The sequence below is a fragment of the Papio anubis genome, unplaced genomic scaffold (assembly GCF_008728515.1).
Source record: "Papio anubis isolate 15944 unplaced genomic scaffold, Panubis1.0 scaffold251, whole genome shotgun sequence".
NCBI lineage: Eukaryota > Metazoa > Chordata > Mammalia > Primates > Cercopithecidae > Papio > Papio anubis.
Window position 1 is genome coordinate 1 of NW_022162579.1, and position 50,503 is coordinate 50,503.

The 50,503-nt window shown below is 42.6% G+C and overlaps 2 protein-coding genes across 2 annotated transcripts; both read left to right on the forward strand.

Moving 5' to 3' along the window:
- Nucleotides 1-4,098: 4,098 nt before the first annotated feature.
- Nucleotides 4,099-28,704, forward strand: LOC116272906 (C-1-tetrahydrofolate synthase, cytoplasmic-like). Its single transcript, XM_031661800.1, has 13 exons — nt 4,099-4,234; nt 7,679-7,755; nt 8,684-8,824; nt 9,942-10,010; nt 10,304-10,415; nt 10,512-10,651; nt 12,952-12,993; nt 16,711-16,811; nt 18,253-18,430; nt 22,539-22,646; nt 23,508-23,660; nt 27,025-27,118; nt 28,462-28,704. Exons 3-12 carry the CDS (start codon nt 8,717-8,719, stop codon nt 27,112-27,114), a joined length of 1,101 nt encoding a protein of 366 aa, XP_031517660.1. The 5' UTR covers nt 4,099-4,234; nt 7,679-7,755; nt 8,684-8,716; the 3' UTR covers nt 27,115-27,118; nt 28,462-28,704.
- Nucleotides 28,705-34,447: 5,743 nt separating this feature from the next.
- Nucleotides 34,448-39,771, forward strand: LOC116272905 (A-kinase anchor protein 5). Its single transcript, XM_031661799.1, has 2 exons — nt 34,448-34,615; nt 37,150-39,771. Exon 2 carries the CDS (start codon nt 37,412-37,414, stop codon nt 38,693-38,695), a length of 1,284 nt encoding a protein of 427 aa, XP_031517659.1. The 5' UTR covers nt 34,448-34,615; nt 37,150-37,411; the 3' UTR covers nt 38,696-39,771.
- The last annotated feature ends 10,732 nt before the right edge of the window (nt 39,772-50,503 follow it).

Genomic DNA, 50,503 nt, shown 5'->3' on the forward strand with positions numbered 1-50,503 from the left:
TTTTTTTTTTTTTTTTTTTTTTTTTTTTGAGACGGAGTCTCGCTGTGTCGCCCAGGCTGGAGTGCGGTGGCGCGATCTCGGCTCACTGCAAGCTCCGCCTCCCGGGTTCACGCCATTCTCCCGCCTCAGCCTCCGAGTAGCTGGGACTACAGGCGCCCACCACCTCGCCCGGCTAGTTTTTTGTATTTTTAGTAGAGACGGGGTTTCACCATGTTAGCCAGGATGGTCTTGATCTCCTGACCTCGTGATCCACCCGCCTCGGCCTCCCAAAGTGCTGGGATTACAGGCTTGAGCCACCGCGCCCGGCCAGTAATCATAGTCTTAAAGTCGTGATATACATAGCAAAGATTGATGGTAGAGGTTATTTCTCATTTATCTATAGATTAGAAGTGGCTAGTGTGGAATAAATAGAACACTGACAACCTGCTCTCAGCTCAGAAAAAAACGATACTTCCTTTATAACATGAACAAGAGTCAGGATGCCACTGTGGCAGCGTAGCAGCCTTTGGAGTTTGCATCATTAGGACCTTAAGCAAATTTGTTAAATGACTTGTTTCTCTGTTTACTCGTCTGTAAAATAATACTTGCCTTCCCCTGAATAGATAAGGGTCTGTGTTAAACAGTTAAAAGCGTGGTTATATCTATATGTTATTTGAATTTCTGTAACAAATATACAGTTAGTAAGCATACACCATACCACCTGACCCAGAAATCTCACCCAAAATAAATCTCTGTTCACATAAAAATCTGTACATTAATGTTTTTAGCAGCTCTATTAATAATTTCCCAAAACTGGGACTAATCTAAATGTCTTTCAATGGATGAATAAATAAACAAACTGGTACATCCATACAATAAAAATAAATGAGCTATTGATACAAGCAACAACTTGGATGAATTTATGCTGGGCGAAAGAAGCCAGTCTCAAAAGCTTGCATATTGCATGACTCCATTTGTATGATATTCTCAATAAGAGAAAATTATAGTGCTAGGGAACTATAGATCAATAGATGCTAAGGGTATGGATGAAGCGAGGGTATGACCGTAAAGGAATAGCAAAAGAGAGGTGTTTTGTTTTGTTTTTTGTTTTCTTTTTTGAGACAGGGTCTCTCTCTGTCACCCAGGCTGGAGTGCAGAGGCACAATCACAGCTCACTAAAGCTTCCACCTTCCAGGTTCAAGCAATCCTCTCACCTTAGCCTCTTGAGTACCTGGGACTATAGGTGCACACACCACCACACCTGGCTAATTTTTTACTTTATTTTTTGTAGAGACCTTGTCTCACCATGTTGCCCAGGCTGGTCTCAAACTCCTGGTTTCAAGCGATGGTCCTGCCTCAGCCTCCCAAAGTATTGGGATTACTGGCGTGAGCCACCACGTCTGGCCACAAGGGATTTTTTGTTTTTGTTTTCTGTTTTTTAATTTTTCAAAAAGGTATTGGTTTTGTTTGTTTGTTTGTTTAAGACAGAGTCTCACTCTGTCTCCCAGGCTGGAGTGCAATGGCGTGATCTCAGCTCACTGCAACCTCCACCTCCCAGGTTCAAGCAGTTCTCCTACCTCAGCCTCCTGAATAGCTGGGGTTACGGGTACCTGCCACCATGCCCAGCTAATTTTGGTATGTTTAGCAGAGACAGGGTTTCACCATGTTGTCCAGGCTGGTCTTGAACTCCTGACCTCAGGTGATCCACCTGCCTTGGCCCCCCAAAGTGCTGGGATTACAGGCATGAGCAAGGTTTTACTCTGTCACCCAGGCTGTATTGCAGTGGTGCAATCACATCTCACTACAGCCTCAACCGCCAGGACTCAAGTGATTCTCCCACCTCAACCAACTAGGTAGCTGAGACTACAGCCAGGTACCACCATGCCGAGATTTTTATATATTGTGTAGAGACCGGGTTTTGCCATGTTGCCCAGGCTGGTCTCAAGCTCCTGGGCTCAAGCAATCTGCCCACCTTGACATACCAAAGTGCTGGGATTACATGCATGAACCACTGAGCCCAGCTTTTTTCTTTTCTTTTCTTTTTTTTTTTTTTTAAGAAATGAGGCTGGGCATGGTAGCTCACACCTGTAATCCCAGCACTTTGGGAAGCCGAGGCAAGCGGATCACCTGAGGTCAGGAGTTTGAGACCAGCTTGACCAACATGGAGAAACCCCGTCTCTACTAAAAATACAAAATTAGCTGGGCGTGCAGCTGCATGCCTGTAGTCCCAGCTATTCAAGAGACTGACGCAGGAGAATCGCTTGAACCCGGGAGGCGGAGGTTGCAGTGAGTTGAGGATGCCCCACTGCACTCCAGCCTGGGTGACAGAGCTAGACTCTGTCTCAAAAAAAAAAAAAATTGGACTTGTGTTTTACAACACTTCTTGGTCACTATGATACTGTGATTATTTAGGTCTAGGTTTAGGGAAATCTGCTGCTCAGTTATAGGGACAAACATGTTAATAATACCTTTGTACGTGTGTGAGTAATGTGAATTTGCAGATATTGGGATAAAATCACTTTTGTCAGACCCAGAAAAAACAGGGCTGGGAAGACACGAAGAAGAAGAGGCTCACACTTACATGTCTGTGATAAGAACTGTTTGCAAGGCCTGTAATCCCAGCACTTTGAGAGGCCAAGGCAGGAGGATGACTTGAGCCCAGGAGTTCGAGACCAGCCTGAGCAATGAAGCAAAACCTCGTCTCTACAAAAAATTTTAAAAATGAGCCAGGCGTGGGCATGCACCTGTAGTTACACCCAGCTACTCGGGAGGCTAAGGCAGGAGCATCCCTTGAACCCAAAAGTTCAAGGTTGCAGTGAGCTATGATTGGGCCACTATAATCTAGCCTAAGTGACAGAATGAGACCTCGTCTCAAAAAGAAAGAGCAAAAATTGTTTCCAATGACTTCATAAAACCCCACAAGAAATCCCTTCACATCCTTCACACATCTCCTGCTTTGCACAGCTTGCACGTTTCAAATGTATACTTATGTTTCCATGACAAGACTTACCACTAGACATTCTTTAGGATGGGAGTAATTCAGATAAGATGCTCTTGAAAGGATGCTTTTGCAGTAACGGCAGCTGCACCAATGAATCGACAACTCTGCTTTGAGCTTCTGGGGTAGATTCTGTATTTTATTTTATTTAAGACCCAAGTCTTGCTCTTTCCTTGGGCTGTAGTGCAGTGGCACAATCATGGCTCATAGCTCGACCACAGTCTATTTCAACAGACTACATGGGCAGCTCTCTCTCCTTTTTTTTTTTTTTTTTTTGAGATGGAAGTCTCACCCAGGCTGGAGTGCAGTGGCATGGTCGGCTTACTGCAACTTTGAGGCCCGGGTCACCAGCTCATGCCAGGCTGGAGTGCGGTGGGGTCAAAGCTCACTGCAAGCTCCGCCCTCCCAGTTCGATCATTCCTCCTGCCTCAGCCTCCCGAGTGGCTGGGACTGCAGGCACCACGCCACCTGCGCCCGGCTAGTTTTTGTATTTTTAGTGAGGCGGGGTTTTGCGCGTGTGCAGCCAGGATGGTCTCGATCTCCTGACCTTGTGATCGCCCGTCACCGGCCTCCCAAAGGATGCTGGGATTACAGGCCGGAGCCACGGCGCCCGGCCTGGCTTGCCACCTTCACCTCCTGGGTTCAAGCAGTTCCTCCACACCAGCCTCCCAAGTAGCTGGGATTACAGTCACCCACCACCATGCCCAGCTAATTTGTGTATTTTTTAGTAGAGATGGGGTTTCACCATGTTGGCCAGGCTGATCTCGAACTCCTGACCTCAGGTGATCTGCCCGTCTCGGCCTCCCAAAGTGCTGGGATTACAGGCGTGAACCACCACACCCAGCCAAAGCTCGCCTTCATGGCTAGTAAAAGCTTCCCTTTCCTCACTAGGCATATTTGTGGCATCCCAAGTTATAATCCTCATCTCTCATTCCTGAATAAACTCAACCTACTTGGAGATAATTTTTTGTAATGTCTTTTTTTAGGTTGACAGTGGGAAATAACCCCCAGCTTTCAGTTTTTCCTTCTGAATTCAAGATGGTTTGCATTTCCTAGAGGGGATCCCATTTAGAGCTAGAGATCAAAATTTTTGTTTTACATTTATTGTGCTTCTATTTGTCTTATTTTATGTTTTCATTTTCCTACCCTTTCAGAGACTAGGCATTGAAAAGACTGACCCTACCACACTGACAGATGAAGAGATAAACAGATTTGCAAGATTGGACATTGATCCAGAAACCATAACTTGGCAAAGAGGTACCAGAGCAGTATACAAATCCCGTTTGTTTTGACTATATTGCACACCCCACACCCTCCAGAATAGTTGTTAAAATGTGAGGCTCAGAAGCTTCCATGTTGGTATTTTACCAGCTAAGGCATGACTAAGATGGTGACATTATTTCTTTTTCTTGCCACCTCTCAGTATCTCTCCTTATTAGCTGTCATCAAATCTCTCTTCATTGGATTGGTCGAACATTTTGCTGGCTATTCAGTGTTGACTGAAATTAGGGTAGTTAAACCAAAACTAACATTTTACAAATTAATTTTATGCAAAAAGTTTTGGTGTCATGAAGTAGAGAAATTATGTTTAATCACTTCTTGAATCATGTGTGACCTTTATTCTTAGAACTCTTGTGTGGCATAAATGACTTGATTTTTTCTGTAGTTCTCTAGCTTACCTAATTTTTTTTTTTTTTTTTTTTTGGGACAGAGTCTCCCTCTGTTGCCCAGGCTGGGCACAATCTCGGCTCACTGCAAACTCCACCTCCCAGGTTCACACCATTCTCTTGCCTCAGCCTCCCGAGTAGCTGGGACTACAGGCGCCCACCACCACGCCTGGCTAATTTTTTGTATTTTTAGTAGAAACGGGGTTTCACTGTGTTAGCCAGGATGGTCTCAATCTCTTGACCTTGTGATTTGCCCGCCTCGGTCTCCCAAAGTGCTGGGATTACAGGCATGAGCCACTGCACCCGGCCTACCTAATCATTTTTTTACCTCATTTTATTAAATTCTCTTATAATATATTAGGTAGCCTTCAAGGTTTAATTACTTACCAATTTAGTAAGTAGGTTGCCTGGCTTCACTGCCATATGTTACTTTTCTCAATGCACAACTAGTGTAGCTTAGATTTTACTTTGCATCAACAATGCAGCTTTCTATTCTGTATCACTATTGAGAAGGAATCTTCATCCCCTCATGCAGAATGCAGCTGAAGGCCAATTTATTGACCGTTTTTGTGATTTTCCTTGACTCAATAACTGTTGCTAGCTAATGGCATTTTTTAGATGACACCCTCAACGTCTAAAACCACACAGGAATTTCTCTGCCTTTGCTTCAATAGCTTTAGACAAATGGTATAATATTTTATAAGGAATAAGCTAAAAGTCCATTTTGAAGATTTAGTATCCGATTTACTTTTCTTTTGCTCCGTGTCTCATTCATGTTTTCTAAGAAACTAGAGGCAGTCATACCTATTGACTGGCTATTTTTTACAGAAATATTAGTTACATGAAACCTGATACTTTTTTCTCTTGAAAAATAAGGGTTGGCTCTAACAACACATTATAGTAAGAGTGGGGCGTGTGTATGTGTCTGATTGCTATATAAGACACTGTTTTGGTATGAAATTATGATAGTCTTTATGGAAAATAATTTGGCATGTTATCAAGTGTCTTAAAAATGCCTCTCCTCCTTGACTCATTTAGAGTATGAACTGGGTTTTTTTGTTCATTGTGTGTGTGTGTGTGTGTGTTTTACTTTGAAATTATTTTGATTTTGAAATAGAAAACATCTTGAAAGGAAAAAAAACCCACAAAATATATAGGCAAATTTGTACTCTGTGAGCTTCTCACATCCTCACACTTCTTCACCAATCTCTAAGATGAAAAACTCTGTTCTAAAACATATTCAGCCATCAACAATGATGTTATTAATAGGAATATGGATCAATTTCATTTTGTGTTTCTTTGATATTGTTTGGCATTTGATACTGAAATGGCAACTCCTGTTTCCTCTCCATACTCATAGTACTCTCAGTACCTCACTTCTGACACCAGATGGGTAGTTTTTCTCTTCCACAACAATTCAACTTTCACTTCTCCAGTGGATATTGACTGAGTATCCTATGATTTAACTCAATTCTGATACTAACTGTCTGGAGCAGATCCTATAGATAAAGGGCTTAGTCCTACAAGACTGCCCCACTTCACACACGAATCGCAAATCCAGGTTGTCACCTGTGCTTCTGACCAACTGGTTATGAACTGGAGGGTCCCCACAATCCCCTGCTCAGGTTCATTTCCTAGAATGGTTCACAGAACTCAGAGAAGCATTTCACTTGTGCTTATGGTTTATTATAAAGGATACAGCTCGGAAACAGCCAGATGGAAGAGAAGCATAGGGTGCATCACTCTCCCAGCACCTGGATGTGTTCACCAGCCCAGAGGCTCATCAAATGTTGTTCAGGATTTTTTTTTTTTTTTTTTTTTTTTGAGACAGAGTTTCATTCTTGTTGCCCAGGCTGGAGTGCGATGGAGTGATCTCAGCTCACCGCAACCTCTGCTTCCCAGGTTCAAGTGATTCTCCTGCCTCAGCCTCCTGAGTAGCTGGGATTAACAGGCATGTGCCACCATGCCCGGCTAATTTTGTATTTTTGGTAGAGACAGGGTTTCTCCATGTTGGTCAGGCTGTTCTCAAACTCTTGACCTCAGGTGATCTGCCCACCTTGGCCTCTCAAAGTGCTGGGATTATAGGCGTGAGCCACCACGCCCAGCCTGTTCAAGAGTAATATACACCCCTAATACCTTACCCAGAGGTTGGTGGGTGGGACTGAAAGTTCCAGTCCTCTAATCATTTGTTCTTTTTGGTGACCAGTCCTTTCCTGAGGCTGTCTAGGAGACCTACCATAAGTCACTTATTACCATAAACTCAGGTGTGATCAAAAGAAGTTTGTAATGAATAATAAGACACTCCTATCACCCTTGGAATTCCAAGAGCTCTATGAGCCTTGTGTCAGGAACCCATGGCAAAGGTCAAATATATTTCCTATTACACTACACATACAAAAAACCAGAACTGAGGGTACACTAAAATGTTAACAGTAGTTAGTCCTGGGAAGTCGTTAGTTGGTTAGTTGCTTGATCTTTGCCATGTTTTTCGTGGTTATACAATTGGATAGATATTCTGTCATCAGAATAGAAATTATCTCTGTTAAGTGTGCTATGTTTCCTAAATTTCCAGACCAGGACTGGCACCCAGCATGTTTCAAAAGATATTTGCACTTGCCCTGATTTGATGGCTCCTGTGTTTCTTACGGTGGTGGAAAGTCAATGAGTCATCATCCCACAGAACAACAACACAAACCTCAGTCTTTTGAAAAAATGTAGACTGCTCTGTTTTTCTTATATGTGGAATATGCTTTAAAATAGATTCCAGATTTCTAGTTAACTGTTTGAATTCTCTAGATGGAATAAAACCAAGCCACTCCACATTCCTTTGCTTTAAAAATAACTCCTGTGTATTTATGGTATATGAACATCATTTCTTAACTTTAACACATATTCTAGCTTTGCCATCCATTTTGAGATCAAATATTGATAGACAATCATGCAATTAGACTTATTGCTTTAAAACCCTGCTGCTTCCTTTAACTTTGTGGTCCTTTTACTCAAAATCGTTCTATATTTTGCCTGTCTGCTATAGTGTTGGATACCAATGATAGATTCCTGAGGAAGATCACGATTGGACAGGCTCCAACAGAGAAGGGTCACACACGGACGGTAACAATTTGTCCCTTTCCAAGGAAATTAGTTCGGAGGCACTAGATCTTGCTGCTTCTCTCCTCCTCCATCCTCTCTCATACGATTGATACTGCCAGGTGTTGTTCTGCCTTCTCCCTTTTAAAATGGAAGTGAGTAGGTGTGTGGCATTGAGCACTCCTGACAGCTTTTGCAATAAATCCCATGTGTCACCTGTGTGTTTTTCCCCCAGCATTTTTTCCTGGAGGTGGAGAGCCCCAAGTGAATATCCTTGCATAGAAATTGATTAAAATTGCTTCTTTTTTGTAGCCATTTCACTGTATATCTCCTTGGTTTGAGGTACCATATTGTTCCCTTGTATATGAAGAAAATAAGCGCATGATTATAAGCGGCCATGATAAAATCATAGCTTTTTGGTCCTACTGTAACATTTATTTTAAAAAATTGACAACTCAGGGCTGGGTGTGGTGGCTCACGCCTATAATCCCAGCACTTTGGGAGGCCGAGGCGGGCATATCACTTGAGGTCAGGAGTTCGAGATCAGTCTAGCCAAACCCCGTCTCTACCAAAAAAATTCAAAAATTAGCTGGGCATGGTGGCACGTGCCTATAATCCCAGCTACTTGGGAGGCTGAGGTGCGAGAATTGCCTGAACCCGGGAGGTGGACGTTGCATTGAGCCGAGATTGTGCCACTGTACTCCAGCCTGGACGACAGAATGAGACTCTGTCTAAAAAAAAAAAAAAAATTGACAACTCAGGGTCTTGGAATAATTAATTAATATTTTTTGCTATTAGAAGATTATGTTCATTAAATATTTTGGGTAGTATTCTGTTATTCTATCCTTTTAAGCTATTTGTTTAAGCCTCAGATGTAAAAAAGGATCACTTGCAATTCACACTTCTGGTTTAACACACAGTTTTTGCTAGTGCCTCTTTTCCCTGCCCACAGGCCCAGTTTGATATCTCTGTGGCCAGTGAAATTATGGCTGTGCTGGCTCTCACCACTTCTCTAGAAGACATGAGAGAAAGACTGGGCAAAATGGTGGTGGCATCCAGTAAGAAAGGGGAGCCCGTCAGTGCCGAAGATCTGGTGGGTACCCAGGCATGCCAGGCTTGGCGACATATCTGTATCTGTTGTCCTAGGGTCTTTCAGCAGTTATTAATAACAGAATTTAACGCTGTACTTAAGACATTGCAATTAACTCATCAGTTTAATCCTATTTTGCTAATTGCAAGATAATTATGAAATGTTTAAAAAGTACATCAGAGTGAATAATAGGTGGTATGCTTTACTAATAGATCACAAGTCCAGGTGATTTGAGTAACATCTTCATCCTGTGGGCATCTCTAAAAGTGGGCGTATGACTTCAATTTGCAGAGAACATCAAGAGTACCATTGCTTTATCTTTGTTGCTAGTTAGTTCAGCTACACTTTGATGGCTTAATAGAGTGACCTGATGTTAAAAGCTGGTATTGAACTCTTGCGTAATATTGCAGTTTCAGCTTTGGAAGACACATATTGAGTTTGGTATTTATAGAAATTTCTGCCCAGATACCAGAGTTACAAATAACTGAGTACTCTAGGAACAAGCATTGCCATGCTTTAACCGAGTCTAGAATGGATTTCTCACATCAGTCAGCAGCAGAGCTTGATAAAGATACTTGTTTCCAGAGTCACATGTTTTTCCAGAAATTACATGTGAATGTCATTTTTATTCTATCTGGCAACTTTGGCCGGGCGAGGTGGCTCACGCCTGCAATCCCAGCACTTTGGGAGGCCGAGGCGGGTGGATCACAAGGTCAGGAGATCGAGACCATCCTGGCTAACACAGTGAAACCCTGTCTCTACTAAAAATACAAAAAAATTAGCTGGGCGTGGTGGTGGGTGCCTGTAGTCCCAGCTACTCGAGAGACTGAGGCAGGAGAATGGCATGAACCCAGGAGATAGAGCTTGCAGTGAGTCGAGATTGCGCCACTGCACTCCAGCCTGGGCAACAGAGCGAGACTCTGTCTCAAAAAATAAATAAATAAATAATTGGCAACTTCCTAGCATATCCAGAAAGAAACCATGAATGGTCTGATTCAGGTGAAAGTATCAGTTGGTCCAAGATGGCTAACATGGGTAAGGCTAGAATGTCAAATATTGGTTTCAGAAGGTTGGGTTTTTTTGCTGGTGGGAGTTCACGCTGCACACATTTGTTTCGTAGGGGGTGAGTGGTGCATTGACAGTGCTTATGAAGGACGCAATCAAGCCCAATCTCATGCAGACATTGGAGGTGAGCAGAGTGACTCCTGCCTTCTTGAATTGGTTTTGGACAGTCAGAGCAGAGTGGTTATAAAGCACACTTAACCTGGGTAGTCAAGACCTTCTCCACTTGCTCATCTCTTTCTTCTCATTCTTCCTCACACCTGTGACTGGGAGGTTACTAAAATAAAAGAGATGACTTTGTATTTTCCCTCTGGGAAGTATTTTTCCTTCTGATTCTAAATCAATTCCATATTCTTGAGTGTGTGATCCCACTTTGAAGCAGGACTGGCAGCTCAGCTCACGGTGTCCTGGTTTCCACAGGGCACTCCAGTGTTTGTCCATGCTGGCCCGTTTGCCAACATCGCACACGGCAATTCCTCCATCCTTGCAGACCGGATCGCACTGAAGCTTGTTGGACCAGAAGGGTTTGTAGGTTAGTGTTTTTGCAAAACCAGTGAATAGACTGTATATTTCTTTTAACATCAGGGGAATTGGGATGGCATTTTTACTGTTGCTTTCCTCCTTACAGTGACGGAAGCGGGATTTGGAGCAGACATTGGAATGGAAAAGTTTTTTAACATCAAATGCCGGTATTCCGGCCTCCGCCCTCACGTGGTGGTGCTTGTTGCCACTGTCAGAGCTCTCAAGATGCACGGGGGCGGCCCCACGGTGAGCAGTGGGTTGAAGTGTCTGATTATCAGCAGTGTGCTGACGGCCGAAAGGAAGTTGGATGACTTCTGCCTGTTTCTTTATTGAGCTGCTTTTATCCTCGTGATTAATAGGCAGCAAAAGCAAGGGATGGGCAGACAGCCCTTGTGTTGGCTGCCTTATCACTCACAGGCACCGTCAGCGCTCAGCATTTTAAGAGGGCCAAAATCGGCTGCCTGGCCTACCTTTCGGAGGACATCTGACAACATCTAAACCCCTCCAAGGACGTGTGCTTGGCTAGCCCCACAAAAAACTGTTTTATGTTCAGACTGTTCTTTTTAAATCTGTATCCCTCTGTATAGTGACACTGGCAACCAGCCACCCAAACCAGTTAGCTGAGACAGAGGTCAGCCCCTTCTTGAGTAGTTCATGCTGGACAGGGCCTCCACACCCTAGGGAGGGAGCAGGGGAGAGGAGAATGACAGATCTGCCCAGGGCTGCCCTGGTAACAGAGAAACAGGTGGAGACTGGCTCATCCTCACCTCCAGCCTGAATTTTGTATTTCTCTGAATTCTTACTGCTTAGAAATTCCTACTACTCTACTTTTTATCCTAGTATTTTAACACCTTTTCTTTAGGTCCTACATGAAAAGACATGGTGCTAGTTTTCTGAAATCATTTGAAAAACTATTAAATTCCTGTCCACCAGGAGCTTGTATTGTAACTTAGGAAATAAGGCTTCCCTCACCTACAGGATAAAAATCAAATTTCTTTTGGTCAGGGTTTGTTCTAATGTAGCAGTTCTCTGTTTTGGCCTCAGAACCTCTTTACACTCTTGACAGTTATTGAGGGCCTAAAAGAGCTTTTGTTCATGTGGGTTATAGCTATTGATATTTACCACATTAGAAATTAAAACTGAATTACATGTTAACATAAATAACTTTGTAAACATGAAAATGCACTATCTTTTCCCAACAAAATTTAGGCATTGTCCATTTTTCAGATCTTCTCTGGGTCCGGCTTAATTGAAGATAGTACTTAATCTGTTGTGACATCACATGTCTCATAACATTTGGAAAAGTCCATTATATGCTCAATGAGAGGATGATAATGAGAATAAAAGGGCCATAAGATGTTATGGAATCTTATGGAAATAGTTTTGACCTCATGGACCCCTTCAAAGGATTGGGTCCCCAGAGCACACTGGGAATGCTGCCATAACAACCCCAGCACCCCATCCAGTCTTAATTATCCCTGAGTGCCAAAGGCACTCCCAACCCAGCACACCCCTTTCTGCTAGTAGCGCAGAATAGACTCCCTTTTTTTTCCCCAGTCACAACTAACATTCCTCTCTCTTATACCCCTCACTCACCCTCACACCATCGCACCTCCTTTCCTTGCTTCCTCCTGACCTCACGGTCAGGATAATGTCCTATAATGCTGTGCATGGAGGGGAACATTTGCACATATGGCTCTGTCAAGGGAGTAGGCGTCCTGCTCCCATTACCTTACTGACGGGAAGCTACGTGTAAGGTCCTTGCTTCTTGCTCTGCCTCCTCATGACCCCTTCTGGAGTTGGAGCACCATGGTCTCACTGCAGTGGGAGAGGACGGAGCTTCCTAATCACTATCCACTGCCCATGGTGGGGCCCATGAAATGGACACCTTCACCCACTTGCTCAATTCTGTGGATGTAACAGGGCTGAGCCATGGCATAGATCAAGACTGGGGGCCGGGGGGCGTTGAGGGGGAGGGTGGCACCAGACATCTCCATCCTTTAGATACACTCTATAAAAGAGAAAGAAAATCTTTCTGTATTGTTTTCCCTCTTGTTTGTATTGACCCTACACCATGGTTCAGCTCCACCAATGCTGGGTTGGCATTGTGGACCAGCTCATGAAACCACAGCAGGGCTCATCACAGGCTCCATCGACAGACATCCCAGGGTGACTTCCGCAGGCCCGACCGCTTCCTCTTTCCCCACACTGCCCTTGATTCCCAACCTCACTGCTATGGCCTTCACTCGATGAGTCACTGCATCTGCCTAGGGTACACCCCTTTCCACTTCTCCCACCATCGATCCGATCCTTCTCACCTGCTTAATTCAGGTCATAGAGGTCTTCCACGCTGCTCAAAGCAGTCGTTTTTGTTCTGTGCTGTGTGATTGGTCACATGCCCTAAGTCCTTAGGGCAGGAAATAATCTTATACTACTGTACAGTCTGCAAGCATTGCAGCCTCTTGCCTTTAACACATGACAAGCACCGTTTTAAGCTAGGAGATTTAAATAGGAAATGCCTCTGACTCTGTTTCTTTTCCTTCCAGGTCACTGCTGGACTGCCTCTTCCCAAGGCTTACATAGAGGAGGTAACCTCAGTTATTTCTCATCACGTGCATCACGTGTCCTAGAAAGCACCACACTTTGAATCAGCATTTCTCCACCTCGCCCGTGTGGAAATGAATGGGTTATTGCTGTGACCCAGGGTGCAGGGTGCCAAAAGGCCTGCAGCGTGCTGAGTAGTTACATTAAATGAGTAGATAGGGAAGATGGGCCTCACAAAACAGAATTGTCCTACATAGGGTGTCAATAAGCCACTGCCCTAGACCAGTGGTTGCTGCTCAACAGCTGATTTTGACCCCGGGGACATTTGGCAATGTCTAGAGACTTTTTTTATTATTACAACTGGAAGTGAGGAGTGCTACTAGGATCTAGTGGGTAGAAACAGGGATGCTGGCTAAACATCCTTTAATGCACAGGATAGCCCCCTACAACATTATCCAGCTCAAATGTCAGGAGTGTGAGGCTGAGAAACCCTGTCCTAGACTAATAGCAGTTCCCTTCCATTGTCTTCCCTGCATTGGCTGGGTAAGTTCCAAATGCCGTTCAGATCAGAAACAAGTAGAGACCTTTTTTGAAATGGCTTCTCCTCTCCAGATTTAAATCGATATTAAAGGGCCAAGATACATGGTCAGGATTCTGGTGGTTTTTCTAGACAAAGCTTCCTGGATATTTATAGCATCAAACAGGAAGCTAGAGAACAACTGTGAGCTCAAACCTTTTCATATTTATGTCATTTACCATCAAAGAAACATCTCTGAAGCCAGTTTGGGGTGGTTACAGGAGAGACAGGCCATCAGATAAGGTGGCAAGGTCACCTGCTGTCACTGCTAATTCAATTTTTCTGCCTTTTTGGAAGGCTTTTAAATTATCAAGCAATACAGGGTCAGTGTTCAGGCCCCAAATGAAGTATTTCAAAACTGGCTAGAAAAAAATTGCTGGTACCTTGAGTCTGCCTGTCATCTGAGTTATGGTTTGCCTTTTATGGTCATTTGTCTGATTCACGCGTAGGAGGGGAATTCACAGTTCTGGCCCTCCTGCCACCCCACAGCCTTTCCTGTGTCTAATTACAGTGACTGCCCCTAGCTGGCCCAGCTGGTGTCTTCATTTAAGAAATTCTGCTTATTTAAAACTGTTCTTGATCAGCCTTACATATTAATTGGTTTTCATGTAAAGAATTAGCAGTGTTCTTTAGAAGCTCAAATAAATCATAATCTCAGTTTTCAATTATTAAAGGAAAAAAAGCATAAATCATATTTATAATGAATCAGTTGTTTTCCACCTTTTATCCTACCCATTTCTGCTTTTTTGGTATCCACAAACATTACTGCTGGGTTTTGCTCATGATTCAGTATATGTATTTTTATAAGACTCTTTTATTTTTAAAATATTTAATGTATTGTTAAGCCTACAATAGTAATATACCCTTTGTAAAAAATAATAAACAAACATTACAAGAATATAATATATGTGAGTTGAGTCCCCTTAACAGTTCAGAGCATATTTCTCAACATTTAAAAAATTATCGTGAATTATACGCATGTATTTTTGTGTTTGTCCTAAAATGGAATAATTAAGCTCTCCATGGTTTTGCACCTTTAGTACGTCTTGGACAGGTTCCATGTTAACACAGATGGGTCTCACTTTCATAACATCTGCATGATAAATATTCATTGAGTGTATGTATTGTAATTCATTGGCCCAGTCCCCCTTGGAGGAGGTTTATGTTTATAATTTTCCAATGCTACAAGCAGGGCTGCAGTAAACATACTTAAAGGTACATTTCCTTAATGGCTTCCCTTTAGTTTGTAGTACTTGGTTTTTTTGTTGTTGTTTGTTTGTTTGTTTGTTTGTTTTGAGACTGAGTCTGGCTCTGTCGCCCAGGCTGGAGTGCAGTGGCCGGATCTCAGCTCACTGCAAGCTCCGCCTCCCGGGTTTACGCCATTCTCCTGCCTCAGCCTCCGGAGTAGCTGGGACCACAGGCGCCCGCCACCTCGCCCGGCTAGTTTTTTGTATTTTTTAGTAGAGACGGGGTTTCACCGTGTTAGCCAGGATAGTCTCGATCTCCTGACCTTGTGATCCGCCCGTCTCAGCCTCCCAAAGTGCTGGGATTACAGGCTTCAGCCACCGCGCCCGGCGTTTGTTTGTTTTTTGAGATGGAGTCTCGCTGTGTCACCCAGACTGGAGTGCAGTGGCACCATCTCGGCTCACTGCAAGCTCCGCCTCCCGGGTTCACACCATTCTCCTGCCTCAGCCTCCCAAGTAGCTGGGACTACAGGTGTCTGTCACCACGTCCGGCTAATTTTTTTGTATTTTTATTAGAGACGGGGCTTCACCATGTTAGCCAGGATGGTCTCGATCTCCTGACCGCGTGAGCTGCCGCGCCTGGCTGGTTTTTGGTTTTTTTTGACAGACAGGGTCTCACTCTGTCACCTAGGCTGGAGTGCAGAGGCGTGATCATAGCTGCAGCCTCTAACTCTTGGGCTCAAGCAGTCTTCCTGCTTCAGCTTCCCCACTAGCTGGAAGAACAGGAACATGCCACCACACCAGGCTAGTTTTTTAATTTTTCGTAGAGACAGGGTCTCCCTATGTTGCCCAGGCAGGCTGGTGTCGAACACCTGGGCGCAAGTGATCCTCCAATCTCAGCCTGCCAAAGTACTGGGATTACAGGTGTGAGCTACCACATCCAGCTCGGTTTTTTTTTTTTTTTGAGATGGAGTCTTGCTCTTTCGCCAGGCTGGAGTGCAGTGGTGTAATCTCGGCTCACTGCAACCTCCGCCTCTGGGGTTCAAGTGATTCTCCTCCCTCAGCCTCCCAAGTAGCTGGGATTAGAGGTGCCCACCACCACACCTAGCTAATGTTTATATTTTTAGTAGATACGTGGTTTCACAGTGTTGGCCAGTATAGTCTCAATCTCTGGACCTTGTGATCCACCCACTTCATCCCCCTCAAAGTGCTGGGATGACAGGTGTGAGCCACCCCACCAGACCCGGCCTTTTTTTTTTAATTAACTTTTCAGTTGTGGAGACGGGGTCTTGTTATGTTTCTTAGGCTCGTCTCAAACTCCTGGGCTCAAGGGAATTCTCCTGCCTTGGCCTCCCAACGTCCTGGGATTACAAGTGTGAGCCACTGGGCCCAGCCACTGGCCTGATTCCTAAAGACAGTATTTATCTTATTTCTTGCCCTCATTCACAGCTGAGTTCATTAAAACCTTTGAAAACATCGCTGCTTACTTCATATTTCCTAGCAGTATTTACGGCAGCCATGTAACGAATACCTCTTCTGTGCCAGCCACTATGTTGTTAGACTCTGTCTTCTGATGGAAGGGTCTGTGCTGTGCCGAGTAGAGTCAGTTTGTATTATCATACCCCTACGAATACATAAAATCTAAAAACACAATTTGTAAATATAATTTGGGTAAGGGTAACTAACTCCTTTCAAACAGCAAATAAGCTATAATGTTATGGCATAATGACAGCAAATATACCAGCACTTTTTTTCTCGAAGGCTGGGAAACAAGCAGAGCTCCACTCTAGTGTCATAGGCTGGAGTGAAAGCTGCAGTCCTCCATAGCATCCACTCACAGCACTGGAGGAAATGCACCAAGGAACCTTCTCTTCTTTCTTGGCCTCCTTGTCCTGACAGTGAGTGGCTGCTGGCTCAAGGAGGTTGTTTGCCTTTGAAGAAGAACCTGCAGTGGTTTTCAACTCTCTGATCTCGTAGACCTTTCACTGTTGTTTTTATAGAACCTGGAGCTGGTTGAAAAAGGCTTCAGTAACTTGAAGAAACAAATTGAAAATGCCAGAATGTTTGGAATTCCAGTAGTAGTGGCCGTGAATGCATTCAAGTAAGTGTAGAGTGTAAGAGAAAAGGATGAATGTGGAAAATCTTCTGGAGCTGATTGTACAGCACTGCTTTTAGCTTTATTTTGTTTTTCTTTTTTTTTTTTTTTTTTTTTTTGAGGTGGAGTCTGGCTCTGTCGCCCAGGTTTGAGTGCAGTGGCCGGATCTCAGCTCACTGCAAGCTCCGCCTTCCGGGTTTATGCCATTCTCCTTTCTCAGCCTCCGGAGTAGCTGGGACTACAGGTGCCCGCCACCTTGCCCGGCTAGTTTTTTGTATTTTTTTTTTTTTTTTAGTAGAGACGGGGTTTCACCGTGTTAGCCAGGATGGTCTCGATCTCCTGACCTCGTGATCCACCCGTCTCGGCCTCCCAAAGTGCTGGGATTACAGGCTTGAGCCACCGCGCCCGGCCTATTTTGTTTTTCAGTTACTGCTATTATAGCCTGTGGTTTTAGCCAGCACCATGACAGGCACTGTGTACGTCACAGCGGGCTCACCACCTCACCCACCGAGGGTCCCAAAGTCAGATTCAGCTCCTGGGGGCCCTTTTTCTTTCCACTGGGGGAAGTAACACACAAGCCTGAAGTTCGGTGTTCCTTTTTCAACTTTAGAGGCCTTTTATGCTAACAGAAGGTCATAGGCCTATAGTGTTCCATTATTTTACTGATCTGGTGGGATGTTGTCTTGACAAAGAATTGGGCATATTACACTGGAAGGGGTCATGCAAGAACTTGTGTGGGTTGTTTAGGTATTGCACTGGTGGTCAGGGTTTTGTTATAATGGCCTCACCACAGTAGAATGGGAAGCAAAATTCTTCTTTTTTTTTGAGTCTCTCTCTATTGCCCAGGCTGGAGTGCAGTGGCACGATCTCCGCTCACGGCAAGCTCCGCCTCCCAGGTTCACGCCATTCTCCTGCTTCAGCCTCCCAAGTAGCTGGGACTACAGGCGCCTGCCACCACGCCTGGCTAATTTTTTGCATTTTTAGTAGAGATGGGGTTTCATCGTGTTAGCCAGGATGGTCTCGATCTCCTGACCTCGTGATCCTCCCACCTCAGGCTCCCAAAGTGCTGGGATTACAGGCATAAGCCACCGCGCCCAGCCAGCAGAATTCTTAAAAGCTAATATTTACTGATTCCTTGTGGAGTGCTGGGAATTTTCCAAGTACTTTACGTGAATTTACCATCTGAGTCTCATGATGTCCCAATGAAATAAGTGCTGTGATTATTCTCATATTACCCAGGTGGAAATTGAAGCACATAGAGCTTAGGTAACTGGCCAAAAGTCACCAGCTCGTAAGTTTCAGACCTGAGATTCAAACCCAGGCTGAATTTCTTAGTTAATGTTTGTTTATCAGTGGGTGATTCACATGAGGTTTTATGGCAAAAAGAAGACAGACTCTGTCTCTCCAACTATTTTCCATGCTTTCATATGAAGTGCTTCCTTTACAGGACAGACACAGAGGCTGAGCTGGACCTCATCAGCCGCCTTTCCAGAGAACATGGGGCTTTTGATGCCGTGAAGTGCACTCACTGGGCAGAAGGGGGCAAGGGTGCCTTAGCCCTGGCTCAAGCCGTCCAGAGAGCAGCACAAGCACCCAGCAGCTTCCAGCTCCTTTATGACCTCAAGGTGGGTGATTTGCTATTTGCAAAAAAAAGAAAAAAGACGAAAAGGGCACAGTGAAGTTTCTGTGTGGCTACTTCTATTAGAGCCCCATGCTTCGCAGCTTCAGCCTTGTGGTTTGATTCCCACATAGGTGAGTTACCCAACCACAGCCTGGACTACGACCTGTAGGCAGCCTTCTTTTTATTTCTGAGACAGAGTCTTGCTCTTTTGCCCAGGCTAGAGTACAGAGGCATGATCTCAGCTCACTGCAACTTCTGCCTCCTGGGTTCAAGTGATTCTCCTGCCTCAGCCTCCCGAGTAGGTGGGATTACCGGCGTCTGCCACCGTGCCCGGCTAATTTTTTAATTTTTTTAGTAGAAACGGGGTTTCACCATCTTGGCCAGGCTGGTCTCGAACTCCTGACCTCGTGATCCACCCACCTCAGCCTCCCAAAGTGCTGGGATTACAGGCGTGAGCCACTGCGTCCGCCCAGACAGCCTTCTTATAAACATGCCATTGCTCACTTACAGAGAGGATTTAAGCAGGAATACCCCAGGGTGGCGGGGGAACCGTTGCTCATATCCCAACTTTGAAAAGGGTCAAAGTACAGGTGGCAGAAGAGAAGGTTACGTATAGACCAAATACGTAATTCACTGTAGCCTTTAACACAAGGCACCAACCATGTGGCAGATTGGTAAGGGGCTGCATCGAGCTTACAAAATTTTTCTGATGGCTTTTCAGTAAAGGGGGAAAGACGTGGGCCCCCAGGCTCACTTCCCAGTAAGGTGCTGCCTCAATTTCAGGGCCCTCACATGCAAAACCAAAGTACTTCAGGAAGCTTCATCATTTTTTCCATCACTAAGCAAATTAAATTACACCTGGTCTAAGTAGAGCCCTGTTTACTCTATGATACAATAAAGTTAATTCAGGAAAAGGTTGTTCTTATTATAGGGTTGTGTTTTGTTTTCATTTATCTGTCCAATGTATTTCAGGATGTGATTTGACATTAAGTAGTATGGAAAAAACAACTGGAAACTTTGTTAGGAATATGAGATATATGCTGTAGTTAATTTTCCTATTCTCTAGACTAGTTTTTGGCTTGGTTTTTTTGTGTGTTTGTTTTTTGTTTTAAGACAGCGTCTTGCTCTGTTGCTCAGGCTGGAGTGCTGTGGTACAATCATGGCACACTGCAGCCTCAACCTCCTGGGCCCAAGTGGTCCTCCCACCTCAGCCTCCTGAGTAGGTGGGACCACAGACATGTACTACCAAGCCTGGCTAATTTGTTTTATTGGCCGGGCGCAGTGGCTCACCCCTGTAATCCCAGCACTTTGGGAGGCCGAGGCGGGTGGATCACCTAAGGTCAGGAGTTGGAGACCAGCCTGGCCAACATGGTGAAACCCCATCTCTACTAAAAATAAAAAAAATTAGCTGGGGCTGGAAGGTTGAGGCAGGAGAATCGCTTGAACCTGGGAGGTGGAGGTTGCAATGAGCTGAGATCGCACCACTGCACACACTCTAGCCTGGGCAACAAGTGCGAAACTTCGTCTCAAAAAAAAAAAGTTTGTTTTATTTTATTTTTCTTGTAGTGACTGGGTCTCCCTATATTGCTCAGGCTGGTCTTGAACTCCTGGGCTTAAGTGATCCTCTTGCCTCAGCCTCCCAAAGTGCTGGGATTATAGGCATGAGCCACTGTGCCTGGCCTGGCTTGGTTTTTAATAGATAATCATAGACTTTCAAAAATAGCCCTGAATAAACTTATTACTCTTGAGTTTTAGTGTTCTCTTATTTCTCTTTGCTTCTTGCAGATATAATACACTTACAGTTAATTAACATTGACATTGATATTCTCCTGTTGAGCTTTGGTTTTATAGACAAGTTTTAAAATCTGTTCAGCAATCATCTTTTTAGAAAAATGCCATAAACCCAAATTTGTACACAAACGCAAAGCATTTATAGGCACCCTCTCCACGCTCCCATGCATAGCACCCAAGACTGGAAACCCAGTCCTTGAAAACCAGCAGGAGACCTGGAAGAGCAGGGACATATGGACTTTAGAACCCATTTCTACTTGCAACTTTTATCCATTCTGGCAAACAGGAGGCTGCCACTTTTTGTCTTACTCAGCGTCTGCTAGTCTTAAATCACCCTTCAACCAAAGTGCTTTTGCTTCAGAAGTTCTAAATGTGCCTTGGCATTTATAGAGCTCCAGTTATGAGATGCATATGAAAATAATCTGTTTCATCTTTATAAAGTCCTTATTGAAGATTCACTTTATTCATGTCCATTATACAAAGCCCCTTCATAAATTATCACTATTTAGTTCAAAAGGGAATTTTTGTTTTTATAGATATAGATTATTGCTCCTTTTAAAAACAAAACTTGGCTGGGCGCCGTGGTCACGCCTGTAATCCCAGCACTTTGGGAGGCTGAGGCAGTGGATCACCTAAGGTCAGGAGTTCGAGACCAGCCTGACCAAAATGGTGAAACTCCGTCTCTACTAAAAATATAAAATTAGCCAAGGGTGGTAGCACACGCCTGTGATCCCAGCTACTTGGGAAGCTGAGGCAGGAGAATCGCTTGAACCCGGGAGGCAGAGCTTGCAGTGAGCTGAGATGACGCCATTTCACTCCAGCCTGGGCAACGAGTGCAAAACTCTGTCTCAAATAAATAAATAAATAAATAAAAACTTGCCTAATATGTTCTTTTAGCTTTAGTTGCTAGGGAGTATAAAGCCAGATATATTGCCTAATTTTTGTAATTTGCTCATCCAAATTACCCATGAGTAGCTTTCCTTCTCATTTCCTTTAGGCAACCTCTCCCTATGCTGTTCTCTCTGAATCTTAATGCCCTGAACTAGTCTACACAGCATTTAAGAAACCAGCTCCACTTCTCTGAAGGCTTTGCCCCAGAGGAAACAGCTCATGGGACTGAGCCCTCACCAGCCAGACCATTGGTCTCTGTCCACTGCACTGTTTGCTTCAGGTGCCACAGAAAGCGGACACACCCAATGTGTGTTGATCATGTAAATCACTGGATTGTTTTTTCCAGTACCTAGGTGATTTTGCTTTTATGATTATTTCCTAATTCCTGGTGTTTGCACTTAATCAGTTGTGTTAAGGGCAGCATCTGCCTCTCATATACAAACTGGGAATTATGTAGATGGACATTGGTTGTCTTATTTCATAAACAGTGTCCCCAGATCTGGTTTGACAGGACTGATCTCCAGTATTAGAACACCTACTTTTTAATTTTTATTATTTAAAAATTTTTATTTTTTAAAGAGACAGAGTGTTGCCATGTTGCCCAGGCTGGTTTCAAACTCCTAGGCTCAAGTGATCCTCCTGCCTTGGCCTCCTCCCAAAGTGCTGGGATTATAGGGATGAGCCACCATACCCAGCCTGAACATCTACTTTTTATTTATGAAGAAATAATTATTCTTGGGTAGTCAGCAATACTGTTTATGATGTACTTAGCAAGAGATTTTAAATATGTACTTACATAAAACCTTAATATATATTAATGCATGTGTGTATCTATATCTATATATATAATACATGTATGTGTATATATATGTATGCATATATAGATATAAAAACTTTACCTCTGTGGGACATTTTCACTTATAAAATCTGAGGCTTGATATTAAAAGAAAGTGTTCCTGGCCAGGCAAGGTGGCTCACACCTATAATCCCAGCACTTTGGGACGCCAAGGCGGGCAGATCACCTGAGGTTGGGAGTTCGAGACCAGCCTGACCAACATGGAGAAACTCTGTCTCTACTAAAAATACAAAATTAGCTGGGCTTGGTGGTGCATGCCAGTAATACCAGCTACTCGAGAGGCTGAGGCAGGCGAATCGCTTGAACCCGGGAGGCAGAGGTTGCAGTGAACTGAGATCGTGCCATTGCACTCCAGCCTGGCTGGAATTGCATCTCAAAAAAAAAAAAAAAAAAAAAAGGAAAGAGAAAGTGTTCTTAACCCAATCAACCTCAAACTATTTGCATATATATATATTTATATAAAAACCATCTTCTGCCCCTTTTAGGGACTCTGACTTAGAATGTGGCTATGTCCTGGTTAAATGTCCTCACATGTGTCCAGTCATGGTGTCACCATCTCTTTCTTGTGCTTTAGCTCCCAGTCGAGGATAAAATCAGGATCATTGCACAGAAGATCTATGGAGCAGATGACATTGAATTACTCCCCGAAGCTCAACACAAAGCTGAAGTCTACACAAAGCAGGTAGATTTTTGGTTAGTTTGTCCTTTCAACTCTTTGCAAAGCAGGCCTGGAGTCACAATCTCTGGGTCCTTCCAACCCTGGCAAGTACCCATTGCTTCACTTCTGTGGGTGGCAGCCTTCTGTCCTCTGAAATTCTGGGTTTGGATTAGGCGGCACAGTCCCTGGTTCTTTATTTACCCATAGGCGGTATATGAATGTGTAGAAATCCATGAGGAAATGCAGAATGTCTTACCAAAATATTGAGAATGTCTCCAGTTTTTGTTTTTTTGTTTGAGACAAGGTCTGGCTCCATTGCCCAGGCTAGAGTGCAGTGGTACAATTTCAGCTCACTGCAGCCTCTGACTCCTAGGCTCAAGCAATCCTCCCACCTCAGCCTCCTGAGTAGCTGGGCCTACAGGCATGCACCACCACACCTGGCTAATTTTTGTGTTTTTTGTAGGGATGGAGTTTCGCCATGTTGCCCAGGCTGGTCTCGAACTCCTAGGCTCAAGCAGTCCACCCGTCTCAGTCTCCCAAAGTGCTGGAATTTACAGTCATGAGCCACTACACCTGACCCTCTCCAATTTTATTCTCATATCTACTCCAAACTGTTATTTTAAATTGGTTTTATGTTATTTCCATAGATGGAAATAAAATATTCACTTGTGGACTACAGTTGTGAGTACATAACTCCCTCACTCAACAGAGTTCTTTTTTTTGTTTTTTGGCATAATAAATAAGCTGGAGGACAGCAAGGTAGAGATGTATATAAAGGGAGTTGGATGTTTCAAATAAATGGAAGGAAGAATCCATGTAATCACAGGGCCCAGATGGTCACTGCTGTGTTGTCATCTTTTCATTTGTCTTCCCTTCTTTCCCCAGGGCTTTGGGAATCTCCCCATCTGCATGGCTAAAACACACTTGTCTTTGTCTCACAACCCAGAGCAAAAAGGTGTCCCTACAGGCTTCATTCTGCCCATTCGCGACATCCGCGCCAGCGTCGGGGCTGGTTTTCTGTACCCCTTAGTAGGAACGGTAAGTGTGTGCTGCAAGGGAGGAGCGGGCGCATCTGCACTTCTTGTCTGAAGTGTGTTGCTGAAACCATCAAGCAAATGCCAAGTGAGCAGAGTTCGCTGCCCAGAAGAAAGTTGGAATCACGCCTATTATGATTGCTGTGGATCATAAGCTATAAAGCAGGACCTATATAGCTCTTGCTGTGGACCATCTTGGTGTCAATTCAAGAATGATGCCATGACTACTCATACTGAATAAAAAATTCTGTTTCCCAGGGGCAGTATGCCCTTCACTGAATCTAGGATGATCCCAGTTGATAGGCTGGGGTAGTGCTAACATAATCACAGTTAATGTTTATTGGGAGCCTTACATAGATTAACTCAGTCCCCCAACAGCCCTAGGAGGTAGGGACAGAGGTTTTATGCCCCCAGGGTCTTGCTGACAGGCCTAGAACTTATGCCTGAAATTCAGCGGGTTTATTATTTTTGAGTAAGGAATTTCCCCATTAAAAAATGCAAATGGGACCCTTGAGATATGAAAGGTGAGGTTGCTTATTTACACTTCAAGGTGAACGAGGTATCCAGTGCTTTCTTATCTTACAGATTTTATGCATATTCAAGGAAGAATATTGCCAATTGGGAAGCAGAGGGGAGGGATGCTTAAGGACAAAATCATAGTTTGGGCTGACATTGTTCCAAGGTTAGCATGGATCCTGAATCTAGGTTATCCCCTAAATCTGCCCTGTATCCTATATCTACAGATTATACTGCCATGCAATATAGGATTGAAATATTAAACTAAACCAACACACATGGAAAAGAAACCAACGTATCTCCTTTTAGATTTATGTCATTCTTTCAGTATGGTAAGAAAGTGGTAGGAGGTGGCATTATAGAGTTGAAAACATAGGACATTAGAGCTGAATCCATTTTCACCTCCAGATCTTGGCCTTGGGCAAATTATGAAAGGTGAGAGCCCTGCTGCCCTCAGTTCACACTGTAGGGCAACATCATCACATCACAGTGGTGCTTAGCACAAATGCCTGCATCTCACTGCCTCCTTAGCCCTCTAGAGAGCAGGAGGCTTAGCTTTGCTATGATGTACATCAGTCTCCAGGATTTGTAGAAATCCCCTTTGGTAGGAATGTTCCACCATTTTTTCCCAGCACCTTGAATACTGCAGAAATATGTGGTGTTCTTTTTGGAGAAGTTGTCAGCAACTACCAGCTGAAAGAGGGGTAGCTGTACTCGTTCTTGTCACTTTTGATCTTCACATGAAGGGAAGGATAACAGTAGAGGTGAAAGCAAATCTGGAAGCAGTCAGGCCAGTAAGAGTCAGGCTGTAAGGTGGAGAGAGACACAGCCTGCCCAACTCAAGACTTTCTCATTTAGAACAAAGTATGCGTCAGAGGCCTTCAACTTTAAGTTGGACCAAGATGTTTCCACACATGATCAAATGGTTTAATCACTATTCTAACACCTTCCAGTTGCCGTTGGGGCCTTAACAGGACTCAGATTATTTGAATATTTTCTATATTAATTCAAAGTGTGATGGCTTCTTTTCAGAACTTTATATCTAAGTTCATACATGTGTGTACACATAATATTTTCTTTTTTTTGTATATTTTCTGATTATCAGTGACCAGTGTTTAGGAGGGAAAATCCTCTTGAGGAACGAGTGAAAATATCAAAAATCCTACTCATCACTGTTTGTGGAACCATCTTTAGGGTTTTCTGCTGACATCACATGTATGTCTACAACAATGGGCATGTGTCTTTTATCTTTATAATGTCATCTTCTGGTTTTTCTGCTGGGTCTAAGGACCCATCCTTTCCTTTCTCCTACTTGTCTCACACCTAGCACCTCCTTACCTCTTACACGATATGAGAATATAAACCAGTTGTCAGATCCCTATAATGTTTTGGGGAATATTGACTGGTACTCAGAAGTCAGTCAGAATGAGGTTTTCTAAAGTATTGATGATGTTTTGTGTTACAGAAGATGACTCATTCTTTTTTAATAACCTTTTTATAGTTAAGTTTTAGAAGTAACCTAAACTGTTTTCCTGTCTAGATTTAATTTGGAACTTGTGTGTATTCATTATATAGGACATTGTTACAGATAAAAATATACTGAGTTTTCACTTGCAAGCCATACATATTTGCATCTAAGTAGAAATTTGTCAAAGCTGAGTCTTTAGAAAAGCAGTGAGTACAAATATAATTTGTAAGCATTACGAGTTTAGTTTTAGAAGGCCATTTTGGGCCAGTAAGAATAGTGATTATAAAACCGTCTAGATTATGTACAAAAGTGTCTTGGCCCAAGTTAAAGGATACTAACTCCTACCGTCGTGTTGCTGAAGCAAAAATCACATGGGCAGCTCAGCTAGCAAGACTGAATAAAACAAAATTTAAAAGCAGGCAAGCCCCGCACCTCCTTTTGGTCTTGCAAAGTGTGAGCTGAGGAGGTGAGTGAGCAACTCCTGCACTCCCCAGCACTCATGCGTGTAAGGTGAAGGTGGAAACACCTCCTGCTACTGCTTGTGACCACATGGAAGATGACCGCGAAGGCTGGCATTTGGTTTGCAGAAGGACATGAGGAATCAGTTTCTTTTTTTTTTTTTTTTTTTTGAGATGGAGTCTCGCTCTGTCACCCAGGCTGGAGTGCATGGAGTGCAGTGGCGCAATCTCAGCTCACGGCAACCTCTGCCTCCCAGGTTCAAACAACTCTCCTGCCTCAGCCTCCTGAGTAGCTGGGATTACAGGCACACGCCACCATGCCCAGCTAATTTTTGTATTTTTAGTAGAGACCAGATTTCACCATGTTGGTCAGGCTGGTCTTGAATTCCTGAACTTGGGTGATCCACCTGCCTCGGCCTCCCAAAGTGCTGGGATTATAGGCATGAGCCACCACGCCTGCCTGGGATCAGTTTCTAAGTCTGAGTTTTTTAACAGGATTAGTGACTTGATTTTTAATATGTAACAAGAAGAGTACCCACTTTATTGACAACTATAAAATGATGTTCTATCTTTGTGCCTTGGGCTTTCTTTCTGAAGGAAAAGTGAAAGTAAAGATGACTTTACGTTTATTTTAGACATGGCCTCGCTCTGTCGCCCAGGCAATGGGATGATCATGGCTTACTGTGGCCTCAAACTCCTAGCCTCAAGCAGTCCTCCTGCCTTAGCATCCCAAGTAGCTGGAACTACAGGCACATGCCATCATACCCAGCTAATTTTTTATTTTCTGTAGAGGTGGGGGTCTCACTATGTTGCCCAGAGTGGTTTAGAACTCCTGGCCTCAAGTGATCCTCACCTCAACCTGGTATTACAGGCGTGAGCCACTGTGCCCAGCTTTAGTTTATTTGTAATGCTTTTTTACATCCTAGATGAGCACAATGCCTGGACTCCCCACCCGGCCCTGTTTTTATGATATTGATTTGGACCCTGAAACAGAACAGGTGAATGGATTATTCTAAACAGGTAAGTTGTTACTGGGTAAGAATTTTGCTTTTTTCCTTATGTAGCTTATTTATGAATTATAGAGCTCAAACTGACGCTACAAAAAATCACATTCTAATGCTTTCAAAACATTTCTTTTCAGACTTCCCTGAGGGGAGAGGGGATAGGAATGAGAGTTGGCAATAACCAATGAGTTGAAATATTTATATTTCAACACATTTTTGGAAGAAGTGCAGCATGGCTTGTCACAGGTTGACAGTGTAGCGGAGAAAACTGCTGTCCAATAAACTACAGAGGAAACTACAGGAGGCGTTAGACTCCCTCTGCTGAAGCCCCAGGAGGCTTGGGGTTCAGAGTTGATGACACATTGCAGGTCAGGAACAGCTGATGGTCTATATACTCTGAATAGGGAGTTAGAAGGCAAGAGTTAGTAAATGTCTTAGGAAGTATAATAGAAAAGAGAAGGAAACAGGACCAATCTGGAAGTTCTTAGGGCCTTAGGTGAAAGGGCCCTGAGTACCGACTACAGTGAGTGACGTTGCATTGTTTGATATTTTTGAAATTTCAACAGGACGTGTCTCTCCTTAGGCAGGTCCTTGGGGCTGAAGAAGCAAGCTGCAGTGTGCACTTATATTCCTAGACACGTCCTGTTGAAATTTCAAAAATGTCAAACATGAAAATCCCAACATCTTTCTCCAGAGAATAAAAAAGTGGCTTGCCTATGAAAAAAATGAGAACTAGACTTAACACCCGTCTTATTGGCAATAAGAAGCTTTTAGACAATGGAGGAGTGTCCTGTAAGGTCACAGGGAAGATGACTTTCAACATGTGCTCACACCTAACCGAATCTATCTGGATGTTTTCAGACATGCGAGGGTTTGCCGCCCCATATCTCTTCCTAAGAAGTTATTTAGCAATGTACTTAGCAAAATGAGGAATTAACCAAGAAAAAAGGAAGACATGAGTTTTGGGAAACTGAAGCCTCATTTGCACATTAGTGAAGGGGCATTCTGATAAGCATGCAAATGACCTAGAGTTACAAATCCAGTGTGGAACAGGATGGGGAAGCACCTGAGAAAAACTAGAAAAAGCTGGAAAAGACAAGGATATCAAATGGTCATAGTACAAAACAAAAGCTCTTGCATTATTTGAGAAATTTAAGGTCCAAGTAGAAGCAAACTAGTTTGATGCTAGAACACTATTCAAGTCCATTTATGGACATGTCCTAGAAGAGCTGGTGGTGGGAAAGGATGTAAATGTTAACAACTTTGGCAATGTGAGTGGGTAATGGTGCAGTATGGAAGGAACAGGAAACATTTCAGTGCTTAGAGAAAACATTATTTCTTGTTTGTTTTTCCTTCCAGATCCTCATCCATCTTCAAGAAGCTACTTTGAAAGTCTGGCCAGTGTCTATTCAGGCCCACTGGGAGTTAGGAAGCATAAGGAAGCCAAGAGAAGTCAGCCCCTGCCCAGAAACTAATAGTAGGAGTTTCCCCGGAAGTCATTTTCAGCCTTAATTCTCATCATGTATAAATTAACTTAAATCATGCACATGTCTATTTACTTTAGTGACGTTCCACAGAATAAAAGGAAATAATTTTGCCATCTTGGTGTTGCAATATGAATTACAGCCTTAACAGACCGTGCCACAGGTCTCTGCCGTCCTTTGTGAGCTCATTTGTCAGGTAGACCCTTGGGCTGAAGATGCAAGTTGCAGTGTGCCCTTTATGATACTGTTGTGTTTAGAGGGAAATGTATGCATGCTTGTGTATTTCTGAGAGGACACACAATTCAGGGGACCTCCTGAGAGGGCCGGGTTGGAAGCTAATGACTTACCTTTTTATCTTACACCTTTCTATGTTGTTGAATTTTGTTTTTCTACCCTGAGGAAGTATTGCTTATACAAGTTTTTGCCTGAACTTCCTTGGAATTCCCATTTCTGTCACAGCTTTAGCACTCTATGTTTAGAGTTCTCAAGAAGGATGGTCATACAGCACCAGCCTTAGGTGAGCCTCTATTCTGTTGGTGCAGCAAGTATTCATTGAGTTTCTTCTAAATGCCTGGGCTCTACCCTTCCCTACAGACTTTCTTTTTTTTCTTTTTTTCTTTTCTTTTTTTTTTTTTGAGACGGTGTCTCTGTCACCCAGGCTGGAGTACAGTGGCGCAATCTCGGCTCACTGCAATCTCCATCTCCTGGGTTCAAGCGATTCTCCTGCCTCAGCCTCCCAAGTAGCTGGGATTATAAGCATGAGCCGCCATGTCTGACCTAGACTTTCTTTTTCCTAAAACATTAGGTTGGTAAAAACCACAATTACTTTTGCACCAACCTAATGTTTTTTTTCCTCCTCTTCTGGCTGGGCGTGGTGGTGGCTCATGCCCATAATCCCAGCACTTTGGGAGGCCTACGTGGGCGGATCACTTGAGGTCCGGAGTTCAAGACCAGCTTGACCAACATGGTAAAACCCTGTCTCTACCAAAAATACAAAAATTAGCTGGGTGTGGTGGCAGGCACCTATAATCCCAGCTACTTGGGAGGCTGAGGCACGAGAATTGCTTGAACCCAAGAGTCAGAGGCTGTAGTAAGCTAGGATCATGCTGCTACACTCCAACCTGGGAGACAGAGCTAGACTCTGTCTAAAAAAATAAAAGAAAATAAATATTTTTCCTTCTCTTCTTGTTCTTTATCTTCTATCTCTGTTCTTCCTCTCCCATTTGTTTCCTTCCCTTTTCCCCTCTGTCTTCCTCCACTGGATCCTTCCAGAGTATGCTGCATGTCACTGGTGCCAGTGCTAAACCCTGCTGATGTTGGCAGAGCAGTATTTTCCCCAGTGACCTTGGTTTTATTATTTTTAATTCCCTAGGTCCACATCAATGTTGTAATACAGTCAATTTTACAGTCCACAGAAATGATAGCAGTGCCTTGAGAGGCATATGGCAAAGGGGTCACAATGCAGAGCCCCAGCTCTGTGGCGCAGAGCCTCACCCACCTCCCTGCCTCCACATCCTCACCATGGAAATAGGAGCACTGTTGGTACCTACCTCGTGAGGGCGGTTCTGGAATTACTCAAACACATCATCTAAGATGCTTTGTACAGGGCCTGGCACATTGTAAGCACTTGTCAGTTCCTGTTGCAAAGCATCATCCAGGCCCTGTTTGCACAGTTAATTGCTTCTGGTACTTTCTTTTTTCTGGTGGGAGTGACAAGAGTCGTGCTTTGTTGCCCAGGCTGGAGTGTAGTGGCGTGATCTTGGCTCACTGCAACCTCTGCCTCCCAGGTTCAAGTGATTCTCCCGCCTTAGCCTCCCAAGTATCTGGGATTACAGGTTCCCACCACCATGCCTGGCTAACTTTTTGTATTTTCAGTAGAGATGGGGTTTTGCCATGTTGGCCAGGCTGGTCTCAAACTCCTGGCCTCAAGTGATCCTCCCACCTTGACCTCCCAAAGTGCTGGGATTACAGGCGTGAGCCACTGTGCCCGACTGCTTTCTAGTACATTTCTTAAATGTCCTATGAAACTTCACCTGGAATGGGATTTGCTGGGAATTAATTTTATAGACAAGGGAAGGATGCAGTCTTGTTAGATATGGTGACTTAAAGATCATCTTAAAGGATTTAGGTTTTCTTATATTGCCAAAAACCACATGGGTTTAAATCCTCAATACTGGTAGGGGCTGGGCATGGTGGCTCACACCTGTAATCCTACCACACTCAGCTGAGTTTTGGAGTTTTGTTTTTTGTAGAGATGGGGTCTCACTGTTTTGTCCAGGCTGCTGAGGCAGGAGGATCACTTGAGCCCAGGAGTTCAAGACTAACCTGGACAAGTCAGACCCCATCTCTACAAAAAACAAAACCCCAAAATTCAGCTGAGTGTGTGGTGCACGCTTGTAGTCCTAGCTGCTTGGGAGACTGATGTGAGAGGTTTGCTTGAGCCCGGGAGTTGGAGGCCACAGTGAGCTATGACTGAGCCATTGCACTCCAGCCTGCACAACAAAGGAAGACCCTCTGTCAAAATAAAAAAGAACTATAGAAGCACTCGTGCTTGGGGTAACTATTAGCATGTGCTGGCAGAGAAGGTCTAGTGCCTTTACCTTGGTGCTAAGAGTCCCTCCAGAGAGTGGCTTCCCCGTGCCCTTTCTCTTCTCTGGGCTGCTAATGCCTTCCTTCCCCATATTAGTAATATTACTGATAAACAAATTGTGCATTCTGTGATCTCACTTCAGAGACTGTTTCTGTGCATTGAAGATGTACATACAGTCTTAATTCAAAAGAGATAACATTCATGTGCTGCCACATTAAACAGATTGCAACAGTATTACTACTGAGTTTGTGTTGACTCTGTGCAACCCTCATGGTGCCCAGGAACACATGAAACCACCAGAGACTTGGAGCCTCAGGTTCATTCAATGGCGTCCCAGGGAACGGGGTTGAAGGGCTTACTCCCAGAAGGCCTCTGAAATGTAAGAGCTATTAACAAGGAGTTGTAAGTCATTTTTGGTAGCTATAGGCCCAGGCAGTGGGTAGGTAGAGATCAAGATGGGAGAAATGGTAAGATCAGTAGAGTATTGTTCAGATAAATATGTAAGCTGTTTTATTGGCACACTGTATCTGGTGATATTAACATGATAAGCTATAGTCTGGATACCAATTTCTCATCAGATTGGAGAAATATATTTATAGCCTATTTCCTGTTATATAATGAAAAGCTACTAATGGGGTAGTAGACAATGATATGGGTAATAGCTTAAACAGCCTTCGTTGTCACTTACCTGAATTCAGGAATGACAGGTTTCTTTCATGCATGAGGTACTGGATACATTAAACACACACACACACAGATATAGCATTGAGTTCTAGTCATATCCTAAAGAAAAACCATGGTGCGCTATGTTATAGTACTATACTATGTGTGAGTGGCTCTGTGTTGGTGGAGGTCAGGGATGACTTGTTTGTAATATACCTTAAGGAAGTCTGTCTGAATTTGCCCTTTAAATACTAAATAAATTTACCTCTTACCTCAAACTGCCTTTCAGTTCCCTTTTACTAATTTTGTTTAAAAGAAAGGCAAGTGAAGGCCGGGCGTGGTGGCTCACACTTGTAATCTTAGCACTTCAGGAGATCAAGGCAGGAGAATTGCTTGAGCTCAGGAGTTCAAGACCAGCCTGAGCAACATAGGGAGACCGCCATCTCTACAAAGAAAAAAAAGAAGAACCTGGGCATGTGGTCGCATACCTGTGGTCCCAGCTGCATGGGAGGCTGAGGTGGGAGGATTGCTCGAGTCAGGGATTGTACCACTGCACTCCAGCCTGGGCAACAGAGCAAGACCCTGTCTCAAATAAAAATAAAAATATGACAGCTATTCTACCCTGTCTTCACTTAAATAAGCTCATCTTATTTTTTGCCTGAAACTCTTGCAAACTCCCAGGACTGCTAGTTTTGAGATACCTTGGATCTCAATAAAGAATAGTTCTCAATTGCTTATGAGTATAATGTATTTCTTTTGGCTTAAAGTTCAACACTGGCAACAAGTAGGGCTAGCAACCCATAGAGAGATACGAAGACCATTTCCATAGGCGTGTTTGCTGAGTGAAGAAGGCTGACTGAATTTTTTTTTTTTTTCTTTTGAGACAAGGTCTTACTTTGTTGCCCAGGCTGGCGTGCAGTGGTACAATAGTGGCTTACAGCAGCCTTGACCTTCTGGGCCCAAGTGATCCTCCCATCTCAGCCTCCTGAGCTCCTGAGTAACTGGGACCATAGATGCACCACCATGCCCAGCTAATTTTAAAAATTTTTTTGTCTCCCTTTGTTGCCAAGGCTGGTCTCAAACTCTTGGACTCAAGCCATCCTCCTGCCTTGGCTTCCCAAAGTGCCGGGATTACAGGTGTGAGCCACTGCACCCGGCCCTGAATTCTTAATTACAACTAAACTAGATGCTTGTGGATTTTCCTGTTTTACAACTCTTGCCTCTTTTATCTGTAAATTTAAGATCTTGACAGTTTATATTTGGCTTTGCTTTTGTGTCCCAAGAGTTCTTTCCGTGATAAGCCTATGTGGAAACTACGGAACCTTACAAATATAAAACATTTCCAGAAAAACATACAAAAATGGACACCTGACATTTATACTCCCTAAGATCGTGATCCTCTTGAAGAAGGGAGATGAACGCGGCTGCTTTTCAGTAGTTCTTCACTCCACCTTACCAGGTTCTTCATCTGGATGCTATGCTGTGAGGGCCTGAGGAGGAGGCTAGGATTGTGATGGATCCTACTGGATTTTACAGCTGGAGCTCCCAGGAATGCCCTCATAGGGAATGTCCTGAAGGGAATCATGGGTAACTTGTAAGCTACCTCAACTTATTTTTGGAACTATGTAAGATATAAGATGGATGGAGCTGGGTTGCTGTGCCTTTCTCGCCTTGTCCGCATAGAGATGCAGCTGCTCCTGCAGGCCAAAGTTCTGCACGAATCACCTCCACCTGCTTCCCACTGGGAGACAAAGGTCTGAGAGCCTGTTTAGCGATGAACCATGATGATCTTTTTTTTTTTTTTTTTTTTTTTTTTTGGGAGACGGAGTCTCGCTCTGTCGCCCAGGCTGGAGTGCAGTGGCCGGATCTCAGCTCACTGCAAGCTCCGCCTCCCGGGTTTACGCCATTCTCCTGCCTCAGCCTCCCGAGTAGCTGGGACTACAGGCGCCCACCACCGCGCCCGGCTACTTTTTTTTGTATTTTTTAGTAGAGACGGGGTTTCACCGTGTTAGCCAGGATGGTCTCAATCTCCTGACTTCGTGATCCGCCCGTCTCGGCCTCCCAAAGTGCTGGGATTACAGCCTTGAGCCACCGCGCCCGGCCTACGATGATCTTATACTCAAGTCACTCCTGAGAAAGTCGGGTTTCTTTCTGTTTCCATTTCTATATGTAATTTTCGCTTCAAACAAAAATGACCTCGCTATTCTATACATAGTTTTGAATCCTGCTTTTAAAATGCGATGTCTGCCTTGTCTTTAAATATTCTGAGGGGGAGAAGAGGACATGTGTAACAGGACTGTCTATAATTTGAAACCGGACCTCACCATTTAGCGTCTCAGAAACGCGGGGTTCATTGCCCTGGCCGCTCCCCGCCTTCCCTCCGCCCCCCAACCCCGCCCCGAGCCTTCGGCTGGCTCTCGCGGTCCCCGCCTCGGCGCTAATGTAGTCTGGCGGCGGAGATTGGCGCCCGGGCGGAGCACGGTGGCCTTCCCCGCGGCAGACAGGCTGCTGCTGCAGGTGGGTCCCGGCGTCCGTGCCGCCCCCCGCCTCCCGCGGTCGCCCCGCCCCTGCCCGCCCGCTCGGCTCTGCTCCGCTCGCATTGGAGCTGCGGGCTGTCTGTCCCCGCGCGGTGGGGAGGGGGCGCACCCGGCGGCGGGCTCTGCAGAGGGCGCCTTGCTCCGGATGCGACCGCGGCTCCCTGGAGGCCTGGGCGCCGGGCCCCGCGAGCGCGCCGCCACCTTGGGAGCAGTGTTGGCCAAGGACCCCGACGCCCTATGTGAGTAAAGGCAGGGCGGGGAGCCTACTGGAGAGGAGGGTCGGGGGCAGTGTCCGGTCAGCGGACCGCGGAGTGGGCAAGAGGCGCCCACTGGACATGGGGGATGTGAGCCCCCTGAGGTGCTGGGAATAAGAACGCGGGAGGTCGCTTGTCCGCAGGAATCTGCGGCCAGGACGACCCTCATCAGGTCTGCCCACCTATCACCTTCGCGTTACAGCTTGTCTTAGAAGCATGGGTTGCCGGTGGCTTTTTTCCTTCTTTATCCCTCTTTGCGAAATGTGATTCTGGGTTTCTGGCCATTACATTATAATTCTGCAGACAGCTTGAAGCTGGGTTATCTGTTCCACGCCCCCGGCATTTTCCTTTTTGAGTACTTTATCCTGCGCTCTGTCTCCTGCCATAAGGGGCGTCAAGCCAGAATTCGAGATTCCTTCCTCCAGGAGGAAGCTTCGTGGTCCATATCTGGTGCTGGGAAAGATGCATTGCTTTCCTCGGGTAGTGGATGTTCTTTGCTGCTCAAGGGAAAAAGGAAAGGGAGTGTTTTCTGTGACATGAGACTTGAAATTCTATCAGGAAATGAGCACAGGGACTTTAAGATTTCCTGAGGCGATAAAGCTACCCTTGCTGGTTAAGAGCGAATCCTTTGCAGTCTGACATTCTGCAAAGTTTTAATGTCTACAGACTGCATTATTTTCCCCCTTCAGTTAAGTTTCTGTTTGGGCATTCGTTTTATTTCTAGTGTGTGAGACACATTCAAGTGAGCTTCTCAAACCATTGTCTTTGCGCAATCCACGTTAGTTTTAAATGATACACTCCTGAACATCTCATTTCAATATTTCTATTATGTGGTAATACAGCCTCTGCTTAACAAAAGTGCTCAGGTGTTGAAAACTCACAAGAGGTGAGAAGATTTAAACAGAGTTATCAGCTGAGGTTCTAGTGCTCACTGAAACATAAATGTGAGGAGAAACACTGTCAAATGTTCATATTTTAGTTCCATCATTGTTCTAGAATGACTTTATCTTTCTGTTAGAGGCATACAATATGAAACACCCAACCTAAGAGAATATTTACTTAGATCATAAACTGATTTTCAGGGTTCCAGTTCTTTCTACAGTTCATAAAATTATGGGTTACCCAAATGAAACTTCAGTGAAGGATTTACATAAAAACAATATAAAGAATGAGTCCCTTTGCTTATTTTAGGGCATCCACCCACTAAAATTCATAGGATCTTTGTTAGATAATCACTTCCCATTTCCATTCTTTGGTGCCATCGTACCATTCTGAGGATTAAATTTTCAATACACCTTTGTATTATCTAACAGTTTGCCAATTGCATAGTTTATCAACCTATTTTTGGCTGTTAAATTAGTTCCTGAACCAAAAAAACAAAATATAAAGAATTTCAAAAGCTTGGTTTTCAAATAACAAGAACTCAGACTACTCTTGGTTCAATTATGAGTTGATAAGTGCCTTATGATTAAATGACCATTAATCAATTTTTAAATTTTTTTACTAATGAATATACTGCAGATTAGTATCCCCAAACAATCCATTTTCTGATGAAACTCTTAAAGCCCAGTTTCAGAACATAAGCTTTAAGCAACAAGCAATCTTGTGTTTAATCTGAGCTCTGTTACAGCTCTGCCCTAATCTCAGCCAAATTGCTTCATCTGTAGATGGTGATACCACCATCTTTGTAATATCGTGGTGAGGATTACAGATGTATGTAAAAGTGTGTGCACCGCCTAATACCCAAGAATTGCTCAATAAATGTCAGTTATTGTTACTCTTACTGACCTCCAACTATGTGCAGATTATGGTGGAAACATGTGATACAGCAAATACAGTACCTAAATGAAAATGTCAAAATTATACAACTAATTTAAGAGTGGGAAATGACAGTAATGCTAAATTTTCCTAAGAATATGTATGAAAAGTAGCACTTCCTTGATGGAACATACATTTTTAGAACAGAAACCTTATGTTATAATGGAAAAACTAGAGAGTCAAAGTCTCTAGTTCTAACTCTGGCTATGACCTTATCTAGCTGCATGGCTTTTAACAAGACAATTGCTCCCCTCTGGAGTTCAGTTTTGTCATCTGGCTGGATTTGAGTAATCTCAAATAATCTCTAAAGTCCTTTACAGCTTTCAAATTATTTATTGAGTGTGATAAAAAATACATTAGCTTGTTTTTCATCCTGCACTTCATTTTTTGTTCTTCCTGTTGTTTGCTTAATTTGCACTTTAGAGCCATAAGCAATTCACACAGACAACACAACTAAAGAACTAATAATATCAGACTTGCAGGGTAATCCAAAATGAAGTTTCAACAAAGAGGATAAAACAATAGAATCACATTGAACTCTTTAACAGGGCCAAAGTAAACCCCAACGTTTATTCTCCAGTCATTTCATTATTATATGGAAAATATGCCTGGTAGAATCTTATACATTCAGCTGAAATAGTCTCCATAGAAAATAATAGGCTCATAGTGAAATAAAATACCACTTTCTTTTCTCTCATCAGGTTGATCTTTAAATAAAGCAAAAATTTATTCAAGAAAGGGCTTTCATCAAGAAATTAACGAGAGAAATTACAAGCAATAGAGAAACTGGCATTTCTATACTAGAGAAACCACCTAAAACAACTGTATGCAGTAAGATGAAAGGTATGAATATGCCTGGATGAAATTTTACCTAGTGTGACATTTTTGCCCATCTTTTTGTCACAAAAGGCTGCTAAGGAAGAGAGAATATAGTTTTCTAGAGAGTAAGAGTACAGTGTAAAAATGGAAACCACAGTTTCAGAAATTCATGTAGAAAACAAGGATGAGAAGAGATCAGCAGAAGGTAGTCCTGGGGCTGAAAGACAGAAGGAAAAGGCATCCATGCTTTGCTTCAAGAGAAGAAAGAAAGCAGCTAAAGCACTGAAGCCCAAAGTTGGCTCTGAAGCTGCTGATGTGGCAAGGAAGTGTCCCCAAGAAGCAGGAGCTTCTGATCAGCCAGAGCCCCCACGGGGGGCCTGGGCCTCACTCAAACGTCTTGTAACACGCAGGAAAAGGTCAGAGTCTTCAAAGCAGCAAAAGTCATTGGAGGCTGAAGTGCAACCTGCAGTAAACGCTGAGGATGCTGATCTTTCTAAGAAAAAGGCAAAATCTAGACTTAAGATTCCCTGCATAAAATTCCCAAGAGGGCCAAAAAGGAGTAATCATTCCAAAATTATAGAAGACTCAGACTGCAGCATCAAAGTCCAGGAAGAAGCTGAAATTTTGGATATACAAACACAGACCTCATTGAATGATCAGGCAACAAAGGCTAAGTCAACCCAGGATCTAAGTGAAGGCATCTCACGGAAAGATGGTGATAAAGTCTGTGAATCAAATGTAAGCAATAGCATAACTTCTGGAGAGAAAGTGATTTCAGTAGAACTTGGATTAGATGATGGGCATTCTGCTATTCAAACGGGAACTCTAATCCTTGAAGAAATTGAAACGGTCAAGGAAAAACAAGATGTTCAACCCCAGCAAGCAGGCCCACTTGAAACTTCAGAAACAGACCATCAGCAAACAGTACTTTCTGATGTTCCACCTTTACCTGCAATCCCAGCTCAACAAATTATGGAAGAAGCCAGTAACAATATCCTAAAAAGTGCACCAAATGGGAAAGACTATGAAAGTAGAGAGATTGTGGCTGAAGAAACTAAGCCAAAAGATACTGAATTGAGCCAAGAATCAGATTTTAAAGAAAATGGGATCACTGAAGAGAAGTCCAAATTAGAAGAAAGCAAACGAATAGAACCAATTGCTATTATTATTACAGACACTGAAATCAGTGAATTTGATGTTAAGAAATCAAAAAATGTCCCTAAGCAATTCTTAATTTCAACTGAAAATGAGCAAGTAGGGGTTTTTGCTAATGATAATGGTTTTGAGGATAGAACTTCAGAACAATATGAAACACTCTTAATTGAAACAGCCTCTTCTCTTGTCAAGAATGCTATTCAGTTGTCAGTAGAACAGCTGGTTAATGAAATGGCCTCTGATGATAATAAAATAAACAATCTTCTACAGTGACTTACTCTCCAGAGTCATGGCAGGAAAAACAAGCTTAATGAAGAATTCTTTTATACATTTGTGGCATTTCTTACTCAGTAACAAATGAGAGATTTATCATCTCTAGAACTTAAAAGGTACAATTCCAGCGCAGAAGTGCTAAAGATTAAGTCAAGTTTATAAAACTCTACCACTGAAATGCAGTCACTTCTGGATTGGAGGAAGTCAGCACAGATTGCAGTATAAAGTGACATAACATACAGGGAGTTGCTAAAACGGCATATGGAGATTGGAGTGCTTTGGGGGAGGAAGATGTATTTATTGAGCACTTATGGTATGCCATAAGCTTTTTAATGACCTCTGATATAACAAAGTCTGGTTTCCTTTTGATAATTCAGCTGTGTATAGGCTAACATCACATTGAGTTTTTAAAAACTTATTTTTACAGTGCACATATATGTTGTTTAAAATGGTGAATAAGGTGAGCTACTTTTGTGAATGTGATTTGTAATTGTTACATTCCTAAGCAGTAGGCTTAACTCAAAAAATACATTGCATTTTCCCAATTTCAGCAGATAGTGTGCAGAATACGCATATTGAAATTAAACGTGAGTGGTTTTCTAGTCTTAAGTCCCTTATAAGAGCTATTTGGACGGGTGTGGTGGCTCACACCTATAATCCCAGCACTTTGGAGGCCAAGGAGGGTGGATCAGCTAAGATCAGGAGTTTGAGACCAGCCTGGCCAATGTGGTGAAACCCCGTCTCTACTGAAAATACAAAAATTAGCTGGGCGTGGTGGCGTGCGCCGGTAATCCCAGCTACTTGGGAGGCTGAGGCAGGAGAATTGCTTGAACCCGAAAGGTGGAGGTTGCAATGAGCCAAAATTGCACCACTGCACTCCAGTCTGGGCACCAGAGCAAGACTCCATCTCAAAAAAGAAAAAAAAAAAAAAAAGGAGAACCATTCACAAATCCTTCAATCAGGCAAACTGTTACTAAGTGCAAAAGTGTAGAAACAAGGAGTGGGTTTTTCCCTCTCTTCTTTCTGCCTCAACAGATCTGTATATATCCATTTCTGCATGGATTTATCTGTGAAAAGTTAAAAAACGAAACAGCAAAAACAAAACAAGGGGAATATTATTCTTCATCCAGGAGAAGGGAAAATTCCCAATTAAATTATCATAGGTAATATAGGATTCATCTTGCAGAATTACTTCTTTAAGGGCCATATTCATCAACCTCTCTCCAAAGAGGCGAGAGTAGATTCAAAGCCAGGCTGGTAGTAATGGTCCTGGAAAATCCTAATAATCTAGTGCAAATATTATTTATTTTTGGCCAAAAATGAGCCATGAATGTGGGTGAATAGAAAGTGAAAAGTTAAAGCACATTATAATTTAAATGTCAATATTACTTCCTGTCTGTGTGTTGAGAGAAACCAGTAAAAACCATTTTACATGGATATTGAAAATTAACTTTTTCATCACTATTTTCCTTTCTTTTCTTTTTTTGAGACAGCGTCTTGCTGTCACCCAGGCTGGAGTGCAGTGGCGCGATCTCGGCTCACTGCAAGCTCCACCTTCTGGGTTCATGACATTCTCCTGCCTCAGCCTCCCAAGTAGCTGGGACTACAGGCGCCTACTACCACGCTAGGCTAATTTTTTGTATTTTTTTTTTTTTTTTTTTTTGAGACAGAGTCTCTCTCTGTCGCCCAGGCTGCAGTGCAGTGGCCGGATCTCAGCTCACTGCAAGCTCCGCCTCCCGGGTTCACGCCATTCTCCTGCCTCAGGCTCCTGAGTAGCTGGGACTACAGGCGCCCGCCACCTCCCTCGGCTAGTTTTTTGTATTTTTTAGTTGAGACGGGGTTTCACCGCGTTAGCCAGGAAGGTCTCTATCTCCTGACCTCGTGATCCGCCCGTCTCGGCCTCCCAAAGTGCTGGGATTACAGGCTTGAGCCACCGCGCCCGGCCAATTTTTTGTATTTTTACTAGAGACGGGGTTTCACCCTGTTAGCCAGGATGGTCTCGATCTCCTGACCTCGTGATCCTCCCGCCTCGGCCTCCCAAAGTGCTGGGATTACAGGCGTGAGCCACTGCACCCGGCCTTCATCACTATTTTCAATCCAGATATACTTTACAAAAATGAGAAGGGCTTATTTGCATTTTTATTTACATATTGAAAGGGAAGCATCTGATCTCATCAATGATTGCCATATTTTTTGAAAAAGTAATCCTATTTCAATCTTTCCTTGTGTGAAATGGCCATAATACCACAATGCACTTCCCTACCTCACAGGTTAGAATTCAAAGTGTGTATTCCCCCATTGTGTAAATTGAGTGATTGTGTTACTACTTGAAACAGATGAAGTAATAAAGATGAAGTACGAGATGTAAGGTATTTGTTCAAGAGCTCCATGTGGAGGAAAGAATGCAAATTAGATGATTTTAAATGATCTGGGTGAATTCTTGCATTGTGTATGGATTGCATATAGAAAGTATTTGCTATTTTGTCCTACAGAATCAGCTTCGTTTCTGTAAATACATATTGAGACCTCTATCAAAAGAAACTAATCTGACTTTGAAATTGAACCAAATCATGGATATTATTAGCAAGATTCTTTGCTGAAGTGCAAAAATATTTCCCCCAGATTTTCCTACCTTCACGCTTATAATCTTGGGGGGGGGGGAAGTCCTTCAATTTAGCAAGATGAAAAGTGTGTCATTCAAAACACATGACCCAAGAAGTAAATTTCTTTTAATTGTACAATTTTTGAACATAAAAAAAAAAAAGACGAAGTCATCTTCTCTGAAAACACTATTTAACTCACTATATATGGTGCTAATGGACTTGGACAGCTACCAACTATCATATTTAAAAGTGAACAATTTAAAAAACCTGACTAAGGTTGGTGCATTTTACAGTGTATTGAAGAATCCTGTCCTCATTTACTGCAAGGATGCCTCCAAGCCAATACACTTGCATTGTAAATGTTTAATAATCTCATGAACAAGCAAAAAGTATAGCACTTACTGTTATTGAAAATATTTTGGGGGATTTTAAAAAAAACAGATAAATGGTAAATATGTGTATTGAATTTTTTGGTTAAGAAAGTAAAATTTTATCTAATGCTAGGTTTTTACTTTTTTCACTGTGGTTTAATATATATTTTTGTTTAGAATGTATTGATTGTTTTTATGATGAGATGTATATTTTACTTGCATTCATTCTTAAGTGGTTTCTGTTTTTCTATTGAGAATAGCTGTTGAATTAAGTACGATTTCAGTTAGAAAAAGGAATTCAGAAATTAATTGGTCTCAATCAGATTATATGTGCTACATGGCCAAATCCTATTACAGTGAATTCTAAGGTGATTCAAATTGTTTTATTGTTATAGAAATATGCAGAAATCAGATGGCTTCAAAGTCATAAAATATTTTTCTTGTAATAGTATTTAAGCAATTTGACCTAATATGCAAACATTAAGTGAATATAAATAGGTTCTGGTTCAATTCATGTCCATTTAACGACATTAAAATAATTATTAGGAACACCACATGAATTTTCATTTACATTTGCTGTGGTATAAATTCTGCTTTTAATGAATGTTTATTTATTTATTAGCCATAATTAAGTTTCTCTTTGAACCCAGAATTTTACAAGGCTGGGGGTTGGGGACGGGGATTATTGGATACGTGTTAACTTTTTCAGCATATTATTCACTTTGCTTCTTACAACCCAGAGAAGGTGAAAATTCTCCTCTATTTTATGTAGCACTATTCACTTGACAATTTTTCAAAGCACTTTATAGGATATAAAAATAGTACCCTAAGTAAAGGTAGCAGAAAACAAAAGAACTTTCAAACAGAAATTATGTTCCCTGCCACCTCCTCCACCTCAAAGAATAATAAGCATGTGGCACAAAATGGAGTTCTTCAGAAAAGCTGTCTGCATAATTTTCCTTCAAGGTAATGTGTTTGACAGCATGAAGTTTGTGATGATCTTACTTGGTCTACTATTTAGTGGAGTCTTAGAATCTCTTTTATTTACTTCTGAGACATTGTTATTTCACCAGTATATGTGAACAGGCTTGCTAAAGGCATTAAAGATATGGATCATGAGGGCACCAAATTGGCTTCTGTATGCAATCCAGCATTAACTTCATCCATAAATTTCTAACTTCAAGTTGCCTTATTTTTTATAGTTAAGAATGTTTTTAGAGGTTTACAACAGAATTTTAAAAATAATTGTCAGGCTTTAGAATCCCATTGTTTGAAAAGATCCTTTTAATGTCAACTTTATTGAAATATGTAGTCTACTTTCTAATTTCATCTGATACTCAATACAGCAGGATTTGATTTTTCTGCCTGCCATTTCTGCATTAAAAAAAAAAAAATCCTCATTTAGGATTTAGAGTTATTTAGGTTCAAATTCCTATGATGTTTTATTGGGTAACATGAAGTCTCTTATACATAATTCAAAATTTCAATCCATGATATATTTTATGGTACATTTTTGAAAAGAAAATTTGTAATGCTCCTTAGTTACAAAAATTAGAAGGAAGCTACATAAAATGCAGGTGTCCTAATTAAATTAAATTTAATTCAACACACGTATTAGGCAAAACTCATACCTAACACTATTTGATAAGGGGGACAGGCTCCCTGCTCTCCAAGAGCTCAACCTAGGGAGCAGTGACAACAGAAACTGGGTTGGGGTTAAGGCAAAGAGCCATGGATAATGCTGCAACATGAGTGGCATAGACGGGAGTACACAGAGAGAGCAATTAATTTTGGTGTGGGGAAGGTGGTGATCTGAATACAGCAGCAGTTTGAAAGTGTTCCATTTTTAAATAAACAGTATGCTCATTTTTTGATTTGTGACTAGGTGTAGAAAAAAGCCTGCATAGTGTTACATATTTATAGTAGTTCTTTGTAAAAACGTTAAGTGGATGAGCTATTATGAGCTATTATGAAAGTAAAAGTTTCAATTTTTTCTCATTAAAATTAGTACTAAATTACTGTGGATCAGATGATAATATTAAATAATACTCTGTAGAAAAAACGTTTCAAGTTGAATTAATTTATGTACTGATTATTAATACAGAATAAATGTTATATTGACTCATGTTTGTTTATTCAGATCTTTTAAAAGAACTGTGGGCAAACTATGTTCATTTCCTAAAACTACAAAGATCACATTGATGGAACTACTGAGTTTGCACTACCAAAAGTTCTACTCTGCTAATTGGAAATTGGACAGAGATTTCACAGTAACACTCCTAAAACAGTCCTTCAGCAAGAGAAATAAAAACACCTAAAATGTTGAACTAATTCAACCAAAAGGGCAGTTCTGAATTTGATGACATTTGTGAATCTGACAAAAACACACTGTTTTCATCTCTTGCTATACTAATTAGTTGTTTTTTCTGCATTAACCTATGAATTGTTAATAATCTTTATGATTTTTCAAATGACTAATCAATGTGAAAATGCTAGAATTATTCAGATGGTACATACTAAAGGTGGGTGTTTAAAAAGTTCTGTATTTACTAAGGCACTGATTTCATTTTGGTAATGTTAACACCCTAACTTTTCGTAACCACAGTCCAATGATAACAATCAGGCTCTAGGAAGGAGTGTACTTTCCAAATCTTGGGACCAATTTAAAACTTGATAGTACCTTAAAAGTTGTAAAACTAAATCTGGCTTCAAAGCAAAATGCCTTCTTAATGTACAAACATGGTAATAGCGTAGCTAATATTTCACATTTTGCAGGATTTTTAAAAGTTTTATGGTCCAGCGCGGTGGCTCACGCCTGTAATCCCAGCACTTTGGGAGGCCAAGGCGGGCGGATCACAAGGTCAGGAGATCGAGACCATCCTGGCTAGCATGGTGAAACCCCCATCTCTACTGAAAATACAAAAAATTAGCCGGGCGTGGCAGCGTGTGCCTGTAGTCCCAGCTACTCGGGAGGCTGAGGCAGGAGAATGGCATGAACCTGGGAGGCGGAGCTTACAGTGAGCCGAGATCACGCCACTGTACTCCAGCCTGGGCGACAAAGCGAGACTCTGTCTCCAAAAAAAAAAAAAAAAAGTTTTATTAAATCTTATCTTCTTGGTTTAAAAAAAAAAAGATACACTACACTTCACAAAACTTGTCCTCACAGGCAATTCTGTTAATCCCTTTTTAGACCTACCTTTAATGCTGACGTCTGGAGTCCCCAGCCCTTCTGTGAATATCTACTTTTCTTTCTTTTTTCCTTCCTGAAAGCTTAAGCTTACTGAGGGTTAAGTTCCTGAGCTTAGGAAAGAGAGTATGCGTGTTTGTACACTACACATTCACAGAAAGTCCTCTGCAAAACTGGGTGTGGGCACAATGAGCAGTGAACGGAAACCTAGGTGAGGAGAGGACGGTGTGGCGCTGAGCCTGGGAAACTCCACCCTATCAATCGGAGCAGTGTACCCCAGTTTCAGGACATTAGCAAGACTAGATGCACTTTCCCCACCACTTGCTTTGTGGTGAAACTCAAAAAGAACTTTTGGCCTTGATCTGACAGTGCTACTATGGGAGAAGGATTATACACTTTTCACAGCTGTACTTGTGGTCTTAGGACCCAGGCCTTCCATTTCTGCACTCCTGGGAGATAGGGAGCACAAGGTGACACCGAAGCAGATGCAGTCATTTGTACACTTGTAACCGAACCTTTTATTCCCCAAACCCTAGTCTGACATCTAAGCTGTTAGGTCACAGAAAGGTCTGGTTAGTATGGCTACACGTGGGTTTCTGTACCATATCTGTGATAACCATCACAATGCAGCTTCAGGCATGCATGTGCTGCTAATCAAATATCTATAAATTACAATGCAAAGGTTCCATATGGAATGGCCATTTGCAGCATAAACTCTTTAGAATATCACTTCTGTTTAAACAGTTCTTTCAAAACTAGAGTATTTCTATCCTCCTGACAGAATGACTAAGTTAGAACTGCCTTGTACTCTACATGGCTGAGATGCAGAAAATGCCAAAACAATTGGTCACGACTCAATTCAGGTAAAAAAAAGTCAACCTGAGTTTTTGATCTTTTATCCAAATGTATCCTAAATGGCCTTATCAGTAATTGTCCTGATTTCAGGGTGAATTTGTTTAGAATTCTTTAAAAAACCCTCAGTATCTGGCTGTTGTGTTTTTCCTGAAGGATTACCAGTGAATAATGATAATCATTAGGGTTCATCAAACTCTAAGACATATTTTTCTGAGTGGTATGAATCTTTTTCTCATTGAGGTATAATTTACATACAGCAAAATCCGTCCTTTTAATACAAGTTCTACCAATTTCGACCAAGACATTAGTTGTGTCACCTACGGGTAATTTTAAATCTTATTCTGATTTCTATACCACTTGTCTTAGTTTAATCCTGACTATATCAGTGAAAACTGCTACTTGCTGCAGAAATTCAAAATAAGGGCTTCTTAAACCCAATGTTTAAACCAGGATAAGGAAACGCAAGGCTGTCATGCACAGCTGTGTCATCGGCACAGCACAACTTTGGGAGAAGCCTTCATTCAATTGAGGCACCCCTAGCACTGTCTTGTGTACTGTCTGCATGGCCATCATGGTGGCTCTGAGTGTAGCCAGCAGCTTGAGAGAGCAGCAAAAACTGTGGTATGTTGATAGTGAAATAGGAGATATTTAAGATTTAAAAAAAGGATTCTTCCCTTTATGTGTCTTTCCTCATAGACTTTAAAATACTGTGATAGAGAGGACAGAAACCACTGAGCTCACACCACCAGACCACACACATGTGAAAAAAGAGCAATGTTGGGAAATGAGAACTGGTCAGCTAGGAATATTGTTGAGATTCACTCCCCTCCAATCTTTGATCTGCATTGTAAAACCTCTCCCCTCGCCTTTGCAAATATATTTTCGCCTTCAAAAAGTAACCGGTGTGACTTCACTTTCTACAAAACCACTCCAGGTTCTTCAGGTTTTCCTCCCTATATAGTAGTTCATAAATGCCAGTTCAAAAAAAATTTTTTTAATTACCTGCATATGGTCTGAACTAAGTTTCATATGGCTTCCACTACAGAAAAAATGTGGCAGAGCTAAATGCACAAGATCCCATTCCTCAAAGGCCTGCTGGATGCACATAAATCTGACAGGGAACCTCCTGAAACTTGGTAATAACACAGACCAGACAAGGGATGACGACCACAGTGGGTGAGAGCAATCTTCTCCAGCCTCCCTCCTGGCACAAGCCTCTCCTGTTTCCAGGACAGTAGGGACACACCAGTTGTACAGAAAATCTCTCTTGGAGCAGTGTAATTCCTTCAGGCATGTGACATGAAAGGACACCATGGTGTTCCAGTAGCTTAACACTTTATTATTTTGATACAATATCACCAAATTGTTTCAATGAAAAAAGTTTCAAACTTGTATAAACAGTGGAAGAGAATGTATCTGAGGGAGAGTGGGTTCATTTTCCAAGTTGGCTTATCAGCTGTAAAATAAACTTAGGAGAAGCAATTGGTGATTAGGTACGAAGTCCTAGGATGATGAGAATAATATTGTAATCAGAAATGAAGGGGGAGGCAGACTGTATTCACTCAGTATTGGAAGGTGAGAAGAGTTGAAGGTAAGAAAACTCTTAACTTGGGGGGAGGGGGGAGGGATTGCATTGGGAGTTATACCTGATGTAAATGATGAGTGCTGGCGAGTTGATGGGTGCAGCACACCAACATGGCACAAGTATACATATGTAACAAACCTGCACGTTGTGCACATGTACCCTAGAACTTAAATTTAAAAAAAAAAAAAACTATTCAGAATGGAATGGGTTGGAAAGTATGAGAGAAGAAAGTCAGTTGTTGAACCATAGTTGGAAAATAAAGTAAATTTCAGTAGGTAACATACTGGCCTACCTCATAGATTGTAGATGTACAAAAAATGAACAAAAGGCAAGAAAGGGAGCGTATTTACTCAAATGTCCTTCAATCTATGTCTTGACCAGGCAGAACACCAAAAACTGAGTGTGATGCCTGATTAGAAGAGCCCAAATTCCAAGGCCTCACAGTTAATGACTTGGAAAAATCTTCAGAAATGCTCAATGTATCACAATAATGTGATATTTTAAAAAGTTATCTGCTGAGATATGTACATGTAAATCAGAGGCATCTTGATTAAAGAGGGATGTCAAGATATTGCAGTACCTTATGAAATTTTAAGAAAATTCTCATTAGTCTTGACTCTATAAAGCATGATCCAAAAGTAGCTAAGCCCTAAATAATATTTACTATTAATAGTAATGCTGAATTCAAGTATAATGAACTTTTTAAAGGTACACTGGTGCCACCTTTTGGCCAGATTAAAAATTTACAGAAATTATAACCTACAATCTCAATTTCATGAAGAGACCTCTTTGGAGACACAATTATTTAGTTGAAACATTATATGAATAGTTTCAAAACTGTCTTGCTCATTAATACATCTGATTTTTAATAATCACATTTATTCCTTTTTAATAATCACATTTTAATCTTTTAAAAGCTGGGATCAAGGATAATACAAACAGAATTTAATTCTGAACACATCTCATACTCCAATACTTACTCTAAACATGACTGGGATAGAAATCCCCCAAATTAGGTTTCTTTGTATTCTTTTATTTCTGACAACCATCACAAAACTTACTTTAAGATCTTAGGTCAACCTCAGCTCTAATGACATTTTGAGGTACATATTCTTTATTGTGGGAAGCTGTCCTCTGCACTGAGATGTTTAGCAGCATCCCTAGCCTCCACCTACTAGATGCCAGTAGCAGCCTCCCTCATTGCCCACCCAACTGTGACAACCGAAAACATCTGCACATCGTCAAATGTCTCTATGGTGGGGGGATAGCCTTGTGTAATGGTTAATTTTGTGTCCAAATGACTGGGCCATGGGGTGCCCCAATAGTTAGTCAAACATTATTCTGGGTGTGTCTGTGAGGGTGTTCTGGAGGGAGATAAAATCTGAATCAGTAGACTGAGTAAAGAAGATCACCCTCCCTGATATGGGTGGCTCTCATTCAATCAGTTGAAGGCCAGAATAGAATAAAAAGAGACCTTCTCTGGCCTGACTGCTTGAGCTGCAATTATTGGTCTTTTCCTCCCTTTGGACCCAAATGGAAACATCAGCTCTTCTTGAGTTTCAGGCCTGCCAGCTTTTGGACTGGAACTTACGCCATAACCTCTCCTGGTTCTCAGGTCTTCAAATTCAGACTGGAACATCACTGACTCCCCTGGCTCTCAGCCTCCCAACTGCAGATCTTGGGACTTCTCAGCCTCCATAATTGCATGAACCAATTCCTTGTAACAAATCAATCTCTTTCTCTTAGTTCTACCTGTTGTTTCTTTCTTTTTCTGGAGAATCCTGACTAATATACCTCAGTTGAGAACTACTATTGTGGATCATGTTACTGGGGGCAAAAGGCGATACAGTAGACTGTAAATAGAGAAGAAAGCAGCAGCTGGGCACAGTAGCTCACACCTGTAATCCCAACACTTTGGGATGCTGAGGCAGGCGAATCACAAGGTCAGGAGTTCGAGACCAGCCTGGCCAACATGGTGAAACCCTGTCTCTACTAAAAATACAAAAAATTAGCCGGGTGTAGTGGCAGGCACCTGTAATCTCAGCTACTCAGGGGGCTGAGGCAGGAGAATAGCTTGAACCTGGGATGCGGAGGTTGCAGTGAGCTGAGATCACTCCACTGCACTCCAGCCTAGGCAACAGAGCGAGAATCCATCTCAAAAAAAAAAAAAAAAAAAGAAGAAGCAAAGCAAGAAACTTCTGGGAAATGACGAGATACTATCTTTCTTTCCAGAGACGGCAGTTGGAAAGCATTTGGTTAGGACATCAATTTTCTATTAACACAGATTATGGTTGGTAAGAATTAGGCCCACGAATGCATTCTTGCATCACACCTCCAAAATGTTACCCAGTACAAAGACTACTTACCTCAACACCAGGAACACAACATTTGTCAAACACTGATGTAAAATAAGAACACATTCTACAAGCTGAGCTAATAAACTTTTGATTAAGTCACATTAATTTGTCTTGATAAAATAAATGAAATTCATTGTTTCCATTTTTCCATTCCAACTAGAGGATACACAACATTTTTTTTTTTTTGAGGTGGAGTCTTGCTCTGTCACCAGGTGGAGTGCAGTGGCGCGATCTTGGCTCACTGCAACCTCTGCCTCCCGGGTTCAAGCAATTCTCCTGCCTCAGCCTCCCTAGTAGCTGTGACTACCTGCACGCGCCACCACACCCAGCTAATTTTTTGTATTTTACTAGAGATGGGGTTTCACCGTGTTGTCCAGGATGGTGTCGATCTCCTGACCTTGTGATCTGCCCGCCTGGGCCTCCCAAAGTGTTGGGATTATAGGTGTGAGCCACCGCACCCGTTTTTTTTTTTTTTTTGAGACAGTCTCACTCTGTTGCCCAGGCTGGAGTGCAATGGCACGATCTTGGCTCACTGCAACCTCCACTTCCCAGGTTCAAATAATTCTCCTGTCCCAGCCTCCCAAGTAGCTGGGACTACAGACGTGCACCACCAAGCCCAGCTTATTTTTGTATTTTTAGTAGAGACAGGGTTTTGCCATGTTGGCCAGGCTGGTCTTGAACTCCTGACCTCCGGTGATCCACCCGCCTCAGCCTCCCAAAGTGCCAGGATTACAGGCGTGAGCCACTGCCTGTGGCCAAAATTTTTGGCAGAGATGAGGTCTCACTATATTGCCCGGGCTGTTCTTGAACTCCTGGGCCTTGGCCTTCCAAAGTGCTGGGATTACAGGCA

Excerpts from the sequence above, each read along its gene's own strand:
- LOC116272905 (XM_031661799.1), top strand. The coding sequence starts at position 37,412 with ATGGAAACCACAGTTTCAGAAATTCATGTAGAAAACAAGGATGAGAAG.
- LOC116272906 (XM_031661800.1), top strand. The coding sequence starts at position 8,717 with ATGGCTGTGCTGGCTCTCACCACTTCTCTAGAAGACATGAGAGAAAGA. Across the intron at positions 8,825-9,941 it reads CCGTCAGTGCCGAAGATCTG|GGGGTGAGTGGTGCATTGAC; the intron begins GTGGGTACCCAG and ends TTTGTTTCGTAG. Across the intron at positions 23,661-27,024 it reads TGTACCCCTTAGTAGGAACG|ATGAGCACAATGCCTGGACT; the intron begins GTAAGTGTGTGC and ends TTTACATCCTAG.